This window comes from Electrona antarctica (assembly GCF_951216825.1).
Source record: "Electrona antarctica genome assembly, chromosome: 24".
Lineage (NCBI taxonomy): Eukaryota > Metazoa > Chordata > Actinopteri > Myctophiformes > Myctophidae > Electrona > Electrona antarctica.
This window is the reverse complement of record NC_136803.1, coordinates 13,260-85,348: the sequence shown is the minus strand read 5'-3', so window position 1 is coordinate 85,348 and position 72,089 is coordinate 13,260. Positions and strand designations below refer to the sequence as shown.

The 72,089-nt window shown below is 43.4% G+C and overlaps 2 protein-coding genes across 2 annotated transcripts in view; one reads left to right on the top strand and one right to left on the bottom strand.

Moving 5' to 3' along the window:
* Positions 1-4,587, bottom strand: part of ccdc14 (coiled-coil domain containing 14) — an 18,753-nt gene extending 14,166 nt beyond the window's left edge. The window contains exon 1 of the mRNA XM_079495139.1: positions 4,418-4,587. Within this exon, the coding sequence (XP_079351265.1) occupies positions 4,418-4,444 (27 nt within the window). The 5' untranslated portion in view covers positions 4,445-4,587. The remainder of the gene's footprint in view (positions 1-4,417) is intronic.
* A 16,602-nt stretch (positions 4,588-21,189) lies between these two features.
* Positions 21,190-65,452, top strand: LOC306917152 (bile salt export pump-like; the record flags this gene model as incomplete). Its single annotated transcript, XM_079495285.1, has 18 exons — positions 21,190-21,298; positions 23,553-23,641; positions 25,316-25,334; positions 27,318-27,347; positions 27,728-27,779; positions 32,387-32,596; positions 33,386-33,492; positions 33,891-33,978; positions 43,390-43,523; positions 48,098-48,269; positions 49,339-49,463; positions 52,557-52,731; positions 54,601-54,714; positions 56,381-56,491; positions 59,271-59,396; positions 63,163-63,366; positions 64,199-64,369; positions 65,251-65,452. Coding segments are annotated over exons 2-18 (2,119 nt in total), but the record flags the coding sequence as incomplete, so codon positions are not given.
* Positions 65,453-72,089: the final 6,637 nt, after the last annotated feature.

The window sequence follows — 72,089 nt, the reverse complement described above, 5'->3', positions numbered from 1 at the left end:
AAAATGAGGATTTATTGAACAAGGCATTTACAATGGCAGAAATGAACCGTGCACTAAGGAAAACAAAGATGACAGCACCAGGAAAGGATCAGATCTGCTATGATAAGTAACCTAAGTGATACATCGAAAGAAGTGTTATTGGAGTTATACAACAAAGTTTGGAAGGAGGGCAAACTACCAGAAAGTTGGAAGGAAGCGGTTATTGTTCCAATACCCAAACCGGGGAAGGATAGTTCAAACCCAGATAAGTATAGGCCCATTGCACTTACATCTACACAAGAGACGGTCACGGCCACACAGCCAACTCAAGGTACGGCCACGGAGCCGACTTGGGGACCCAACGCAGCTCCTCCAAGGAAAACAAACAAATTAACGGAGCTGAACGTGAATCCCCCCCACCGCCCACCCCTTTATTTCCCCTCACTGTATATGTTTCTTTTCCCTTTTTACCTCCTTTATGATGAATTCCTGTTCTGTCCTCTGTCTATATAGAAGTGTCTATTTGTACGTCTCTAAATGTTTTTGATGATTTGAACATGGTGGACCCTATTGGAAACAAGTGTAATGCTTAATTGGGTCGTCCACTCACAGTTAACAGCCTTTGTATTGAGTTTGTGCTTGAAATGTACTGTAATTCTGCAAACTGTTAATACATTTTTCAATCAATCAATCGAATATATGTAAGGTAATGGAGAAGATGATAAATGAAAGACTAACGTATTACATGGAAAGCAGAGGGTATATAGCAAAGCATCAGAGTGGGTTTAGGAAGGGAAGGAACACTATGGACCCAACTATATGTCTGGAGCATGAAGTCAGGAAGGCCCAGATAAACAAGGAAAGCGTGGTAGCTGTGTTCTTCGATATTGAGAAAGCGTATGGCATGATGTGGGTAGAAGGACTATTGATCAGACTAAGGAAATTAGGAGTTAAAGGGAGAATTAATGGGGAGATCAATACAGGTAAGAGTAGGAAAGAGCTTGTCAGGGAAATTTAGGATAGAGAATGGAACTCCGCAAGTCCGCAGGGGAGCATAGTTAGTCCACTGTTGTTTTCTATCATGATAAATTATGTCTTTAAAGGAGTAGAGAGTGGTATGGGGTTTTCTTTGTTTGCGGATGATGGGGCAATTTGGAGGAGGGGGGAAAACATACAGTTAATTGTAAAGAAGCTACAGGAGGCAGTACATAGAGTCTTATAAATGGGGTTTCAAGTTTTCGGTAGGAAAAAACAGTGTTCTTTACCAGGAAAAGAGTGGGAGAGGAGAGTAAGATACGCATATACAAACAGGATATAGAAAGAGTGAAACATTTTAAGTTATTAGGACTGTGGTTTGATGAGAGACTAACATTCAGTATACATATTCAGAAAGTTGTGGACAAGTGCAAAAAGGTTATAAATACAATGAGATGTCTAGTGGGAAGAGAGTGGGGGGCGGATAGAATGGCATTAAAAGCGATATATAATGGACTAATCAGAGCAATAATAGATTATGGGAGTGTGGTGTATGGGGCCGCAGCAGAGACTCATTTGAAAAAGCTAGATGTTATACAGTATCGTGCATTGCGTGTATGCACAGGAGGTTTCAAAACAACGCCCACAGCAGCTCTGCAGGTGGAAATGGGGGCTATGCCCATTGATTTGAGAAGGATGCAAATGCAACTGTCAATGAATTACTGGGTACACTTGCAAGGGCATAGTGAGGAGCATCCAGCTCAAGACACTTTAAAGCATAGCTGGGAAAAAGAGGAAAAGGAGGTCGGAAATGTTGGATGGACAGCAGTACAGAGGGCAAAATAAATTGGAATTGAACACCTACAGTTTAGTCCAACAGTACCATGGCCAACAGTCCCTCCCTGGGTTCTGTTTAGTCCAACAGTACCATGGCCAACAGTCCCTCCCTGGGTTCTGTTTAGTCCAACAGTACCATGGCCAACAGTCCCTCCCTGGGTTCTGTTTAGTCCAACAGTACCATGGCCAACAGTCCCTCCCTGGGTTCTGTTTAGTCCAACAGTACCATGGCCAACAGTCCCTCCCTGGGTTCTGGTTTAGTCCAACAGTACCATGGCCAACAGTCCCTCCCTGGGTTCTGCCGGATGCTAAAGTAGATTTGACCATTTTGGATAGGAAGAACAACTAGAAAAAGTGCCCTTCTGGGCACATGCAGGTCTCCACCAGGAGGATAGGACTGTGTGAGATGTTTGGCAAAATGTTTAAGAGTAATATAAACATGTTTTGCCTTTGATAGCAATTGGATGACTTGAGACATTTTGTTCCAAAAATGTGTTTTGCAAAAATCAACCTGTTGGTGGCGCTATAACAGGCCAATGTGAAAAGGGTGGGATATAATTATATTCCTCAGCCTAGTAAGAAAAAGATTTCACGTAAATTGCATGCTGCGTTCATGATTTGAGGCTTTTGTTCAAAACGGGGCAATCTTGCAAACGGTGAAAGCCAATTATAGCCAATTAGGATGGAATATGAAATATCGGACAGATCCGACTTGAGCACATGACCATAGAGATACTGTGTAACGATTTGTGAGATTTTTGGACAGAATCTGGAGGAGTAATATAAAAAAATGTGTTTTACAAAAGTCGGCCTCCTGGTGGCGCTATAAAAGGCAGATGCGGAAAATGCAGGTCAAAGGTTTGTCCTTGGCCTCTAGGGAGTGTGCATGCAACGTTTCACGCAGATCGGTGCAGTTTTAGGTAAAAAATGTGAAAAGCTGCCTCATGGTGGCGCTATAACAGGCCGTTCTGGAAAATGCAGGGCAGAGGTTCATCGTTGGCATCCAGGGAGTGTGTGTGCAAAGCTTGGCATCGACCGGGTTAACGGTGCCGGAGATTAGCTGGTAACAGACGGACGGAAGGACGGACGGACACACACACACACGGACGGAGTGCAAAACATACTCTCTCCCCATGCCTTCGGCCTGGTGGAGACAACAAAACATACTCTCTCCCCATGCCTTCGGCCTGGTGGAGACAATGACAGAGAGTTTGTGTGTAATTCCTGGGTCGTGCAAGAGTATATTAACGAATTCTACGGATATGTAAAGATGTACACCGATGGGTCAAAAAGGGCAGACAGTAAGGTAGGAGTGGCATTTTGTGTCCCAGAGTTTCAGTGCAGCAACTCAGAAAGTAGGCCGGACATTCTAATAGAAATAAAACAAATCTTATATAGGATAGGGATGATGGGCTTAACAGTGGTGTTTATGTGGGTACCGGCACACATTGGAGTGAGAGGAAATGAGGAGGTGGACAAGGTGGCAAAGGAGGCGACAAACTGTGGCAACATCGAGATGGCAGTGAAAGTTAGTAAGATGGAGGGAAAGAGCATTATTAAAAGAAATATGAAGGAGAGATGGCAAAAGAGGTGGGAGGAGGAGAGGAAGGGAAGATGGTTTTATGGAATTCAGAGGAAAGTAGGAGAGGAGAGGGGAGCAGGAAAGAGCAGAAGGGAAGAGACAGTAATAACACGTTTAAGATTTGGACATACAGGCCTAAATGCGGCATTATTTATGATAGGAAAACACAACACAGGGAGGTGCGATCATTGTGGGGAGGAGGAAACAGTTGAGCATGTGATGATGAACTGTAGAGCTTATGAAGGAGAAAGAAGACAGTTAAGGGAGAATTTAGCAGAAATGAAAGAAAGGTACGACTTAGTAAATATACTAAGAAAAGTGTCAGGAGACAGGTGCTATAGGCACCTTTTTGAATATTTGAGAGTAACCAATCTGATTGATAGAATATAGGTTTGTTGTGGTAAGGTAACTCAGGAATCCAATAAGTAGGATGAATAAAGACACCAGTAGGTGGCGGTAATGCACAGATTTGTTTGCCAACCGCCAATAAACCCCACAAGAAGAAGAAGAAGAAGAAGAAGAAGACTGAATGGGGCTGATCTATCTTTTATAATATAGAATAGAACGAACGAACGTTGCTTTCCTCCTGAGCAGGGCCTGGCTGGAAACAAGTTCTTGAGCTTAGCCCAGATACCCTGGGTAAATATAGTAACTTTGCTTTTGCTTTGCTTTGCTTCCTCCCTCCTCCGCAGTTATCAGACTGACTGCTGCGCTAATTCGTTTTATTGTCCGTATAGCCATGCAAAGTGCTTATAGTGGCGTTCTCTAATCTCTCCCGAAGTTTGTCTGTTAGTTTGTTGTTGTTGTGTTGTCCACGACTCCACCACGACACTGACAGCCAGCCAGAGCAGGAAGGTAACAGAAAAAAACAAAACAAAAACAAATAACCGGCTAATAAAAGAATAAGGAGGATTTTTATTTGCTAAATTCAACGCCCCCCCCGGTAATTAATAGGGGGGGGGTTATTGAAGGAAGGAATGTATTTGAGGATTTACGGTAAAAGTAAAACTCTTAAAACTGATAATAATAATAAAACATTCTCACCTTCTTGTGTTTGACATTTCCTCTCATTCTTCACCACAGTTCATGTAAACTTGTAAAGCTACCGTTAAGAGCTTTTTAATAACGTTTAAAACTAATAATAATACTACAAAAAAAAGACTACAACTGTACTTGTTTTGTTTTCACAACCCGAAAGCGCTGAGCCCGCGAGCCGACCAATCAGATCACACGCCGGTTGCGTCGTTCAAGCGTTCCCTGCATTTCATTGGCGGAGAGAGAGAGATTCACAAGATCGCATATCCCAGTGGTTCCCAAAGTGGGGTCCGGGGACCCCCAGGGGTCCTTGAGGGAGTTCCAGGGGGTCCCCAGCTAAATGATAGTTAGGAACCAAATGGACCCTTATGGGTCTGTATAACTCTAAGAGTGTACAAATGGAACCAACAGGTCCATTTGGTTCCATTTGTACACTCAGAGTTACATTAACATTGATTGGGCGTCCCAGAGATAGAAATGCCATTAAATGGGGGTCCGTATGTATGTAGACTAATGCATGTCAAACTGAGGGGGTCCTTGAAATTAAAATGGTTGAGAATCACTGCTAGAGCCGTAAAAATCTTCTCCTATGGGGGGTCCCTGGCATATATTTTCAAATGGGGGTCCGCGGGGCTAATTAGTGTCAATTTGGGGGTCCTTGACGTGAAAAACTTTGCCACTGCCCCAGAGTAATAGGCTATAGTAAGAGAGTGGCGACACTAGCGTTGACTCCCATTGTAACAATGGGATGCGGAAGTGCTCATTCTATCTCAATGGGATAGTTCCTTCCAGCCATAGGAGCAATGTTTGGAACTATAGCCCACGCTTTGCGGCGAGATCAAAGCGCGGCCTCCGTAAAATCTGAATCCCCCCCCCCTTTTCCCCCTCACTGTATATGTTTATTTTCCCTTTTTACCTCCTTTATGATGAATTGTTCTGTTCTTTGACCATCAGTCCATGAGCCAGACCCCCCTAATTTGCGCGTTAATTACGAAATGGGTGGGCAAATTCTAGTTTGAATTTTTTACTAGCTGTACATCTCTACTTCACATTTTTGTATGATAACAATCGCAGACTAGCAGCTTGTTGGTAGTTATCATGCATTGAATACATGCACCCCTATATTGTCACATGCAAAATATATGATCAAGTTTTGAACCTTACTTTGTGCAGAGACCAATGAAACTTTTCTGCATAATTCAAATATGGGGAATTGATTGGAATGGTTATTTTACTTCCATAAAACTTCCATATATGCTTAAATGGGCTTTTAATGTAGTAAATTGTGTAAAACTCAGGGATAATGAAAGTTAAAACAACTCCATGACACATTCATTTAAACCAAAGATGAGGCACTTTATTTACAGAAGCTAAGAACATAACAGTGGAATATATCTATATAATGAAACTATATGTATAAACTATGCATATATACCATGAAGTGCTATGACTACATAATGTGTGGGGTCAAACTGGGGGTTTTTCATGACTCCGAATCCATTAAAAGCATTACTTTTGCACAAAAAGCACTCAGGGTGACACTACAGCGCTTGTCGTGATTTCTGGATCAAAAATGCAATCATGAGAGAGATGGCTTATTGACATTCCATTCCTCCTGGATAGATGGTTGTGTATGGCCTATTGACACCCCATTCCTCCTGGATAGATGGTTGTGTTATGGCCTATTGACATCCCACAATCAAAATAGGAATGTCAATTGGCCTGCTTGATTGCCATTGTGTTTGTTTGATAGCCAAGTGTTTTAAAGTTTTTGATTGATTCATTGAAAATTGTATTAACAGTTTGCAGAATTACAGTACATTTCAAGCACAAACTCAATACAAAGACTGTTAACTGTGAGTGGACGACCCAATTAAGCATTACACTTGTTTACAACAGGGTCCACCATGTTCAATTCATCAAAACATTTAGAGACGTACAAATAGACAAAGAACAGAACAGGAATTCATCATAATGGAGGTAAAAAGGGAAAATAAACATATACAGTTAGGGGAAAAGGGAGGGGGCGGTGGATTCAGATTTTACGGGGGCCAGTTTCGAATTGCAGCCATCCGTAGGTGCCCTTTGAGAGCGGTTTTGAAGGAGTCAAGGGATTCGCATGGGAAACATTAGTATTCTCTAACAACTAAAATTGCTATTCAAATATTGTGACTAGTAAGTAACATTACATTGTTGAGCCAAGGCAATAGGCCTATGTTGAAAAGTTACAGAGAACATGCCATTACAATGGATGTACTTCCATTAACTTGTAAATGTAAATGTTCCAGATGAGTACAAATAAAAACACTATATAAATGAATGATTTGTGTTGTTAAATGCTTGCTATTTTCGCTTTTTTGGTCTTGAAGTTGTTTTCACAACTGGTTGCTTATTTCTCTCCAGAAACTTATTTTATTTTTTTTGCTCTACACTTTCTTTGTAAATTAGGCTCTTATGGACACCAGTAGCAGCAGTGTTGAAGTACTAGACCCCAACGATCCACCATATATCACTGAAGATGACTCGAGCACCACTGCCACCCCAGTGGCACCCCAGATGAAGGTGGAGGTGAATGGTTGGCAGGAGCCGAAGGTGATCGTGTATGAGTCCAGGATCAAAGAGCTTTTTAGGATGTGTCAGGAGTGTGGAAAGCCACAGGACACTCTGGTACTTGGACTTCATCTCCTGAAATCAGAGGCATGCCTGAGGTGAACTTGCTCAGTGCTGCCTCTGTGCTGTTCACAGGCAGCACCATCACAGAGTTGGTGGATTGGGCCGCACTAATGAACGTACATATGATCCAACCCACTACCTTCTATGACGTGCAGAAGTCGTACCTCGGTCCTGCCATTGAGGCACAATATACAGCACAGAGGGACGAGATTCTGCCCAGACTCTGTGTTGAAGAGGAGGAGAGGAAAGATGGAACCGGACCATCCATACCAGTCCACCTGTCCGGAGATGGAAGGTGTGTATGAAGAATATAAAGGAAACATCAGAAATAGTAGTACTTGTGTGTATATACAATGAAAACAGTATTAGTTTTAGATTCATTGCATTGATTGAACGTTTTTTTGTTTGTTTTGCTTGTTATCACCTCAGATGTGACTCACCAGGGTTTTCGGCCAAGTACTGCCATTACACCATGATGCTGGACAGGGTGGGCGAACGGTTTGCGGAGCGATCTTGTTATCGGAAGGTCGCCAGTTCGTATCCCCGGACCGGCACGTTAAAATTACCACCGCTGAAGTGCCCTTGAGCAAGGCATTGAACCCCTACCATGAAATGTTCTATGAGCAGGGTCTGGCTGTAAACAAGTTCGTCGAGCTTAGTCCATTCACCCTGGGTAAACAAAGAACTTTGCTTACACAAGAGATTTTGCAGACTGACCTAGTGCAGGTAATTTAGGTCGTTATTGTATAACGTAATCGACTGTTACTATATATTTTTCCCCGCCCTTCATCCCTCTAACTTCTTGTGCTTCTTGCCGGTTACAGAAGCCTCCAGTTCAGTAGCCATGGAAGCACTTGGCTTCGAACGGGCACTCAACACGCTCCTAGATGTGGGACTGCAGGTGGAGGTGGTCGCAACTGACCGGTCACCATCAGTGAGGAAGATGATGAGGGAGCAATATCCAGACATCGATCACCAGTTTGATCTCTGGCACACTGTCGAAGGCAAGTGCAAGATAATGTGTAAATGGATTGTGATTCATAATCTCTGATTTGATATTTTCTATGTTGTATTCTATGTTTTGTGTTTTTAGTCTGGAGGTGATGATTCAGAAAATAAACCCAACATTGTTATATCATATTTAAATTACTATTGCAGGTTTCAATAAGAAGCTGATGGCCAAATCCAGGAAGAAGGGTCGGGGAGAACTGGCTGACTGGTCAAGGTAAGGACAGGTGGCAGCGGTGGCCGAACGGATAGCGGCGCGGTCTTGATACCGGAAGGTTCCTAGTTCGAATCAGCCGTCCGACACGTTAAAATTACCACCGTTGAAGTGCCCTTGAACAAGGCATTGAACCACTACGATGAAATGTGTTCTATGAGCAGGGCCTGGCTGGAAACAAGTTCTTGAGCTTAGCCCAGATACCCTGGGTAAATATAGATTTCATTTCATTTCATTTCAGATGTTCATAAGACACCCATAGCTACACAAACACTCACGTTGAGTAGAGGCAGACATCTGTAGCATGTAGCGTACAGCGGCAAGTGTTGTCTGAACTTCCAAAAATAGTCAAATTTGCAGATCTACAAGCTCACAGTGCGTCTGTCTTTTTTCCTCTGTAGTATAATAATAAGAAAATAATTTATAGTTGCACCGCTTGTGTGTGTGTGTGTGGGGGGGGGTGTGTCATAGGGCATTATATCTACGTTTTCAAGCGATCAAATGTACTAAGGTATATTGCCTAATGGCCGATTCATACTCTTATTTTACCGCTGTAGTGCCGAAATGATTTCGGCTCGTCAGAAGTTTTCAGTAGCACCGAAGAGCCGACTTTAGGACGCGATTCATACTCTTATTTTAGAGCCGAATAAAAGTGGGTTCGGCTCTGTAGAGCCTACAATGTGACGTCATTTGAGGTTCGGGGGGGCGGGTACCGTCCTAAAGTCGGCTCTTCGGTGCTACTGAAAATTTCCGACGAGCCGAAATCATTTCGGCACTACAGCGCCGAAACAGCGGTAAAATAGGAGTATGAATCGGACCTAGGACGGTCCCCGCCCCCCCCCCCCCCCCCCCGAACCTCAAATGACGTCACATTGTAGGCTCTACAGAGCCGAACCGACTTTTATTCGGCTCTAAAATAGGAGTATGAATCGGCCCTAACACTCATGTGTCACACACTGCAAAGGAGTGTAACTTGTGTATTGTTTCACCAATTAGGTCTCTGAACAACCACCTGTGGTTCTGCTCTGCTCCATGCGGTGGCAACACACAGGTATGTGATCATCATATCGTTGCTGGGAGGAAACCACCTAACTCAATTGTTTAGGTTTTGATTCATTTTTTTTGTTGCATAAGTAACACCCTTTACGTCTGTGTTGAAAATATTGAACCAATAGAAAGTAGTACATTCTTTGGATAATTATTTTATAATGTTTTTCATTTCCTGTAAAATTAACATATTGGTCACAGAGGTCCATAATTGCATAATGTTTTTGATGCAGCGATGGCTGTCCATACTGCACCACGTCCAAGATGTGCACAGCTGGACTGAGGGAGAACAGAGCTACAGGTGTCTCCATCGCCCTCTGAAGAAGAAAAAATGGCTTTCAATGGACTCCCCGGTATATTATTTAGATACAATTTACTTTTTGTATGTTACTGTGTTAGGGCTATAAAGAAAACTACACACAGTCTGGATTCACATCAATGTGATCTCAATCTCATTTTAAAATATTAGTACTACTCTCTGCAATTATAATGTTGCAACAGAGACATGCGATGACACAAGTGAGCCTGTCGAAATGGAAATAGAAGAATAGAAAATTCATCATTTACACGTCAAGAATCGTGCAGCCCTTCTGCAGAATAAAGGTGTCTGAATTGTAATTGCAGGTATACCAGGATCTGGAGAAGTTGGTCTGTGACAAGCGCCTCCTGAAAGACCTTGATCAGTTGGGCTTATTCAAACATACAGGTAAAATAAAAGCTTCATGACATCGTCATACTGGTGAAAAGTAAATGTAGTGAGTAATGTGAACAACAATATTATATTGTATCCATGCGTACATTATGTGTACATTTTATTATGTTCTTACAGGTGCCTTGGAGGTCTTCCACAGTGCACTGTTAAAATACATGCCCAAGAGACTCCACTTCTCCTACACTGGGATGACAGAACGAGGCATGCTGGCAGTCCACGAACACAACGAGAACATTGTCAAGAGAAGACAAGCCACCCTTGCCACAGGTTATTGTAATACATTTTCCGGAATGTTGTATGGGACATTTCATACATTTGACTGAATTCTACTCAAGCGAGTTTGTCTAACCCTTTCCACCCTTGATTAGTCAAAATAATACCATCTGTGTGATACTGGAAAGCTACATTTACACAATTGGTATCGCTGCATTCAGTAGAACCACACCTTCTTACATGTGTTATGATATTGACTTTTTTTTAATTTTTAAAGCACTGTCTATTTGCACAGCACATGTGACCTGTAAGCCTTCTTTTCTCTCCATATCATTGTCAGTAGTGTGAAGCTACCTTCCTTCTGTAAAGATCCATGTCTACCTGTCCTTGTAATATACATTACAATTTATTTCTAAATGTGACTTAGCTAGGACTTTACAAATAATCTATGTCTTGCTCAATTTCAGGTGGACCCCGCACCAAACAGGCGTTCTGCAAGAGAAACAAAGGGGTGGGTTGTGAAGACAGTCTACGAGCCTCACACACACACCTCTTCCGTCAGAGTCTGGTCAATCGTGCCATTTCCCTGAGGCATGATCCAAAGGTGAAGTACCAGGTGCTGACGTCATCGCTGGAGCGGAAGGCTGTAGCACCAAACATTGCTGCAACACCAAAGCCTCCGAAGGAGCAGGCAATTCTTGCCCACAAGTCAAGTTTTGACCCGAGAACCTGATTCTACAAAAGTCTTCTAAATCTTGACAGTTTTCTGAAAAACCTCATGTTTGGTTCTCAAACATTTTCATGTCAAGGACCCCAAATATTATATGCAATTCAAGTTTTGCCTACATAACAGTCCACAAGGGCACTTCAGCAGGTAAACCACAAATTTGTAATGCAGGTAATAATACTATTGACATCAATCTTTTTACCTGAATGTGGATGTAGAATATGATTCCCTCTAATCATTGCATTGCAATGAACACAATTATTACATGGAAAATTACCCGTAGGTAATTCTGACATAAAGTGGGACGGAGGAACATAACAGTCTGCTCTCACTACAGTCTCTCTTACATTCTTGGCACGTTTATGTGCAAACACTTTGTACATGTTCCCCACATGAGGATCACTCGATAATACTTAGTACTTCTTTATCGCATTTTTTAATATCCTGACAGAGGAGAATAAGTTGTAGATAAAACCATTTGAGAACTCACCTGTCTGAGCAGGTTTTGGAGTCAAAAAGCTAGCTCTCTCTTTTTCTGTAGCTCTCTCCAAGTTAGTATTCAGCACTTTGTCACTACAACCTTTGGTTTTGAATCGCTCACACAAGTCTTTCGCTTGTCTCTCAAAAGCACTGTTGGAACTACAGATTATTTTTGTCTACTGTACGGTAGACTCCTCTTTAATCCCGAAGGATGATAACTTGAAAAATGTAAGTAATTGTTTCTGTCAGTTTGTTTTCTGTAAACACAAGTAGTTAGGTTCTCTCCCTCTCTTTGTATTTACACATCCAAAAATGACACTCTCTACTGTACTCCAAAGTAAAGGCTATTGAAGCCATTCTAGTATTGACATAGTTATAAAAAACACATCATCAATGAACCTAAACCAACATTTTAACCAAGGTTTAAAGGGGTTGTTCTAAATGAAATCTGTCTCAAATGTCCCCATAAATAAATTTGCATAGTTAGGGGAGCAGGGACTCCCCATACTCACACCTTGACATTGTAAATAATACGATTTTTCACATTTGAAGAAGTTCTTATTCAACACAAGTTGTCATTTCAACGAGAAAAGCAGAGGGGGGGGGGGGGGGGGGTCTGAACCTTGCTGATTCAGAAAATAAGTCAAGGCCTCAAGGCCCTCTTTATGAGGCACGTTGGTATATAAACTAGTGACATCCATAGTATTATTCAAGTATTTTTATTGAAGTTTGAGACGGGACAAACAACAGATACATAACAATTACAAATCAGATACAGGACAAAACAACAACACCAGTACTCAACATTCATGTATAAAATAAAAAAGTCTGAAATACAATGTAAAAGAACCACAAATTGTACATTAATGAAATCAACTAACTGAAATAAAATACAAAAAAATACAAAAAGATAAATAAAAATGAGGTGGGGGGCGGGTGGCCAATGACTACATAGAAAATACAACCGCAAAGTAGGTTATAAATGGTTGCCAAACTCTGATATATTTCTGAGTGGAGCCCCTGATTGTATATTTAAGTTATTCGAGTTTGAGATGTGACATAACATCCTCCACCCAGCGTTTGTGAGATGGCGGCGCTGCCTTTTTCCAACTAAATAGTATCAGGCGTCTGGCAAGTAAAGAGGAAAAAGCTATAGCTTCAGCCTGATGAGTTGGTATTTGTATTCCCTCTGGAGGGGCACCAAACAGCGCCGTTATTGGATTGAGATCTATAGTTGAGTTACAAATATACGAGAAGGTATTAAATATCTCTGTCCAAAATGCAGTCAATCTGGGACACGACCAAAACATGTGGCTAAGCGTAGCCGACTCCTGACCACACCTGGCACAGGCTGGATCTGAGTCTGGATAAAATGTGGCTAATCTGCCAGGGGATAAATGTAGTCTATGTAAAACCTTAAATTGTAACAAACCATGTCTAATGCATATTGAGGATGAGTGTACCAGCGAGACTGCCATCTGCCAGGTAAAATCTGGTAAGTCCATACCTAACTCCTCCTCCCATGCCCCTTTCACACGTTCAAGTGATGGGGAAGCCACCCTCTGAATGCAGTCATATAGCCTAGAAATTATGCCCCTGTCAACCGGATCCCAACTCAAACACTCGTCTACCCAAGTACTTGGTGGATTTGTCAAAGAGAAATATTTTCTAACAAAGCTACGTACTTGTAAATACCTAAAGAAGTTTGACTGTGAAATATGAAAAAGTGACATCCATAGTAGACAGTAAATCAGAGTTAGTCGTATTCTGTACCAAATCTAGTCTATTTAAAAAGTCTGTGTCTTTAATGAAAGACGGGAGGTTGGATACCAATTGTTTGATTTGTAGATCAATATATTTAGACAACGGCTCAGTCAACGACTGAGTCCCTGCAACTATAGGATGCCCAGGAATGGGCTCCACCAACGTTTTATGTATTTTTGGGAGTGTATAGAAAATCGGCCGAACAGGATGTGTTTGAACCATAAAGTCATGTTCATTTTTCGTAATCAATTGATTGTCCAACGCACCCTTGAGAAACACTTGAATCTCCTGTGCACTTGAATCTGAGTGTACAATAAAAACACAAACCTTGAAATCAAATGTATTTTAATTGTACTATGCATAGCAGGCAGGTGGTCTTGCAGGCCACGGAGCTGGAACAGGAGTCATGCTGTGGCAAAGAAGAGGTGGTGAAGGTCAATTCACTGTGTGTACAAGTGTGAAACAGTATAATCTTAAATCTTCTCATGTCCCTTGATGTATATGACTATTTACAGCACAGTTAACTACAGATTTGATCTGACTGTAGAGCACTTTGGTTGACCACTGGTCTTTGTAAAGAGTTTGAGTTGATTTACTCACCATCACAGTCCATGAAAGAGGTCCTCAGCGTCAACGAATCCTCTGTATGTACCATCTGGGCTCGGGTATTTCTGTCTCACCTGGTGAATGGACACGGGAAGAATGGGGTACCTTGATGTTAAATTGGCATGTTTTCTAAAATGTAAAAGGAAAAAATACATAAGTGTGAAGTAATGTAATACATCAAACCTGGTTAATTACACACGCTGGCAAAGGAATACGGTAATGTCTGCCGAGCTTTTCCCCTTGTAATATCCATTCCAGTGTTATTCTATACCCAGCCAAACGATACTGCAGCCTACAGTGAGAAGAGAAGAAAAGTTGGAAAGCTGAATGTGTAAAAATGTGTACTCTCACACTGTAACAGTCAGCATGCAGTGCCAGTTGGTGCCACAGGGTGGTGCACTGCATGCTATCTGTAAGTGTGTGTGTGTACATCATTTTTGTTTTGATTGTATTGCTGTATTGTGCTTTGGCAATGTAAACGTATGTTTTCTCATGGCAATAAAGCCGTGTGTGTGACATGTGTATGTGTGTGTGTGTGCACATGTTATGCCCAACACACACTTGTCAAAATTCTATTTTTGCAATGGCCATACATTATATTGTTCCTGGAAGGTGGTCCAAAATGGATCATAACAGGTTTGATGATTGAAGAATTTATTAACAGTTTGCAGAATTACAGTACATTTCAAGCACAAACTCAATACAAAGGCTGTTAACTGTGAGTGGACGACCCAATTAAGCATTACACTTGTTTCCAATAGGGTCCACCATGTTCAAATCATCAAAACATTTAGAGACGTACAAATAGACACTTCTATAGACAGAACAGGAATTCATCATTATGTATTAGGTATGTAACTGACTGTACAAATGGACCCGTAGACGTAGGGGGTCCTTGCAAATAAATTGAGAACCACTATGTGCCATAGTGTGTGATAGTAAATCGGTGTCATACAGACATAAGTTATGATTCCAGTAACGCCAATCTGGGAATTGATTGATTGATTGAAGAATTTATTAACAGTTTGCAGAATTACAGTACATTTCAAGCACAAACTCAATACAAAGGCTGTTAACTGTGAGTGGACGACCCAATTAAGCATTACACTTGTTTCCAACAGGGTCCACCATGTTCAAATCATCAAAACATTTAGAGACGTACAAATAGACACTTCTATAGACAGAACAGGAATTCATCAAAAAGGAGGTAAAAAGGGAAAATAAATATATACAGTGAGGGGAAAAAGGGGGGGGGGGCGGGGGGGGGGATTCAGATTTTACGGGGGCCAGTTTCGAATTGCAGCCATCCGTAGGTGCCCTTTGAGAGCGGTTTTGAAGGAGTCAAGGGATTCGCATGTCTTAATGACAGTTGGTAGGGCGTTCCACATTTTGGTGGCATAGGAGCGAAAAGAATTTAGTCCCTTGTTTGTGCCGAATCTGGGTTGTACATGGTTCGTTGCACTCCCTCTGGTGTTGTGGGTGTGGACTTCGTTAACATTAAGGAAGTATCTAGACAGGTACATGGGTATCTTGGTGGTGTATCGAATCTTGTGGACCAGACCCATTGCAAGATGCTGTACTCTGTCGTCGACCCTAAGCCATTCCAGCCTGTCGAAGTGGGCAGGGGTGAGGTGGGTTCGGGGGGCTAGATCAAGTAGGAGCCTGACCAGTTTGTTTTGGGAAGTCTGGAGCCTGGTTTTAAGGGCCTTTGAGGTGCTGTGGTACCAGGAGGTGCATGCATAGTCAAAGAAACCCTGTACAAGGGCTCCTGTTAAGGTCTTCAAGGTGTTTTTGTTGACCAGTGAGGAGATCCTGTAGAGGAATCTTGTTCTATGGTTGACTTTTTTGATTACGTTGGTGGCCATTTTATCACCGGAAAGATTAGCCTCCAGGATGGAACCTAGGTAGGTAATTTCATCTTTACGTGTGATAACATTGTCACCCACTCTAACCAAGAAGTCATTTGCCTTGCTGAGATTACTAATAGAGCCAAAGAGAATGGATTCAGTTTTTCCCAGGTGTAAAGATAGTTTGTTATCAGCGAGCCAGGTGCAGATTCTACCGAGTTCAGAGCTGAGGGCATTTTCAACCTGCAGTTTGTCCCTGTCCGAGACCAGCAGTGCTGAGTCATCTGCGAACAGGAACAAGTTGCAGTCACAGGCTGAAGTCATGTCGTTTACATATATTAGGAACAGTAGAGGCCCTAGTATGCTTCCTTGTGGAACGCCACAGCTCACTGGGAGGGGGGGGGGACAGTGTTCCGTTCACTTCCACCATCTGTTCTCTCCCCTCCAGGTAGGATTGCATCCAGCTCACTGATGTGCTATCGAAACCAATTGCTTTTAGCTTGTTAACCAGTATGGAGTGGTTCACGGTGTCAAAAGCCTTTTGGAGGTCCAGCATGACCATGCCACAGTATTTGCCAGCGTCCACCTCTTGTTTGATGTGGTCGCTCAAATAGAGGAGGCATGTGTCAGTGGAGTGGGATGTTCTGAAGCCAGATTGGAACTCGTACAATAATTTATTAGTGGCAAGATACTTTTCAACCTGTTCATAGACTATTTTTTCCATCACTTTCGAGATGGAACTAAGAATAGAAATAGGGCGGTAGTTGCCGGGGTCTAATTTACTCCCTTTCTTGTGCAAGGGGGTTACTTTGGCCAGTTTGAAATCTTGGGGGACCTGTCCCTGTTTGATGGAGAGGTTTACTATGTGGGTGATGACTCTTGCACTGGGTGACGTCACACACACACACACACACACACACACACAACTTACTTGTCAGTCAGTCTCCCTCCTGGTCCAGCAGGCTTCGGCTGTCTCTTCCAGTTGATTTTTGGGATCCTAAAATATGTCCCGAGTACACCTCGATCTGGGTGGGCATGAAAGCTGGTGTGTGTACACCAGAGCTTTCCTCTTCTCTGCCAGCATCCAAATCGTCAAAAATAAATTGGGCACGGGTCCACTCTCTGCAGCACAGCTACTCGGGTTCTGTTGGCATCGCGCTGGGAAACGTCCACACAGACAGTGAGCATTGCTGTCAGCCCTCCTGGGTCTGTCCTCAGAGGCAGCAGTCGCTGCAGCTGAGGCCGCCTCAGCTTCCCTCTGTTCTATGTCCCGCTGCTCCATTTCTTCCTCGGTATATTCAGGTTCATATAAATAAGGCTCTACAGTGGATTCTGCCAACATGTTGAAAAACTCCTCGTCGTCCAAATAGTCCTCTGGACTCTCTGGAGCAGCCATAGCCAACAACAACGTGTTCTAATACTACTACTCCATCTCCTACTACTACTCCGTCTACTACTACTATTTCACCACCGCAGATATCTTCCAGTTCGACCGCAATCTAATGGAAGAATTCACGCCGATCATCATCGAAGCAGAACGGAGGTATGTCGTAATAAACTAAAGCTACGACCACATGCATTTCCTTTCAAAATACATGGTTGTTGTTACACGTGGTTGTTGTGATGTCAATTTGACATATTACCGAGTGTCTCTGATGCTTACAGCTAAAGACCTTTTTGCTGTTTGTAACTGGAACACCCTCCACATAAACACCACCATTTTTCCTAGCTCCCTAGCTCTAGGTCCATATCCTTACATTTTTCCATATCGAGCTTGCAAACTACAAACCAAACAAAAGCATTTAAAACCGGGAAAGCATCTGTATTAGCATTGGCTATTCAAAAATAGCAGATATACAAGCTCAGTGCGTCACTTGGTGCCGTGCTGCGAGCTTGTACATTTGCTATTTTTCAACATTTTTGCAAAAATGAAAAACCTTATTGTTTACCATATTGTCTCATGATTGCATAATACTTTATTTGATGCAGGAGCTGAGGTCTCTCTTCGACTCAAGAGATGAAGAAGTGGCTTTCAAGGAACTCCCATGAAGTATACAGTATATTATATAGATACAATTTACTTTGTATGTTGCTGACTGCTGTTGTACACAATCTGGATTGATAAATCAATGTGATCTCATTTTCAAATATTAGACATGTACTACTCCTAAGCCTTTACCAATATTGTCGTGCTTTTACTGAAGTAGATTTTAAATTCTGGACTTTTACTTGTAACAGAGTATTTCTATATAGCAATATTGATACTTTTTCTTCTGGGATTCTTGCACACTGTCTGATTTTTGTAATCTTGAGTAGAGGACAAACTTTGCCTGTGTGGCCTTGTTTTTTAAACCTTATGTTACAGTACAATAAAACACATTCACTGAAATAAAGTCAGACTTATTTCCATTGTGGTCTTGTTTGTACATGTGAATGATTTGTATCTCGGTGGCCTTTGATGCAATATCATGACAGTTTGAGCCTCAACGAGTATTAGGAATTGGTCAAAATGTATAAATAACATACGCCTACATGAGACAACAGATAAAACAAACGACATCAAATCAACTATCTTTTAATAGTACTGATTTACATAAATCTACAGATATATATATATAAAAACAGGGGTCTATGGTTGAACTGGAAACTAACAAACTAGATGTTCTATAGTCAGAGGTCACTGAAGCAGGTGGTTTTTCAGGCTTTCTGCATGATGACACGTCGCTGGAGCTGCTTCTGGCCGAGACAGGACAGGACAGGAGCAGACGCACATGCTGTGGTGAGAGAAGACGTAGAGTCAGTAATGGTGAAAGCACTCAAGGATTACTGGAATGGACGATTGAGTGTGTAGGCTATGTACAGTATGTTTCATGTAATACAATACTGTTAAGTTTACTGACCAAATGAGTAGGTACAACTGAGTATCACATATCAATCATAATAATAAGCAGAATTGGCAACCTGACTGTAGAAAGTAAAGTACAGTAAAGAACTTGGGGGTCATTATTCTGAATTGAATTTTAATTCACACAATCATGTTACCAAGATTGCCTTTTTTCACCTTTAGAAATATTGTATGAATCAGAGCCTGTCAGTCATTAGATGATGCAAAAACACTGATCCACGCTGTTGTTTTTTCTGGGCTTGATTACTGCAAAGCACTTTATTCTGGACTGCCAAAGAAAACAACTGACAGATTACAACTTGCGGCAGCCAGAGTTTTAACTAAAACTAAGAGTGTCACGGCATTAGCTAAGATTGCCTTCCAAAGTTTTCAGGAGTAGCCCGTTTTGTACAAAATGCTGTACATGTCCTGCTCATCCAGAATTCTATCCTCAGAGATGCTATGAGTGATCTGGCTCTGCATTTCCTCAACAAAATGAAGAAAATTGTTGCAAGAAACAAAACAAAAAAACATGTTTATATACTCCTAAACATTTTGCCAAACATCACACACACTCCTATCTTCCTGGTGGAGACCTGTGCCCAGAAGGGCACTTTTTCTAGTTTTAGGATTGATTTTACAATTATTTGACTTGTTTATAAAGCTCTCAATGGTCTCGCATCTGTGACCTTCCGACCTACATGACTGCCTGCCTAGATATGTCCCAAACCGCCCCCCTCAGGTCCTCACAGCTGGCTTGCTCGATGTGCCTAACAAATGGCAACAAAAAAACACAGTGAAGCAGTTTTCAGCGTGTGTGTGTGTATGTGTCTGTGTCTGTGTGTTTGTCTGTGTGTCTGTCAGAGCCGGACTTACCGTTGGGCTAGGGTGGGCTGAAGCCCGGGGGCCCCCGACTAGGGGGGCCCCAATTGCGGGACACGCGCTCGGCCAAATTGCGGGACACGCGCCCCAAGGGGGGCCCTCAAATTTGCTCCAGCCCGGGGGCCCTCAGCAAGGTAAATCCGGCTCTGGTGTCTGTGTGTGTGTGTGTGTGTGTGCGTGCGCGTGTGTGTGTCTGTGTGTGTGTGTGTGTGTGTGTGTGTGTGTGTGTGTGCGCGTGTGCGCGTGTGCGTGTATGTGTGCGTGTGTGTGTGCACGCGTACGTGTGTGCGTGCGCGTGCATGTGTGCTGGTGCATGGTGTTGAAAACGTACTGTAGCTGACATCAGTGAACAAAAAGAGAAACAAAACAAAAGTGTTCTTTCATGTGAAGTTGTACAGTAGATGTACAGTATACAGAACAACGCCCAGGAAATCCTGAGGAAGGCCAGATTGCTCGGCCGTAACGTTGCACCTCAATGTACCAAATGTCTTTTAACCCATTCTAACGAACGGGTGTTTGGTGTTTCTATAGCATTCTGTCATAATGTTAGCTATTGAAAAATAGCAGATCTACAAGCTCGTAGCGCGGCACAGATCTGCTATTTCTTTTTTTGAAAAATCGTGAAAATGTGGTGCAAATCTTTGAATGTATATATTTTTTGAGAGCGAACGTTTTTTTAACTCAAATCTTTTCTCCTGGGGGGAGGGGGGGGGGGGAATTACATATTTTCAGATGGGGGTCGGCGGCCAATTACATATAATTTTTGGGGTCCTTGAAATTAAATACTGAGAACCATACACTGATATAGAAACATGACGTTTTTTTAGAAAATTGTCATGATTTTAGAGGACAATCTTTTCAATTTCGACGTCAGGCCTAAATGTGTTAACCCATTCTGACCTGAGATCAGATTATATAAATGTCTTCTACATCCTGACAGTTTTCTGAAAAAGCTATGTTTCTATGTCAGTCGTTCTTCGATCTTTCAAAAATAACAGACATACAAGCTCGTAGCGCGCCACTCGGTGGCGCGCTATGAGCATGTAGATCTGCTATTTTTCAATAGCTAAAGCATAACATAATGCTAACACCAAAATGGGTTAACTGGTGCTTCGTCCTGTCCTGCATCAGTGACAACTGGATAACAAAGCTGCAGAAAGTGCCACGAAGATGTTGTGAGTATCTGACAAATATCGAGATAATATGCTATGGGGCTTTTACAATAGATATTCATTATCATTATTGATGGATAATTTTGAGTTATTAGATCTGTAGATCTGTTATTTTGTGGGATTTGGTTATATGTTCCCAATAATCTTCATGCCCTGTGTGCCACTGAGTTACATCTCATTTCTGCCCAACGTTTAGATAAGTATTAATTCTTCCCCCCAGCTGGCGGGAAGATAAAGTATTGTTTTCTCCTGTTTGCCAAAACACCCAGCGTATCTGTTGGAAAACATGTTATTTGACCTTGTAGCTAGGTAGACTTCATGTCTCCCTCGCTCTCCTATTTGCGTCTTAAAGACATTATATTAGTCGGCACGGCCGTCATTTTTAGGGTGCCAAATACACCTCCCAGCTATAGGTGCCGCTATTATTCACTTTTGATTACCCTCTGAACTCCAAATGCATTACTTCCCCATGTGAAAAGGATGTTATGACTTATGTAGTATAAAATGTTGTCACTGATGATGTGTCAGGGAGAGATCGTTTTAACGCTGTACGGACCTGCCATTTCTCTCCCGATGTGATTTGTAATATATATCAAATGGAAAATCATTAGCTCTGGTGTGACTTCTCTTCTTCCGTGTCTGGTGTCAAACTCATTCTGAGGTATTCTGGTATACTCTGATACTTTTACTCTCTGCCTAATTCTCTCCTTTTAGTATTATAGTTTTCCTCTAAAGTATTTATCCTTAAAAGGTATTACTATAGAGTTACAGTTGAACATTATAACAGTAAAGATAAAGTTAATATTCACTGGTTTAAAAGGTTTACAGTCCTTAATGCTGACTGGAGTATTTGTACTCTATTACATTCTTACAAATTCTCCTCCCCGGTACTCCTCCAGAGTCCAGATGATTGATTGGTCTTCGATCCTTCCCTTATCCTAAATTTATATGCATCAATTATAGTCGCCTGTAATTTTCCCATGCAAGTACAAAAAAATGAAATCATGTGAATATCCTGACGATGAGCTGAAGTATATATTTGCACAACCTAGCAGGTCACTGGCCTCTCTTTGGCAACACAGACCGCCAGGGCACTTACCTCCGCACGCACGCACGCACGCACGCACAGACGCACGCGCGTGCACACACACACACACACACACACACACACACACACACACACACACACACAGCCATCTGACCCCGAGTTCCAACACAGCCTTAACCCACAATAACAGCACGTGTCGGTGGTACAGGGCAACAAACCTTAGATCTGCTGTCCCTCCATACTGCTGTGGTCTGTGGTGTATAGGTGACACGCTGTCCCTCCATACTTCTGTGGTGTCCCTCCATACCGCTGTGGTCTGTGTCACCCTCCATTCTGCTGTGGTCTGTGTCACCCTCCATTCTGCTGTGGTCTGTGTCACCCTCCATTCTGCTGTGGTCTGTGGTGTCCCTCCATTCCGCTGTGGTCTGTGGTGTAGCTGACAGGCTGACAGGCTGACCCTCCATTCTACTGTACTGTGGTGTAACTGACAGGCTGACAGGCTGGCTCCCTGGTCATAAGGACCGCTGTTTGGATTGGGGTTGCAGACCTTGATGCAGTGTTGACCATTTCGAAAAGGACTCGGTTCAGGAAAAAGGGAACGTGTGCCGGTAAGTTCATATATATATATATATATATATATATATATATATATATATATATAAATTAGCAGACAACCAGAGACCAGAGACAGCTATAGAGAGAAGAAGGTTGGAGTAAGTTAAGTAACAGTTTCAAAAAGGCAAAGAAATCTGAAGAATATTTGTGACTAAATTTGACTGAGGGACTGCCATTGGATTTTTTTTGAATTTTCATTGTTTTCGTGTCATGAAAGCAGGGAATCATAGCTTCAAATTGACATATTGGTTGTTCAGTTTGACCCACCAGTTTTGGAGATATGGCTTATAGAGTAATGTCTTGCAGAGAAACAGCGAGTTGACAAAACAGGCTGTGGTCTCTAACATTACACCTAGCTAGTAGCTACATGTTTAAGCGTTTATTTCATATTTACATGTCTTCTGTGGTCTCTAACATTACACCTAGCTACATGTTTAAGCGTTTATTTCATATTTACATGTCTTCTGTGGTCTCTAACATTACACCTAGCTACATGTTTAAGCATTTATTTCATATTTACATGTCGATTTCAGCTCTGACACTTATTTCAGACATGCTCTAGTATGTGAAGAGTCTGCCTGTGATATTAACTCATTTTGGAAAAAAAAGAAAAAGAAAAAAAACGTTTTTCTCTGGTGAAAAGCTGGAATTTGCGCGATGGCATGGCTCTCAGTCAAATCTGGTCATCACATATATTAATTTACTTATATTGATCCTACATTCATTGATGCCAGTTTGTTTATTGTTTATTAAGATCCTGGGGTCCGACACGGACAAACAAAGGCTTTTATTACAAAATGATCAATATGTGGAGCTTGGAACAACATACTTTCAGATGGGGGCCAAATACAGATAATTCTAGGGGTCCTTGACATTAAATAGTTTGAGAACTGTTATATTTTGTGGACAGTTATGGATGTGGCTGTTAACTGTTATGTGTCTGTATAGATGTGGCTGATGTGGCAAACTGTTATATTTAACCCATTTTGGACTGAGGTCGATTCAAAAAAAGGCTTCAAAATGATCTCTATTGGGCCACTGACCCCAATCTCAAAATATGTAGTTCCAGGGACCCTCCTCCCAGAAGCAAATATTTTAGTAAAAAAAGATTTGCGCCACATTTTCACGACTTTTCAAAAATAGCAGACCTACAAGCTCGTAGCGCGCCACCGTATGAGCTTGTAGATCTGCTGTTTTTCAATAGCTAAAGTATAACATAATGCTTAAAACACCACAATGGGTTAAATTATAGATGTGTCAGGATGCCGGCCGGGTCAGTGAAGCTACGAAGCATCAAGAAGTTGGGACAGGACAACGATGGCTACCAGCTGTCCGATGAAGGTACATTTATATATTATTATATAATATAATATTAATGAGATTAATATATCATATACAGTGTTGATTTTGACAGCAACATTTTTGATTTTAGTCATTTATAGTCTCTTGAATAGTTTTCATTTAGTTTTGGTCATCACATTTTAGTCACCTGGAATGTTTTAGTGTTTATAGTCTAGTTTTAGTCTAAAATGTATTTTGGCGGGCATTGCTGCCTCCATGATGACTGATTTTACACTTACAATAGCCAATCTACAAGCTCACAACACGTCACGCTGCGACGCGTTGTGAGCTTGTAGATCGGCTATTTTCAGCATGCAACTAATTGTAAAATCACTTATACTGGATCTCTTGTCCACTAGTCCCTTCCTAACATTTTACTCTAGTTTTTAGCTGTTGACGAAATTGTCAGTATATTAGTCTTAGTCTTAGTCGTCACAGCTTAGTTTTCATTTAGTTTCCATTTAGTTTCCGTCAGTGAAAAAAGGTAGTCGACGGACATTTTTCGTCTTAGTTTTAGTCGACAAGTTCACACACCAATGGTGGCGAGCTCACACCGACCGACTCACTGGAGGCAATGTAGGGTTCAGTGTCTTGCCCAAGGACATGTGGACAGGAGGAGCCGGGATTCGAGCCGCCGACCCAGGGATTTCAATGCTTGAAATGGAATCAGAATCATGAAAACTCTCTAGTTTGATTTGACACGTCACATGACACGTCACATGCGACATAAATCATAATGAAAATTAGAAAATCTTGCCTAAGCCTTATATATAGGATGTTAATGGTATATGGTATATGCCAACTAGAGATGTCCCGATACTTTATTATCGGTATCGGAAAAGTATCAGATCGGCCCTATTTTGGTCATATCAGTTCATATCGGTATCAGCCAATATGCCAATCTAACCAGCGATCCCACACAGGGGTAAGGAAGGGGTTGACACTATATGGCAGGTAAATAAAATGTTGGGACATGTGGAGTTTGCTTTGGAGATGCCCCAAACTGCAAGTGCACAATTGAGTGAGGAGTCTGCTATAAACACAACACCATATATATATAGCTAGATAGCTATAAACACAACACCAGATATATATAGCTAGATAGCTATAAACACAACACAAGATATATAGCTAGATAACTATAAACACAACACCAGATATATAGCTAGATAGCTATAAACACAACACCAGATATATAGCTAGATAACTATAAACACAACACCAGATATATAGCTAGATAGCTATAAACACAACACCAGATATATAGCTAGATAGCTAAAAACACAACACGAGATATATAGCTAGATATCTATAAACACAACACCAGATATATAGCTAGATATCTATAAACACAACACGAGATATATAGCTAGATAGCTAAAAACACAACACGAGATATATAGCTAGATAGCTAAAAACACAACACGAGATATATAGCTAGATAGCTATAAACTCTATTCCCGGTCGGTGGACTTCAAAATAAAACATCTTTTCTTTTGTATTATTATTAGGCTATATATATTATTCTCTGGTATCGGTATTCGGTATCGGTTGACACAGAAATGGAGGTATCGGGATCGGATCGGGAACGAAAAGAGTGTATCGGGACGTCCCTAATGCCAACATATAAATGTAAAACATCTAAAGTTGTGTTTCTTTCTTCTCGTGGTGCAGAACCAAATGGCTCCTATATGTAAGTATTACTATACTGTGTGTGTATTAAAGTATACTTTGTGTCTCTCAGAGTATATGTTGTTGTATGAGGGATTTATCCCATTCTGGACGGGAACCCCTTTTGGTGTTTTAACTAAGCATTATGTTATACTTTAGCTATTGAAAAATAGCAGATCTACAAGCTCGTGGCGCGCCACCGAGTGGCGCGCCACGAGCTTGTAGATCTGCTATTTTTGAAAAGTCGTAAAAATGCGGCACAAATCTTTCAATATATATTATTTTTTTTATTTTGACGTCAGGCCTACATGGATTTAAACCAAGTGTCGTTCACTGTGTTGTGTCTTTGTGTTTGGCTGTGATGTCACTGTGATGTCACTGTGATGTCACTGTGATGTCACTGTGTTGTGTCTTTGTGTTTGGCTGTGATGTCACTGTGATGTCACTGTGATGTCACTGTGTTGTGTCTTTGTGTTTGGCTGTGATGCAGGACCATGTGTTCACTGTGTTGTGTCTTTGTGTTTGGCTGTGATGTCACTGTGATGTCACTGTGTTGTGTCTTTGTGTTTGGCTGTGATGTCACTGTGATGTCACTGTGATGTCACTGTGTTGTGTCTTTGTGTTTGGCTGTGATGCAGAACCATGTGTTCACTGTGTTGTGTCTTTGTGTTTGGCTGTGATGTCACTGTGATGTCACTGTGTTGTGTCTTTGTGTTTGGCTGTGATGTCACTGTGATGTCACTGTGATGTGTCTTTGTGTTTGGCTGTGATGTCACTGTGATGTCACTGTGTTGTGTCTTTGTGTTTGGCTGTGATGTCACTGTGATGTCACTGTGTTGTGTCTTTGTGTTTGGCTGTGATGTCACTGTGATGTCACTGTGTTGTGTCTTTGTGTTTGGCTGTGATGCAGGACCATGTGTTCACTGTGTTGTGTCTTTGTGTTTGGCTGTGATGTCACTGTGATGTCACTGTGTTGTGTCTTTGTGTTTGGCTGTGATGTCACTGTGATGTCACTGTGTTGTGTCTTTGTGTTTGGCTGTGATGTCACTGTGATGTCACTGTGTTGTGTCTTTGTGTTTGGCTGTGATGTCACTGTGATGTCACTGTGTTGTGTCTTTGTGTTTGGCTGTGATGTCACTGTGATGTTCACTGTGTTGTGTCTTTGTGTTTGGCTGTGATGTCACTGTGATGTTCACTGTGATGTCACTGTGTTGTGTCTTTGTGTTTGGCTGTGATGTCACTGTGATGTCACTGTGATGTCACTGTGTTGTGTCTTTGTGTTTGGCTGTGATGCAGGACCATGTGTTCACTGTGTTGTGTCTTTGTGTTTGGCTGTGATGTTCACTGTGTTGTGTCTTTGTGTTTGGCTGTGATGCAGGACCATGTGTTCACTGTGTTGTGTCTTTGTGTTTGGCTGTGATGCAGGACCATGTGTTCACTGTGTTGTGTCTTTGTGTTTGGCTGTGATGCAGGACCATGTGTTCACTGTGTTGTGTCTTTGTGTTTGGCTGTGATGCAGGACCATGTGTTCACTGTGTTGTGTCTTTGTGTTTGGCTGTGATGTTCACTGTGTTGTGTCTTTGTGTTTGGCTGTGATGTGTTACTGTGTTGTGTCTTTGTGTTTGGCTGTGATGTGTTACTGTGTTGTGTCTTTGTGTTTGGCTGTGATGTGTTACTGTGTTGTGTCTTTGTGTTTGGCTGTGATGTTCACTGTGTTGTGTCTTTGTGTTTGGCTGTGATGTGTTACTGTGTTGTGTCTTTGTGTTTGGCTGTGATGTTCACTGTGTTGTGTCTTTGTGTTTGGCTGTGATGTGTTACTGTGTTGTGTCTTTGTGTTTGGCTGTGATGCAGGACCATGTGTTCACTGTGTTGTGTCTTTGTGTTTGGCTGTGATGTGTTACTGTGTTGTGTCTTTGTGTTTGGCTGTGATGTGTTACTGTGTTGTGTCTTTGTGTTTGGCTGTGATGTTCACTGTGTTGTGTCTTTGTGTTTGGCTGTGATGCAGGACCATGTCGACCCCCAAGGAAAGTGACAAGTAGGTGGAAGTTATGCAGCGTTGTTTTTTATTTTAGTTTTAGTTTTAGTCATTATAGTCTCTTGAATAGTTTTCATTTAGTTTTAGTCATTATAGTCTCATTAGCCTGGCTAATCAAGGTCTAAATGTAGACCTTCTATATATAGACGTTGAAACAACGTTGTTTCAACGTCTAATCTAAGCCTAGACTGCTAAAAAAACCTTTCATTTTTAGACTATTTTCACCCAATTTTTTTAGACGGTCATTTAGAGTCAAGGTTGTGTCTTCCAACCATTCAGAAAACTGTCAGGATGTGGAAGACATTTTTAGAATCTGATCTCAGGTCAAAATGGGATGATGAACTTCAAATCCATGTCACTTTTCTCTCTTTTTCTCGCAGGGCCCAGGAGAAGAAAGAGGTTCCGGCGATCAGGGTCGGTTTCTTCCAGCTGGTAAGGCTGGACTGCAGACCTACTTGAATGCAGTGTTGTTTTCGTCGACTAAAACTAAGACGAAAAATGTCCGTCGACTACCTTATTTCACTGACGAAAACTAAATGGAAACTAAATTAAAACTAAGCTACGATGACTAAAACTAAGACTAACATATTGACAATTTTGTCAACAGATAAAAACTAGACTAAAATGCTATAGGAAGGGACTAGTGGACAAGAGATCCAGTATAAGTCATTTTACACTTGGTTGCATGCTGAAAATAGCAGATCTACAAGCTCACAACGCGTCACAGCGCGACGTGTTGTGAGCTTGTAGATCTGCTATTTTCAACTGTTCAACATGTGTGAAATCAGTCATCATGGCGGCATCAATGCCCGCCAAAATACATTTTAGTCGACTAAATTATATTGAGTCGACTAAAACTAGACTATAAATAGCTTGTAGCTATCAGCTATTTTCAGCAAGTGTAAAATCAGCCATTATGACGGCATCAAGGCCCGCCAAAATACATTTTAGTCGACTAAATCAACTGTAGATTTAGTCGACTAAAATCTTATGAAATGGCCTGGTGGAGACAATTACTATATTTACCCAGGTTATCTGGGCTAAGCTCAAGAACTTGTTTCCAGCCAGGCCCTGCTCATAGAGCATTTCATCGTAGTGGTTCAATGCCTTGTTCAAGGGCACTTCAGTGGTGGTAATTTCAACGTGTCGGACCGCTGATTCGAACTGGCGACCTTCCGGTATCAAGACCGCTCTGCAATCCGTTCGGCCACCGCTGCCACTATGACATTTATGACATTTAGTCGACTAAAACTAGACCAACACTAAAATATTCCAGGTGACTAAAATGTGACTAAAACTAAATGAAAACTATTCAAGAGACTATACGACTAAAACTAAAATCAAAATGTGCTGCCCTGGTTGAATGTATACCAATGGTTTGACCTCCATTTCCAGTGTCAGACGTAATGGGCTCCATTTCCAGTGTGAAACGTAATGGGCTCCATTTCCAGTGTGAGACGTAATGGGCTCCATTTCCAGTGTGAAACGTAATGGGCTCCATTTCCAGTGTCAGACGTAATGGGCTCCATTTCCAGTGTGAGACGTAATGGGCTCCATTTCCAGTGTGAGATGTAATGGGCTCCATTTTCAGTGTGAGACGTAATGGGCTCCATTTCCAGTGTGAGACGTAATGGGCTCCATTTCCAGTGTCAGACGTAATGGGCTCCATTTCCAGTGTGAGACGTAATGGGCTCCATTTCCAGTGTGAGACGTAATGGGCTCCATTTCCAGTGTGAGACATAATGGGATCCATTTCCAGTGTCAGACGTAATGGGCTCCATTTCCAGTGTGAGACGTAATGGGCTCCATTTCCAGTGTCAGACGTAATGGGCTCCATTTCCAGTAGCAGACGTAATGGGCTCCATTTCCAGTGTGAGACGTAATGGGCTCCATTTCCAGTGTGAGACGTAATGGGCTCCATTTCCAGTGTGAGACGTAATGGGCTCCATTTCCAGTGTGAGACGTAATGGGCTCCATTTCTAGTGTGAGACGTAATGGGCTCCATTTCCAGTGTGAGACGTAATGGGCTCCATTTCCAGTGTCAGACGTAATGGGCTCCATTTCCAGTATCAGACGTAATGGGCTCCATTTCCAGTGTCAGACGTAATGGGCTCCATTTCCAGTGTCAGACGTAATGGGCTCCATTTCCAGTGTGAGACGTAATGGGCTCCATTTCCAGTGTGAGACGTAATGGGCTCCATTTCCAGTGTGAGATGTAATGGGCTCCATTTCCAGTGTGAGACGTAATGGGCTCCATTTCCAGTGTCAGACGTAATGGGCTCCATTTCCAGTGTGAGACGTAATGGGCTCCATTTCCAGTGTGAGATGTAATGGGCTCCATTTCCAGTGTGAGACGTAATGGGCTCCATTTCCAGTGTTAGACATAATGGGCTCCATTTCCAGTGTGAGACGTAATGGGCTCCATTTCCAGTGTCAGACATAATGGGCTCCATTTCCAGTGTCAGACGTAATGGGCTCCATTTCCAGTGTGAGACGTAATGGGCTCCATTTCCAGTTTGAGACGTAATGGGCTCCATTGCCAGTGTGAGACGTAATGGGCTCCATTTCCAGTGTGCGACGTAATGGGCTCCATTTCCAGTGTCAGACGTAATGGGCTACATTTCCAGTGTCAGACGTAATGGGCTCCATTTCCAGTGTCAGACGTAATGGGCTCCATTTCCAGTGTCAGACGTAATGGGCTCCATTTCCAGTGTGAGACGTAATGGGCTCAATTTTCAGTGTCAGACGTAATGGGCTCCATTTCCAGTGTCATACGTAATGGGCTCCATTTCCAGTGTGAGACGTAATGGGCTCCATTTCCAGTGTGAGACGTAATGGGCTCAATTTCCAGTGTCAGACGTAATGGGCTCAATTGCCAGTGTCAGACGTAATGGGCTCCATTTTCAGTGTGAGACGTAATGGGCTCCATTTCCAGTGTCAGACGTAATGGGCTCCATTTCCAGTGTCAGACGTAATGGGCTCCATTTCCAGTGTCAGACGTAATGGGCTCCATTTCCAGTGTCAGACGTAATGGGCTCCATTTCCAGTGTCAGACATAATGGGCTCCATTTCCAGTGTCAGACGTAATGGGCTCCATTTCCAGTGTGAGACGTAATGGGCTCCATTTTCGTCACCGCTATAAACCCCTTAATTCCTAAACTTCTTTGCCTTTTTTTTTTTTTTTTTTACTATTTTTAAAAACATTTTTGAATAGTTCAACTAGCCCAATCTACATTGACACGTTGTGATCATAAGGGGTGACGAAAATGGAACCCATGGAGCCCTTATTACATGTGTCTTGTCAACATGCACTGAAATGTCTAAAGCATAGCCTAGTGGTTCTCAAAGTGGAGTCCGGGGACCCCAGGGGTCCTTGAGGGAGTTCCAGTGGATCCCCCAGCTAAATGATAGTTTGGAACCAAATGGACCCTTATGGGTCTGTGTAACTCTGAGAGTGTACAAATGGAACCAAATGGACCCTTATGGGTCTGTAACTCTGAGAGTGTACAAATGGAACCAAATGGACCCTTATGGGTCTGTAACTCTGAGAGTGTACAAATGGAACCAAATGGACCCTTATGGGTCTGCAACTCTGAGAGTGTACAAATGGAACCAAATGGACCCTTATGGGTCTGTAACTCTGAGAGTGTACAAATGGAACCAAATGGACCCTTATGGGTCTGTAACTCTGAGAGTGTACAAATGGAACCAAATGGACCCTTATGGGTCTGTAACTCAGAGAGTGTACAAATGGAACCAAATGGACCCTTATGGGTCTGTAACTCAGAGAGTGTATAAATGGAACCAAATGGACCCTTATGGGTCTGTCACTCTGAGAGTGTACAAATGGAACCAAATGGACCCTTATGGGTCTGTGTAACTCTGAGAGTGTACAAATGGAACCAAATGGACCCTTATGGGTCTGTGTAACTCAGAGAGTGTACAAATGGAACCAAATGGACCCTTATGGGTCTGTAACTCTGAGAGTGTACAAATGGAACCAAATGGACCCTTATGGGTCTGTAACTCAGAGAGTGTACAAATGGAATCAAATGGACCCTTATGGGTCTGTAACTCTGAGAGTGTACAAATGGAACCAAATGGACCCTTATGGGTCTGTAACTCAGAGAGTGTACAAATGGACCAAATGGACCCTTATGGGTCTGTAACTCTGAGAGTGTACAAATGGAACCAAATGGACCCTTATGGGTCTGTAACTCAGAGAGTGTACAAATGGAACCAAATGGACCCTTATGGGTCTGTAACTGAGAGTGTACACATGGAACCAAATGGACCCTTATGGGTCTGTAACTCTGAGAGTGTACAAATGGAACCAAATGGACCCTTATGGGTCTGTAACTCTGAGAGTGTACAAATGGAACCAAATGGACCCTTATGGGTCTGTATAACTCAGAGAGTGTACAAATGGAACCAAATGGACCCTTATGGGTCTGTATAACTCAGAGAGTGTACAAATGGAACCAAATGGACCCTTATGGGTCTGTAACTCAGAGAGTGTACAAATGGAACCAAATGGACCCTGGTTCCATCTGTATGTATACACTCTCAGAGTTAAATTAATATGGATTTTACAATAAGAATTGGGGTCTCAAAGATAGAAATGCCATTAAATGGGGTTCTGTAGCCTATATTGCAGGTCAATGGGGGTCCTTGAGAGTCACTGCTAAAGCCATAAAGATCTTCTCTTATGGGGGTCCCTGCATGGCATATATTTTCAAATGGGGGTCCGCGGGGCTAATTAGTGTCAATTTGGGGGTCCTTGACATGGAAAGGTTTTGCACCAAACCACTGGCATATAGCCAACTTCTTCTTTGATTCCTTCTCCAGCTCTGCTTCCTGTCCAACTATTATCTCAAAATGTACCTTATAGTCCTAATATATTGATTGTGTGTGTGTGTGTGTGTGTGTGTGTGTGTGTGTGTGTGTGTGTGTGTGTGTGTGTGTGTGTGTGTGTGTGTGTGTGTGTGTGTGTGTGTGCGCGTTGCGTGCGTGCGTGCGTGCGTGCGTGCGTGGGGCAGTTCCGCTTCGCCAGCTCCCGGGAGGTTCTGAGGATGGTTCTGGGCAGCGTGTGCGCTGTGCTCCACGGCTCGGCCCAGCCTCTCATGCTGCTGGTGTTCGGGATGCTCACCGACACCTTCATCGACTACGACATCGAACTCAACGAGCTCAGCGACGACAGGAAGGAGTGCTTCAACAACACCATACAGTGGAAGCAGAACTACACCCAGGTAGAACTACAAACCCCAGAACTACACCCAGGTAGAACTACAAACCCCAGAACTACACCCAGGTAGGGATGGAGCTCCAAACCCCCAGAACTACAAACCCCAGAACTACACCCAGGTAGGGATGGAGCTCCAAACCCCAGAACTACAAACCCCAGAACTACAAACCCCAGAACTACACCCAGGTAGAACTACACCCAGGTAGGGATGGATCTCCAAACCCCCAGAACTACAAACCCCAGAACTACAAACCCCAGAACCACACCCAGGTAGGGATGGAGCTCCAAACCCCAGAACTAAAAACCCCAGAACTACACCCAGGTAGAACTACACCCAGGTAGGGATGGATCACCAAACCCCCAGAACTACAAACCCCAGAACTACAAACCCCAGAACTACACCCAGGTAGGGATGGAGCTCCAAACCCCAGAACTACAAACCCCAAGACCCCAGAACTGAACTACAAACCCCAGAACCCCAGAACTACACCCAGGTAGGGATGGAGCTCCAAACCCCAGAACTACAAACCCCAGAACCCCAGAACTGAACTAACAACCCAAGAACCCCAGAACTACACCGAGGTAGGGATGGAGCTCTAAACCCCAGAACCGGAAAAAAACAAACCTGAACAATCTCCATCCCTCCACCCTATAGGCCTACGGCCAGTCGATATGGTGGTCGTTATCAATACATTGTAACGATCTCCATCCCTCCACCCTATAGGCCTACGGCCAGTCGATACGGTGGTCGTTATCAATACATTGTAACGATCTCCATCCCTCCACCCTATAGGCCTACGGCCAGACCTACGCCTTCCTCAACCAGTCGGGATGGGAGTCGTTGAACGGCTCGGCGTGGAACCACTCGCTGCCGGAACCTCTGGAGGGGCGCTCCTGTGGGTACGTTGGGGAGTCGTCGAAATTTTTAGAAAATGGTCTCCTAAATCATTAAATACCTTATGTTTCTAATATATCAGTGGTGCTCAATATTTCATGGCAAGGACCGCAAAAACTATATATGTAATTGGCCGCCGACCCCCATCTGAAAATATGTTGTTCCAGGTACCTGGATGTTCACTCTGAAAGAATATAATATTCAAAGATTTGAGGCACATTTTCACGATTTTTCAAAAATAGCAGACCTACAAGTTCATAGCGCGGCACTCGGTGCCGCGCTACGAGCTTGTAGATCTGCTATTTTTCAATAGCTAAAGTATAACATGATGCTTTAAAACACCAAAAGGGGTTCCCGCCCAGAATGGATTAAGTGATTTAAACACCGATTTGTGATTTTACAGAATCCTGGACATTGAATATGAGATGACCAATTTCGCCTTCTATTATGTCGGCATCGGACTGGCTGTGTTCGTGCTGGGCTACTTTCAGGTCTGTATCAACGTTATTATTGCTAAATGGTGACGTACTAATATTGGAACACGACATCTTTATTGATATTTCCTCCATCTCTCTATCCGTCATGTACTGGTGCGCGGTATAGGAGGTGTGTACAGCAGTGTTGTTTTCGTCGACTAAAACTATGACGAGGGCACGGTGGCACAGTCGGTATAGTGCTGTCGCCTCACAGCTAGAAGGTCCTGGGTTTGATTCCGGCTCCGGGCGCTCAGAGATGGGAAAAATACATTGAAAATGTATTTTGTTACAAAATACAAATACTGGGTCACAGAATGTATTTAAATACAAAAAAACAAATACTGGTCTGAGAAATGTATTTGAGATACAAATACGTATTTTGTATTTTGAAAATACATTTTCATTAAAATGTATATAATAAGTAAATTCATAATTAATTGCCAAATATTAAATTAATGACCTGTCAGAATGTCTAATACAGGGGTAACCAACCAGGGGTTCGCGAGCTACCAGTAGCTCGCACAAGCCATTCAAGTAGAGGCCGGTGTGAGCGGGTGTCAGACTGACAGGCAGTCCATCACTACCAATACACAGAACGTGCATTTAGAATAGCTCGCAGTGATGGCCCCAGACATGTGGAGTTTGTTTGTTTGACTATTATGCACAACTTCCACAATCTCCACTTAGAAGCTTGTTCACCTATGATCAAAGTTACAGTAGCCCTTGCATGGAACTAGTTGTGACAGTGCATTCCTTTAAATCCTGGCATGCTCTTTTTATCGTTATCTAATCACTCATCATGTACGTACATGTACATGATGGTTTTGACTCTTATCTTTCTGTTTCCATTGTTCCATTGTCATGCATGACATCACAGCTATGCAAGGTCTAAGACTGTCTCTAGGATGTCTCATCAAGATGTCACCAACTATCGAAGCTACCGTACCAAACCAAATAGTTTCGGTTTGATAAGGTAGAACTGGTAGAACTTGATCTCCTCCTGACCTCAAGCAACCCTGTCCTCTGAAAAGCAAGCAGTCTCTACAATAACCATATAACACGCACCCACTCACCTCTGCACCTAAATGGCCCTTTTCTCATGTTATGTAACATGCGATGGAAGCACTAACTGTACTGATGAGACCCAATTATTGAAACCTCAAATATGGAATAAACTTTCATCATGCCACAGTTAATGACCGTCTTATAGTCACCTGGTGGTCGTAAGGTTTTCTTTACCCTGGCATCTCCATTTTGTTGGGGCATGTCATTATAGGCCAAGTGCCGTAAATTGACTTTTCTGTATTATTCTAGTATAATTTAAAAAATGTGCAGCACATTTAGTTTATTATGTATTCATGGTCAAATTATTGATCACACAAACAGGAAGGTAGGAGCGCACACCAGTAGTGGGGAGGTGCTGACCGCAGGAGATAACTATGACTGAGAAAGGAGAGAGGCCGCACAGCTCGTCGTCACGATGCCATCAAAATCTGTATTGATCACAAATGTTGTATGTCTGTGGCATGAGGAAGGAGGAGAGACCCGCACTCCGCCACTTGCTGGTTCAAGAACTTTATTTTAAAGAGTCATAGCAACCTTTCGGCCTTTCGGCCTTCTTCAGGCATAGTTTGAGAATAGGCTGACATTCATTAAATACACAACAGTAGGTTTAGACAACCAATCAAATTGTATATAGTAATCATTCATCAGATAGCAGCTGTGAAGAACCCAGTCATGTGACTTAAAGGTGCAGTACTTCTGTAGAACATTCCTAGTATATTATTGAAAGTCACCAATTACAACAATACAGGGAATAATATATAAGTCATGCCATAATACATAAGGAAATCAACATACAATTAAATAAGTAAATAAATGTCAAAAAGGTCCATACTCAAACAAGAGTGGACATAAAGGATAAAAAAGAAGACACATGGTGCTTTTAGTACCCCACTGGACATGAAGTTCAAATCAATAATATAATTAATACATTTTATGGATTACAGCATAACATTTAATAATAGCTCATCATTCAACCCTTTCGGGTAGAGGGTTTGCAATGTGTGTATCCAGTAAGCCTCGCGTTGTTTGAGCAGGACATCATGGTTACCACCTCTGGCTGGTAGTTTGACTTGACTACCAGACTACAAGTGGAGATGTCATGTTTAAGATCATTGAAATGAATGGCAACAGGATATTCACGGTCATTTCTTCGAATAGAGCTCTTATGTTCACTCATTCTCTGTTTTAACTGTCTAGTAGTTTTCCCAATATATGCTAAACCACAGGGACATTTGATCATGTATACCGGTTGAGACACAAGTTATAATGCTGTTAATCTTGAACTTCTTTCCAGTATGGGGGTGATTAAAAGAGGACGTCTTGTGTGTATTACCACACTGGGCACAATGGCCACATGGATAATTGCCCTGTGGCAGAGGACTCAATAAGGTCTGTCTAAGTGAAACCTTAGGGGACTGAAAGTCAGAATGTACAAGTTGGTCTTTTACATTTTTTACTCGTTTAAAAGAAAACAAGGGAGGGTACTTAAATAATGACAATAATTCAGGGTCAGAGACTCAGAGGTTAAAATGTGCCAGTGCTTTTTGAACATAGCCTTTATCTTACGAGAGTGAGGAGAATATGTGGTGACTTTTTTTCTTTTTTCTTTGTTTTTGTCAACAGTTCTGTATATATACTTGTGTCTCAACCCATGTGGTATACATGATCAAATGTCCCTGTGGTTTAGCATATATTGGGAAAACTACTAGACAGTTAAAACAGAGAATGAGTGAACATAAGAGCTCTATTCGAAGAAATGACCGTGATTATCCTGTTGCCATTCATTTCAATGATCTTAAACATGACATCTCCACTTTTCGCTTTATTGGTATATATACTGTATATGTACTGTGTGCATTTGTATGCATTTGTCATTTGAACATCTGTAAATGTGAATATTCATCGAACTGAGAAACTAAATATTGTGCTATATAAGCAATTAATTGCATGTCCTTTGCGTTTTGTTTTATTAAAAAAAGCCTAAACAAATAAGATAATAATAATAATATGTATATTTCTAATACATTTGTCTTAATATTTAGGCATTAATTATATAACTATCAGTTATTTATTCTTAAACTATAGTCTCTGGATGTGTGCACACATCGCAAAAAACAAGTGTTTTTTTTAACAAATTTTAGTGGTAGAATAGATCATGGCTTACAATTGGGAATAAAATGGGCTCTTGGGCATGAAAAGGTTGGTTACCACTGGTCTAATACATTGAAGGTTATTAAGAATGATACACTTTATATTTTAAGCAAATCAATGTGCTATAACTGTATCAAACAGGACCCACAAAGGAATGAATTGGCCATCTGATTCATCACTGTCACTCCTCTTTGACTTCTACCTCGAGAAAAATGTAGAAAGAGATTGATTGATTGATTGATTAGGCCTACCACCAATTTACATTTAAACCAACAATAAAAAAACAAGATAAGTAAACAAGATACTAATGACTAAGATGAATAGATTATCAATTAAAGGAGCATTCAGTGATTTGGAAACCCCCCCGGTCTTCCCCGGTAACAAGATGTGCACATGCACGCACTACAGTGGGGAGAAACGCAACAGGCTGTAACAGCACACACACCAAGCCCCGTTCAATCATGATTGGTGGAAGGCCCCTCTCTATCCTGATTGGATGAAGGCTAGGCCACCTAGCCAAAAACGAAACCTACGGTCTTTTGACCCCCCCCCCCCCCCCCAGGGAGGAACAGGGAGGACCTCCTTATATGATCAGCACACTCTATAGTAGGGAGGATTATCACAACAAAACAAAAGGAGTGATATTTGAATTAAGTGAAATCACTGAATATACCTTTAATTACCATTAATAATTTAACCTGAACAGCGTGATGCCACAACAAAAGGGCACTTCATTATAATAAAGGCTAAAAGGAACAGTGAGGCTACTAAGGATAAATGAAAGCTGATTTACTATAAACTCAAAAAAGTGGTGACTCATCTAAAATGTAAATGGTCTAGTTTAAAGTATGAATCACCATTTAAGAGTTCAAAGAGGGCATGGACAGGTTTTATATTGAACTGCTGTTTAAAACAAACAGCAGTTGTGCCACTAGGTGGCAACTGTTAATTTTTATGTTCTGCTTGTCCACAGAGTCAGACATGCCCAGCTCTAAAGCCTCCCTCCACCTTCCACTACTTTACTAATATTTAAATATGTCCTGTTGTAAGCTTGCCTTAGCTTGCAATATCCAATAATCAGTTTAGATTAATACACCTTTTATCTCTGGGGAACAAGTAATCATTTAGTTGCAACTTGGAGATGTGAGGTAAAGTCTCAACTCAAGGCCCGTCCTACTCTGCCTCTCATTTGTGGTTCAATGAGTGTAAGTCAATCAGAAGTGACATCACACATTGTGTTGTGTTGTGTGTGGGCCTAAGCACACTTTAGATTCCATGCGCGGACAGAAGAAGCTGTATTTTACGTCATTTCCGAGTTTTTAGACAGCTGGTGGATGGAAAAGAAGCTCCACCCCCTCGGCTGACTGCCGCGGAGGAGAGCGTTTCCGGGAATCTGTCAGTCGAGGCAGTCAGCCGCGGGGGTGGAGCTTCTTTTCCATCCATCAGCTGTCTAAAACTCCGGAAAGACGTCGTCAGTCAGCTTCCTTTGGCCGCGCCTGTCGGCTCAAATGTGCCCACGGTGTGTGTGGGTGCATGTGTTTTGCCCCTACAGTTTAAACCTGAGGCTGTGTAAAATGACATTAAAAAGTATTTTATGTATTTGAAATACAGAAAATACTAGATCTGAAAGTATTTAGATACAAAATACATCTCATTTCTTCCATCCCAGCAAAATATAAATTACAAAATACAAAAAAGTATTTCAAATACGTATTTCAAATACATGTATTTCAAATACTGCCCATCTCTGCGGGCGCTGTTGGGGTGCTGGCGGCGTGTTTCCTCCTCCGCGTCATCAGTGCCCATACCCGAGGCGGGGTTGGCGAAAGGGCCTTTCTGTGTGGAGTTTGCATGTTCTCCCCGTGTCCCCTAGGATAGGTACCCTCACATGTTCTCCCCGTGTCCCCTAGGGTAGGTACCCTCACATGTTCTCCCCGTGTCCCCTATAGGGTAGGTACCCTCACATGTTCTCCCCGTGTCCCCTAGGGTAGGTACCCTCACATGTTCACCCCGTGTCCCCTAGGGTAGGTACCCTCACATGTTCTCCCCGTGTCCCCTAGGGTAGGTACCCTCACATGTTCTCCCCGTGTCCCCTAGGGTAGGTACCCTCACATGTTCTCTCCGTGTCCCCTAGGGTAGGTACCCTCACAAAAAACATGCAGTAATCCTGGTCTCTAAACTGCCTCCCCCTGGCCAGCCGGGGCGCCTGATGGAGGGGAACTGGTTGGAATAACGTGTTCCTTCCACGCACTACGTCCAACCAGGGAAACCAGGGAGCAACTTGGACACTCAGGCACACTCAGGCATGAAGGAAGCATGAGTTCAAGTCCGTTGCTCTCCCCATGTCCCCCATATATGGGGACTAGGTTGGCGGAGGGTGTGTAGAGCCCAGGATCACATTAGATAATTGACACAGGGGTGAAGAATGGGTTACAAAAATCGTGGAATAAGAAATATATTAAGAAAACTATGACGAAATGTTTTCGTCGACTACCTTTTTTCACTGACAAAAACTACATAACAACGAAGCCATGTTGACTAAAACTATGACTAAATATACTGACAATTTCATCAACCAAATACAAACTAGACTAAAATGTTAGGAAGGCACTAGTGGACAATGGGCAAGACGGGCTCAGCCCTCCCTATATCTTTTTGAAGAAAGTTGATAATGTCAAATTCCAAAACAAAATAATTTCTATTCTAAACTAGAATAGATAATTTTATATTCTGCATGGTGCAACAGCATTAAAAAGTTACCCAAAAAAACCAAACACAAAATAAAATATGTCAAAATGGGCACATTTATCTTTCTTCTTTATTCTTTAAACAGCCCAAAATCAGTATTCATTAAGTTGGGTGATTGACAGCTGGCATGACACGCCTGCTTGATTCAGAGCCTATCGAAGGCTCTGCTCGGCCCTCAGGCCCCGCCTCATGGCTGTGAGGTCACTGACTGTTGACCAATTACAGCACCTGGGCTGCTTGACTGCTTGTGTGAAACTAAAATTAGGTTGGGTGGGAGTATTGATTCTAATGATGAATGAAGTTTTATTTACTTTTGTATTAAATCAGTTAAATTATTTCATGTCCGCGGAGGAAAACATAGCCGTTTAGAGAGTGGAGGCACGTCGTCCAAACTAATTAAGGATATTAAAATGACAACAAAAGGAATCAAAGACCACAGAATGGTGCTACGTTGTGTAGTTTTGGAAATAAATGCTTGCTTTCTGGAGGAGACACTTCCTTGGACCCATCAGAGGTACAGTATCGTATTATCATTTTATTTCTCTGACAAAGTTAAGAAACATGTCCGCTGCTTCAGAGGCTCAATAACATTAACAACATGTCACTGTTGGGGGGGAATTAGAAGCTATTATAATTTCTAACGTCGCCGCAGAGCCGTTGAATTACCACTGAGTTGACAGAGTGACAAGCTGGAGTTGGAAATACATTGTTTTCCAAACATGACAAACTGTTTTAAAGTGTTGTACAGTGACAACTAAAGTCTCTGTATTGTTTTATGTTGGACGATTAACATGACAACATGTTTTAAAAGTATTGTACAGAACTAGTTCTGTCTGTGCTCTGTGGTAATTCAATGGTGTGTGTGTGTGTGTGCGTGCGTGCGTGCGTGTGACACTTTAAAAGCAGTGACTGTGAAGAGGTCTATAGATAGTTAGATACTGTAGGAGGAGGAGATGAGTTTCACTAAACCAGTGGTTGTCTAGCCGCAATTTGCAACTCTAGATTTTTTTATAATGGGATGCATCTTTGCAATACCCTCCTCTGACTCCTCTGACACTTATCCAATTGCGTTTGCGATCTGCTTGTCTTAAACGACGTTAAACTCACCACGATTTTTTCGCTCCTATGCCACCAAAATGTGGAACGCCCTACCAACAGTCATTAAGACATGCAAATCCCTTGACTCCTTCAAAACCGCTCTCAAAGGGCACCTACGGATGGCTGCAATTCGAAACTGGCCCCCGTAAAATCTGAATCCCCCCCCCACCCCCCCCCCCCCCTTTTCCCCTCACTGTATATGTTTCTTTTCCCTTTTTACCTCCATTATGATGAATTCCTGTACTGTTCTTTGTCTATATAGAAGTGTCTATTTGTACGTCTCTAAATGTTTTGATGAATTGAACATGGTGGACCCTGTTGTAAACAAGTGTAATGCTTAATTGGGTCGTCCACTCACAGTTAACAGCCTTTGTATTGAGTTTGTGCTTGAAATGTACTGTAATTCTGCAAACTGTTAATACAATTTTCAATCAATCAAACCAACATTGCAGCTGTAGTCCAAGCTTGAATTGTCCTCTTTCAATCTGCCGAGCTTGTTTTTCATAAAAATCCCCCGTAGACATGTTGTTATGAGCTACTTTCTGTCAAGAAGAAGACATTACGACGAGCGCTTCCAAACTCCAGCACTCCACACAAAAATAATCACTTGCACAGAATTTCTTAGACAGAAAGTAGCTCATAACAACATGACTACGGGGGATTTTTATGAAAAACAAGCTCGGCAGATTGAAAGAGGATAATTCAAGTTTGGACTACAGCTGCAATGATGGTGAGTTTAATGTCGTTTAAGACAAGCAGATCGCAAACGCAAATGGATGAGTGGGGAGTCAATGGAGGGTATTGCAACTCTAGATTCATCCCATTATAAAAAAAATCTAGAGTTGCAAATTGCGGCTAGTGGTTTTCAACCCTTTTCACATCAAGGTCCATTATTTATTTATTCTGCCATTTGAGCCACGGAACCACCGTCTGATGACATTTAGCCTCTCAGACCCATTTGAGCCACGGACCACCGTTTGATGACATTTAGCCTCTCAGACCCATTTGAGCCACGGAACACCATTTGATGACATTTAGCGGCCTCTCAGACCCATTTGAGCCACGGAACACCATTTGATGACATTTAGCGGCCTCTCAGACCCATTTGAGCCACGGACCACCATGTGATGACATTTAGCTTCTCAGACCCATTTGAGCCACGGACCACCATTTGATGTCATTTAGCGGAGACTTTTGTTGTTAGCATATAGCATTGGTTCTCAGAGGTCCTTGAGGGAGTTCCAGGGGGTCCCCAGATAAATGATAGTTTGGAACCAAATGCACCCTTATGGGTCTGTAACTCTGAGAGTGTCCAAATGGAACCACATGTACAACCAAGTGTACACATGATACAAATGGGAAAATAACACGTTCCATTTGTACACTCTCAAACTCTCAAACAGGGGGTCCTTGAAATGAAAACGGTTGAGAATCACTGCTAGAGCCGTAAAAAGATCTTCTCTTATGGGGGTCCCTGGGCATATCTTTTCAAATGGGGGTCCGCGGGGCTAATTAGTGTCAATTTGGGGGTCCTTGACATGAAAAGGTTTGAGAACCACTGGCATTATTTAGGTCTATAGTCCGCAGTTGTTGGAGGCGAGAGGCCGAGAGGCACTTCCACCTTCAAATCAAATCAAATAAAATCAAATCAAATCAAATCAAATCAAATCAATTTATATAGCACATTTAAAAACAACTCTCATTGTACCAAAGTGCTTCACAAGGCAGAATATAGTAGAGTACAATACAATACAATACAATACAATACAATACAATACAATACAATACAATACAATACAATACAATACAATACAATAAAATTCAAAGTGAAATCTAAACTCAAGTGAAGACAGTGCGCGGGAGTCGACTAAATCTAAACTCAAGTGAAGACGGTGTGCGGGAGTCGACTAAATCTACAGTAAATTTGGTCGACTAAATCTACAGTTGATTTGGTCGACCAAATCTACAGTTGATTTAGTCGACTAAAATGTATTTGGGCGGGCCCTGATGCCGTCGTAACGGCTGATTTTACACTTGCTGAAAATAGACGATCTACAACGTGTCGCGCTGCGACGCGCTGTGAGCTTGTAGATCTGCTATTGTCAGCATGCAACCAAGTGTAAAATGACTTATACTGGATCTCTTGTCCACTAGTCCCTTCCTGACATTTTAGTCTAGTTTTTTATTTTGTTGATTGTGTGTCTGCCTTTTCTCTACCTGCGTCTTTCAGTCACACTTTATTTTTCTTTCCACCAACAAACATAATCATAATCATTATCCATCTATCCATCCATCCATCCATCCATCCATCCATCCATCCATCCATCCATCCATCCAATCTGTTGTCGTGTCTCAAACGTTCAGATTTCCATGTGGGTGACGTCGGCCGCCAGACAGATCCAGATCATCAGGAAGCTGTACTTCAGCAAGGTGATGAGGATGGAGATCGGCTGGTTCGACTGTAACTCCGTCGGGGAGCTGAACACCCGCATGTCTGAGTGAGTCTCATCCCAGCAACCATTTTGGTCAACTTTGACGAGGGCCCATTTATAGAGAGTATGCACACGCATGATTTTCCCATCAGGACACGGCCCCTCATCTAGACTGAGTGGCACAACATTGAGCAGCATGGAGTGTTGGAGTTTGGGAGCGCTCGTTGGAAATCACTCAACCGTCCTGCGTACCACCTGGTTCTAAATGTCACATAATGCAGGAGGCAGCAAAATGTTATGTTATTGAAAACAAGCACCTCCAAACTCTGACAAAAAAAATATAAGTATAGCTCATAAAATTTCTATGGTGGATTTTTATGAAACAAAAACTTTGCAGATGGAAAGAGGATAATTCAAGCTTTTCGTACAGCTGCAATGTTGGTGAGTTGTTTAATGAATTGTTTAATGCAACCAGACAGGACTTTTCTGTTTGGATGAATGGGCTGTCGAGGCCAGAAAGTAGTGTTTTGCCACTCGGTGGGCGTTCCCGCATAACTTCCAGGTACGATGATGTCACGCGCATACCCTCTATTTCCACACTCACTCCAGAGGGCCACATTGCTGTCGTAGCAAAAATAGCAGATCTACAAGCTCAAAACGCGTCGCACTGCGGCGCGTTTTGAGCTTGTAGATCTGCTTTTTTTTGCTATATTCGAATTGAAATCTTGAATTATTTGTTTTGCTATTTTCAAATTGGAATCCTGAAAATTAACATGTTTATGTAATTTCAAATGCCTTTAATTATACTTGTGTTGAGCAATGAGCTACTAATTTAGACTGAAGTAATTAAAGTGGGTCATGTTTGCATGTTGTGGAGTTGTAAACAGCTGAAACCAATATTATGTCAGTATTGTGATATTAACCTGAGGGCAACATTAAGTGAAGGTGCCGCCTGTGTATGATTTAGGTTATGGCTTTATTTATTTGCACATTGATAAAGTGACCTATGGTCATGAAGTGTGGGTCATGACCGAAAGAATCAGGTCGCGAATACAAGCGACCGGAATGAGTTTTCTTCGACGGGTGGCTGGCATCTCCCTTAGAGATAGGGTGAGAAGTTCATCTCCCTTAGAGATAGGGTGAGAAGTTCAGAGAAGTTCACCTCCCTTAGAGATAGGGTGAGAAGTTCACCTCCTTTAGAGATAGGGTGAGAAGTTCATCTCTCTTAGAGATAGGGTGAGAAGTTCATCTCCCTTAGAGATAGGGTGAGAAGTTCATCTCTCTTAGAGATAGGGTGAGAAGTTCACCTCCCTTAGAGATAGGGTGAGAAGTTCACCTCCCTTAGAGATAGGGTAAGAAGTTCACCTCCCTTAGAGATAGGGTGAGAAGTTCACCTCCTTTAGAGATAGGGTGAGAAGTTCATCTCTCTTAGAGATAGGGTGAGAAGTTCATCTCTCTTAGAGATAGGGTGAGAAGTTCACCTCCCTTAGAGATAGGGTGAGAAGTTCATCTCCCTTAGAGATAGGGTGAGAAGTCCATCTCCCTTAGAGATAGGGTGAGAAGTTCATCTCCCTTAGAGATAGGGTGAGAAGTCCATCTCCCTTAGAGATAGGGTGAGAAGTTCATCTCCCTTAGAGATAGGGTGAGAAGTTCACCTCCCTTAGAGATAGGGTGAGAAGTTCACCTCCCTTAGAGATAGGGTGAGAAGTTCACCTCCCTTAGAGATAGGGTGAGAAGTTCATCTCCCTTAGAGATAGGGTGAGAAGTTCACCTCCCTTTAGAGATAGGGTGAGAAGTTCATCTCCCTTAGAGATAGGGTGAGAAGTTCATCTCCCTTTAGAGATAGGGTGAGAAGTTCATCTCCCTTTAGAGATAGGGTGAGAAGTTCAGTCACACAGTAGAGTCGCTGCTTCTTCGCCTGGAAAGCAGCCAGCGATCTAAACCCCCCCCTATGGGGATTACAATGCAAATAAAAAGTACATGAACCCTTGTGGATTTATAGCGCCCTCTACAGATTATTGATATTTACTATCACAGTGTTTGTTGATTGTTAGATTTGGTTGTGAATTCAGTGTTGTTTTTGGCAGCAGATTTTGGTTTTAGTTTTAGTCATTACTAGTCTCTTGAATAGTTTTCATTTAGTTTCAGTCACGTTTAAGTCACCCGGAATGTTTTTAGTGTTAGTCTGGTTTTAGTCGACTAAATATCATAAGATTTTAGTCGACTAAATGTACAGTTGATTTAGTCGACTAACATGTATTTTGTCGGGCCTTGATGCCGTCGTAATGACTGTTTTTACACTTGTGAGCTTGTAGATCTGCTATTTTCAGCATGCAACTAATGACTTATACTGGATCTCTTGTCCACTAGTCCCTTACAATTTACAATTTACAATTTAGGCATTTAGCAGACGCTCTTAATCCAGAGCGACTTACATTTAGCAAGAACAAAAGCATGGGAATACATCACATATATAAAAAGCATTTATCAAGAAACATGCGTAAGCTAAGAACGTAGCTAGAACATATCTATATAATGACACTGTACATATAAACTATACATATATACTATACTATGCTGTACATATATACTATGAAGTGCTATGACTACATACAATGCAATTATTGTGCTGTCTACATAACATGCTATAAGTCTGTATCAAATGCTATCTAAGTCTAAGAAGTGCTGTCTAAGGGGGTAGGGTAAGTGCTATGGGCCATGGTGGAGTCTGAAAAGGTGGGTTTTCAGACTACGGCGGAAGATTGGGAGTGATGCTGCAGTTCTGACTGCAACGGGGAGTGCATTCCACAGTTTTGGAGCCAGAAGGGAGAAGAGTTTGGGACGTGTGGAGCGTTGTCCCGGCGTTTTTAGTGAGGGTACTTCCAGCTTCCCTGCATTGGCTGATCTGAGTGCGCGGGAGGGTTTGTAGGGTTCAATCATACTTGCAAGATATGGGGGAGCCATACCTAGCTAGTCTAGTTTAGTCTAGTTTTTATTCGTTGGCGAAATCGTCAGTATATTTAGTCTTAGTTTTAGTCGTCGTAGCTTAGTTTTCATTTAGTTTCCGTTTAGTTTTCGTCAGTGGAAAGAAGGGTAGTCGACGGACATTTTTCGTCTTAGTTTTTAGTCGACGAAAACAACACTGTTTGTGATTGTGTTCCTCTCTCTTTTCACGCTGTGACCACTGCGTGAAAAGAGGAGTTACTGTATTTTGCCCGTAAACCTCAAGTTTAGCAGCATATACAGTTAATATACGGTAATATACAGGGTGTGATGGTACAATTCGGGAGTTTATGGGAGTTTGTTGGAAAGTTTAACGGGAGTCTTCTGTAATATACACATCCGTATTCCATGCTTTTTGCGCAGCGTACATCACAGTTTGTTAGATATGGTTGTGATTGTGTTCCTCTCTCTGAGTTTTAGGGATGTTTTAGGGATGTCCCGATACACTTTTTTCGCTTCCGATCCCGATACCTCAATTTCTGTGTTAGTCGATACCGAATACCGATACCAGTGTCATGATCTCATGTTGTGTTTATAGCTATCTAGCTCTCGTGTTGTGTTCATAGCAGACTCCTCACTCAAATGTGCACTTGGAGTTTGGGGCAACTCCAAAGCAAACTCCACATGTCCCAACATTTTATTTACCTGCCATAGTGTCAACCTTCCTTACCCCTGTGTGGGATCGGTGGTTAGACTGCCATAGTGTCGACCCCTTACCCCTGTGTGGGATCGCTGGTTAGACTGGCATAGTGTCAACCCCTTCCTTACCCCTCTGTGGGATCGGTGGTTAGACTGGCTTAGTGTCAACCCCTTACCCCTGTGTCGGATCGGTGGTTAGACTGGCATAGTGTCGACCCCTTACCCCTGTGTCGGATCGGTGGTTAGACTGGCTTAGTGTCAACCCCTTACCCCTGTGTCGGATCGGTGGTTAGACTGGCATAGTGTCAACCCCTTACCCCTGTGTCGGATCGCTGGTTAGACTGGCATAGTGTCAACCCCTTACCCCTGTGTGGGATCGGTGGTTAGACTGGCATAGTGTCAACCCCTTACCCCTGTGTGGGATCGGTGGTTAGACTGGCATAGTGTCAACCCCTTACCCCTATGTCGGATCGCTGGTTAGACTGGCATAGTGTCAACCCCTTACCCCTGTGTCGGATCGGTGGTTAGACTGGCATAGTGTCAACCCCTTACCCCTGTGTGGGATCGGTGGTTAGACTGGCATAGTGTCAACCCCTTACCCCTGTGTCGGATCGGTGGTTAGACTGGCATAGTGTCAACCCCTTACCCCTGTGTCGGATCGGTGGTTAGACTGGCATAGTGTCAACCCCTTACCCCTGTGTCGGATCGCTGGTTAGACGGGCATAGTGTCAACCCCTTACCCCTGTGTGGGATTGGTGGTTAGGCTGGCATAGTGTCGACCCCTTACCCCTGTGTCGGATCGCTGGTTAGACTGGCATAGTGTCAACCCCTTACCCCTGTGTCGGATATGTGGTTATAGACTGGCATATTCGCCGATACCGATATGACCCGATATGACCAAATAAGGGCAGATCCGATACTTTTCCGGATACCGATACAGTATCGGGACATCTCTAAATTGTGATTGTGTTCCCTCTCTCTCTCTCTCTGTGACGCAGTGACATCAACAAGATCAACGACGCCATAGCGGACCAGGTGAGCATCTTCATCCAGAGGTTCACCACCTTCGTGTGTGGGTTCTGCATGGGCTTCGTCAGGGGATGGAAGCTCACGCTGGTCATCATCGCCGTCAGCCCGCTGATCGGCGTGGGAGCCGGGCTAATGGCCCTGGTGAGTGACGACCCCATCTCCTCTCCTCTCCTCTCCTCTCCTCTCTTCTCCTCTAGTCTCGAGACCGTCTTCGTCTGGCACGGAAAACACTCCTTGGGCTAAAAACGGCCATAGCCGTCATCACAAATGTGATGAGATCTGCACATTTGGGCACCTTTGGGCAAGTGGCTATGGGAACCGGTTCAGTTCTTTTCCACCGGTTGGTTCCCAATGGGAACCGGTTCAGTTCTTTTCCACCGGTTGGTTCCCAATGGGAACCGGTTCAGTTCTTTTCCACCGGTTGGTTCCCAGTGGGAACCGGTTCAGTTCTTTTCCACCGGTTGGTTCCCAGTGGGAACGGGTTCAGTTCTTTTCCACCGGTTGGTTCCCAGTGGGAACCGGTTCAGTTATTTTCCACCGGTTGGTTCCCAGTGGGAACCGGTTCAGTTCTTTTTGGTTTTTAGTCCATGAGCCAGAGGTCCAAATTTGGAACATTAAATATGAATTGAGTGGAGCAAAACCATACCTATATTAGATTGTTATCACCATGACACTTCCCCAATTGAGTACTTACACGAAGACAATGATTTATTGTATTACAAATTTTACATTTTTACAAATCGAAAATATGAAAAAGCTATTACTGTGGAAGGGTTATCATGTATTAATTTACTTGTATTGATCCTATAAACAATTTAATATAGGTCTAGTTTGCCCACCAATTTTGGAGCTCTGGCTCATGGACTAAAAACCAAAAAGAACTGACCCGGTTCTCATTGGGAACCAACCGGTGGAAAAGAACTGAACCGGTTCCCATTGGGAACCAACCGGTGGAAAATAATTGAACCGGTTCCCATTGGGAACCAACTGGTGGAAAAGGGGGTCTCTGTGTATCAACTCAGTCAGTATAAACACACATACTGTACACACACTAAAAAAAAAACTTAACTTAAAAATAAAATAATACTTAGAACTTAAAAAAAACCTTAAAAAATGACGTAATTTATTCTAATTGTTGTTATTGCAATTTACGAGCTGCGTTCGCTTCCCGCGTTCGCGCGTCTTACTTGTCTCTCTCCTCCGCCTCCAGTTCGTGGCTAAGCTGACCGGCATGGAGCTCCAGGCCTACGCCAAGGCCGGGGCCGTGGCTGACGAGGTGCTGTCCTCCATCAGGACGGTGGCGGCTTTCGGTGGGGAGAGGAAGGAGGTGGAGAGGTGAGAGGTGACACGTAGTTCAAACTGGAAGTTTTGACCTGAGATCAGATTCTAAAAATGTCTTCTACATCCTGACAGTTTTCTGAAAAAGCTATGTTTCTATGTCAGTCGTTCTTCGATTTTTCAAAAATAGCAGACCTACAAGCTCATAGCGCACCACTCGGTGCCAGTTCGATCCCTGTGGGGCTCCCCCAGAGTTAGTGTGGAAGTGTCCTTGAGCAAGACTCTGAGCCCCTAATTGCTCCTGATGTGCAGGTTGCTGCCTTGCATGGTTTCTTCCTCCATGGGTGTGTGTGTGACTGGGTGAATGTAATACACCCCCTCTGAAACGAGATGATACATCTCAAGGGGCTATCCTCTAAAACGAGATGATACATCTCAAGGGGCTATCCTCTAAAACGAGATGATACATCTCAAGGGGCTATCCTCTAAAACGAGATGATACATCTCAAGGGGCTATCCTCTAAAACGAGATGATACATCTCAAGGGGCTATCCTCTAAAACGAGATGATACATCTCAAGGGGCTATCCTCTAAAACCAGATGATACATCTCAAGGGGCTATCCTCTAAAACGAGATGATACATCTCAAGGGGCTATCCTCTAAAACCAGATGATACATCTCAAGGGGCTATCCTCTAAAACGAGATGATACATCTCAAGGGGCTATCCTCTAAAGGAAATACAATTTCAATATACAATCTATGTAAAGCGCCTTGGATAAAGGCACTATATAAATGCACCATTTACCATTTATTTAACATTAGCCTGGCCCAGCCAGCGTGCTTTCTGGTCTAGAGGGGCGGGTGGTAGCCTGGTCCAGCCAGCGTGCTTTCTGGTCTAGAGGGGCGGGTGGTAGCCTGGTCCAGCCAGCGTGCTTTCTGGTCTAGAGGGGCGGGTAGTAGCCTGGCCCAGCCAGCGTGCTTTCTGGTCTAGAGGGGCGGGTGGTAGCCTGGCCCAGCCAGCGTGCTTTCTGGTCTAGAGGGGCGGGTGGTAGCCTGGTCCAGCCAGCGTGCTTTCTGGTCTAGAGGGGCGGGTGGTAGCCTGGTCCAGCCAGCGTGCTTTCTGGTCTAGAGGGGCGGGTGGTAGCCTGGCCCAGCCAGCGTGCTTTCTGGTCTAGAGGGGCGGGTAGCCTGGTCCAGCCAGCATGTGTTCTGGTCCAGAGGGGCGGGTGGTAGCCTGGTCCAGCCAGCGTGTCTTCTGGTCCAGAGGGGCGGGTAGCCTGGCCCAGCCAGCGTGCTTTCTGGTCTAGAGGGGCGGGTGGTAGCCTGGCCCAGCCAGCGTGCTTTCTGGTCTAGAGGGGCGGGTGGTAGCCTGGTCCAGCCAGCGTGCTTTCTGGTCTAGAGGGGCGGGTAGTAGCCTGGCCCAGCCAGCGTGCTTTCTGGTCTAGAGGGGCGGGTGGTAGCCTGGTCCAGGCAGCGTGTCTTCTGGTCCAGAGGGGCGGGTGGTAGCCTGGCCCAGCCAGCGTGCTTTCTGGTCTAGAGGGGCGGGTGGTAGCCTGGTCCAGGCAGCGTGTCTTCTGGTCCAGAGGGGCGGGTGGTAGCCTGGTCCAGCCAGCATGTGTTCTGGTCCAGAGGGGCGGGTGGTAGCCTGGTCCAGCCAGCATGTGTTCTGGTCCAGAGGGGCGGGTGGTAGCCTGGTCCAGCCAGCGTGTCTTCTGGTCCAGAGGGGCGGGTGGTAGCCTGGTCCAGGCAGCGTGTCTTCTGGTCCAGAGGGGCGGGTGGTAGCCTGGTCCAGCTAGCGTGTCTTCTGGTCCAGAGGGGCGGGTGGTAGCCTGGTCCAGGCAGCGTGTCTTCTGGTCGAGAGGGGCGGGTGGTAGCCTGGTCCAGCCAGCGTGTCTTCTGGTCCAGAGGGGCGGGTGGTAGCCTGGTCCAACCAGCATGTGTTCTGGTCCAGAGGGGCGGGTGGTAGCCTGGTCCAGCCAGCATGTGTTCTGGTCCAGAGGGGCGGGTGGTAGCCTGGTCCAGCCAGCATGTGTTCTGGTCCAGAGGGGCGGGTGGTAGCCTGGTCCAGCCAGCGTGTCTTCTGGTCCAGAGGGGCGGGTAGTAGCCTGGCCCAGCCAGCATGCTTTCTGGTCTAGAGGGGCGGGTGGTAGCCTGGCCCAGCCAGCGTGCTTTCTGGTCTAGAGGGGCAGGTGGTAGCCTGGCCCAGCCAGCGTGCTTTCTGGTCTAGAGGGGCGGGTGGTAGCCTGGTCCAGCCAGCGTGCTTTCTGGTCTAGAGGGGCGGGTGGTAGCCTGGTCCAGCCAGCATGTGTTCTGGTCCAGAGGGGCGGGTGGTAGCCTGGTCCAGCCAGCATGTGTTCTGGTCCAGAGGGGCGGGTGGTAGCCTGGTCCAGCCAGCATGTGTTCTGGTCCAGAGGGGCGGGTGGTAGCCTGGTCCAGCCAGCATGTCTTCTGGTCCAGAGGGGCGGGTGGTACCCTGGTCCAGCCAGCATGTGTTCTGGTCCAGAGGGGCGGGCGCGCATGGTGCAAGCGCTGGAGAGATATGGGTTCACCGATCGGAGAACATAGTGTTCTCCTGGAGCTGAGCTGACTGGTTTGCTGGGTTAGCGATTCGTTTTTACGAATATCTTAGTTTGAATGAAATTGAGTCTTTTCTTTTAATTTTTTAAGGGTAACTGTTGTATAATCGCAGTATTACACTCAAGGGTTTGCTTTACTGGTATTAACACCTCATCCTCCACCCCCTCCTCCACCCCTCCTCTACCCCCTCCTCCACCCCCTCCTCCTCCACCTCCTCCTCCTCATCCTCCACCCCCTCCTCCTCCTCCACCCTCTCCTCCTCCTCCACCCCCTCCTCATCCTCCACCCCCTCCTCCACCCCTCCTCTACCCCCTCCTCCTCCTCCACCCCCTCCTCCTCCTCATCCTCCACCCCCTCCTCCTCCTCCACCCTCTCCTCCTCCTCCACCCCCTCCTCATCCTCCACCCCCTCCTCCACCCCTCCTCTACCCCCTCCTCCTCCTCCACCCCCTCCACCTCCTCCTCCACCCCCTCCTCCTCCTCCACCCTATCCTCCTCCTCCACCCCCTCCTCCTCCCCTCCTCCTCCTCCACTCCCTCCTCCTCCTCCTCCTCCACCTCCTCCTCTTCCAGATACGACAGGAACCTGGTGTGGGCTCAGCGCTGGGGCATCAGGAAGGGTCTGATCATGGGCTTCTTCACGGGCTACATGTGGTTCATCATCTTCCTCTGCTACGCGCTGGCCTTCTGGTACGGATCAGCGCTGGTGGTGGACACCAAGGAGTACTCACCTGGTACCCTGCTACAGGTAGGTGGTGACACCAAGGAGTACTCACCTGGTACCCTGCTACAGGTAGGTGGTGACACCAAGGAGTACTCACCTGGTACCCTGCTACAGGTAGGTGGTGACACCAAGGAGTACTCACCTGGTACCCTGCTACAGGTAGGTGGTGACACCAAGGCACTGCTACAGGTAGGTGGTGGACACCAAGGAGTACTCACCTGGTACACTGCTACAGGTAGGTGGTGACACCAAGGAGTACTCACCTGGTACCCTGCTACAGGTAGGTAGGTGGTGGACACCAAGGAGTACTCACCTGGTACCCTGCTACAGGTAGGTAGGTGGTGGACACCAAGGAGTACTCACCTGGTACCCTGCTACAGGTAGGTGGTGACACCAAGGAGTACTCACCTGGTACCCTGCTACAGGTAGGTGGTGGACAGACACCAAGGAGTACTCACCTGGTACCCTGCTACAGGTAGGTGGTTGATTTAGTCGACTAAGATGTATTTTGGCGGGCCTTGATGCCGTCGTAATGACTGATTTCACACTTGCTGAAAATAGCCGAGCTACAAGCCCACAACGCGTCACGCTGCGACACGTTGTGGGCTTGTAGATCGGCTATTTTCAGCATTCAAACCAAGTGTAAAATGACTTCTACTGGATCTCTTGTCCACTAGTCCCTCCCTCACATTTTAGTCTAGTTTTTATTTGTTGACAAAATTGTCAATACATTTAGTCTTAGTTTCATCGTAGTCATCGTAGCTTAGTTTTCATTTAGTTTCCATGTAGTTTTTCGTCAGTGCAAACAGGTATAGTTGACGGACATTTTTCGTCACAGTTTTAGTCGACAGAATCAACACTTCTTTTCCACTGCGTTGTTCAGACTAGTCATTGGTCCGACAAAATGACCACCCACCTCATCTCCTAACCTAACCATAACTAACCCACCTCATCTCCTAACCTAACCATAACTAACCCACCTCATCTCCTAACCTGCCCATAACTAACCCACCTCATCTCCTAACCTAACCATAACTAACCCACCTCATCTCCTAACCTAACCATAACTAACCCACCTCATCTCCTAACCTAACCATAACTAACCCACCTCATCTCCTAACCTAACCATAACTAACCCACCTCATCTCCTAACCTAACCATAACTAACCCACCTCATCTCCTAAGTCCTAACCTAACCATAACTAACCCACCTCATCTCCTAACCTAACCATAACTAACCCACCTCATCTCCTAACCTAACCATAACTAACCCACCTCATCTCCTAACCTAACCATAACTAACCCACCTCATCTCCTAACCTAACCATAACCAACCCACCTCATCTCCTAACCTAACCATAACTAACCCACCTCATCTCCTAACCTAACCATAACTAACCCACCTCATCTCCTAACCTAACCATAACTAACCCACCTCATCTCCTAACCTAACCATAACTAACCCACCTCATCTCCTAACCTAACCATAACTAACCCACCTCATCTCCTAACCTAACCATAACTAACCCACCTCATCTCCTAACCTAACCATAACCAACCCACCTCATCTCCTAACCTAACCATAACCAACCCACCTCATCTCCTAACCTAACCATAACTAACCCACCTCATCTCCTAACCTAACCATAACTAACCCACCTCATCTCCTAACCTAACCATAACCAACCCACCTCATCTCCTAACCTAACCATAACCAACCCACCTCATCTCCTAACCTAACCATAACTAACCCACCTCATCTCCTAACCTAACCATAACTAACCATAACCGCAAGCACGGGAGCAGACGCTAGTCCGACATGCGGACGCCGTTGGGACTAATGCCCCGTCTGAATTACGTGCGGTCCCCCTTTTCCACATGTTCTTCGTGCAGGTGTTCTTCGGCGTGTTGATAGCGGCCATGAACCTGGGCCAGGCCTCGCCGTGTCTGGAGGCGTTCGCCTCGGGGAGAGGAGCCGCCACCATCATCTTCGAGACCATCGAGAGGGTGAGCGAGAGGCAGCGTTTCACCGCCCGTCAGGTTTCACCGCGTGGACCATATTTATTTAACCCATTCAGGCCTGACGTCAAAAAAGAAAAAGAAAAGTTTGCTCTGAAAGAATATATATTCAAAGATTTGTGCCGCATTTTCACGATTTTTCTAAAATAGCAGACCTACAAGCTTGTAGCGCGCCACTCGGTGGCGCGTTACAAGCTTGTAGGTCTGCTATTTTTCAATAGCTAAAGTATAATATAATGCTTAAAACACCAAAAGGGGTTCCCGTCCAGAATGTCCAGAACACAATTCCCGCCGGGATTCATTGTGACCAGATTTGACTGAGAGCCTGCCATCGTGCAAATTCCAGCTTTTTCCCCCCAAAATGAGTTAATAGCACAGGTAGACTCTTCACATAGGCTACTAGAGCATGTCTGGAATAATTGTCAGAGCTGAAATTTGAAATAAATGCTTAAACATGTAGCTAGGTGTAATGTTAGAGTCCACAGAAGACATGTAAATATGAAATAAATGCTTAAACATGTAGCTAGGTGTAATGTTAGAGTCCACAGAAGACATGTAAATATGAAATAAATGCTTAAACATGTAGCTAGGTGCAATGTTAGAGACCACAGAAGACATGTAAATATGAAATAAATGATTAAACATGTAGCTGGGTGTAATGTTAGAGTCCACAGAAGACATGTAAATATGAAATAAATGCTTAAACATGTAGCTAGGTGTAATGTTAGAGTCCACAGAAGACATGTAAATATGAAATAAATGCTTAAACATGTAGCTAGGTGCAATGTTAGAGACCACAGAAGACATGTAAATGTGAAATAAATGCTTAAACATGTAGCTAGGTGTAATGTTAGAGTCCACAGAAGACATGCAAATGTGAAATAAATGCTTAAACATGTAGCTAGGTGTAATGTTAGAGACCACAGAAGACATGTACATATGAAATAAATGCTTAAACATGTAGCTTAGGTGTAATGTTAGAGTCCACAGAAGACATGTAAATATGAAATAAATGCTTAAACATGTAGCTAGGTGCAATGTTAGAGACCACAGAAGACATGTAAATGTGAAATAAATGCTTAAACATGTAGCTAGGTGCAATGTTAGAGACCACAGAAGACATGTAAATGTGAAATAAATGCTTAAACATGTAGCTAGATGTAATGTTAGAGTCCATAGAAGACATGTACATATGAAATAAATGCTTAAACATGTAGCTAGGTGTAATGTTAGAGTCCACAGAAGACATGCAAATGTGAAATAAATGCTTAAACATGTAGCTAGGTGTAATGTTAGAGACCACAGAAGACATGTACATATGAAATAAATGCTTAAACATGTAGCTATATGTAATGTTAGAGACCACAGAAGACATGTAAATATGAAATAAATGCTTAAACATGTAGCTAGGTGTAATGTTAGAGTCCACAGAATGAACCTTTCAAGCCTGTTTTCTCAACTCGCTGTTTCTCTGCAAGACATTACTCTATAAGCCATATCTCCAAAACTGGTGGGTCAAACTGAACAACCAATATGTCAATTTGAAGCTATGATTCCCTGCTTTCACATGACATGACAAAATGTCAATCTTCTCCCTGTCCCTGTCAGGAGCGTTTTGAGTGACACCTGTCAATCTTCTCCCTGTCCCTGTCAGGAGCCAGAGATCGACTGCTTCTCCGAGGCTGGGTACTGCCTGGATAAGGTCAAAGGTGACATCGAGTTCCACAACGTGACCTTCCACTATCCTGCCAGGCCAGAGGTCAAGGTACGTGACCTTTAACCCGGTGGTTCCCAAAGTGGGGTCCGGGGACCCCCAGGGGACCTTCAGGGAGTTTCCGAGGGTCCCCAGCTAAATGATAGTTATAGGAACCAAATGGACCCTTATGGGTCTATAACTCTGAGAGTGTACAAATGGAACCAAATGGACCCTTATGGGTCTGTAACTCTGAGAGTGTACAAATGGACCCTTATGGGTCTGTAACTCTGAGAGTGTACAAATGGAACCAAATGGACCCTTATGGGTCTATAACTCTGAGAGTGTACAAATGGAACCAAATGGACCCTTATGGGTCTGTAACTCTGAGAGTGTACAAATGGACCCTTATGGGTCTGTAACTCTGAGAGTGTACAAATGGAACCAAATGGACCCTTATGGGTCTATAACTCTGAGAGTGTACAAATGGACCCTTATGGGTCTATAACTCTGAGAGTGTACAAATGGACCCTAACGGGTGCATTTGGTTCCATTTGTACACTCAGAGTTAAATTAACATTGATTTTACAATATAAATTGGGGGTCCTAGAGATAGAAATGCCATTAAATGGGGGGTCCATAGACTAATGCATGTCAAACTGGGGGTCCTTGAAATTAAACGGGTTGAGAATCACAGCTAGAGCCGTAAAAATCTTCTCTTATGGCATATCTCTTCAAATGGGGGGTCCGAGCGGCTATTTAGTGTCAATTTGGGGGTCCTGGACATGAAAAGGTTTGGGAACCACTGCTTCAACTATTACTTTAAAAAAAAAAAATTATCCCACAATTTCTCAACCCATATTTTTTTTTTATATATATTTTTTTGTGGCTTTCGCCTTTTTTTAATATATTCTATGGAGGGACAGACAGTAGGCTGACAGGAAATGGGGAGAGAGATGGGGGGGGAAGACATGCAGTAAAGTCTCTAAGTACTGGACCCTCGTCTGGTTCTGACAGACAGGTAGTGTGTGCCGGCCGGGTGGTGTGTGATAATCCAGTTGAAGTATTCCTTCGGTACGGCGACTGCGGCGGCGGGTACCCGGGAGAACAATAACGCGACACGAGACAGTATCACGCTAAAGGTTCACAAAGTTTATTACACAAACGGGAACATATATAGTGCTGGATCATAATGACGTTGACAATAACCCTACAAACCCTCCCGCGCACTCAGATCAGCCAATGCAGGGAAGCTGGAAGTACCCTCACTAAAAACACCGGGACAACGCTCCACACGTCCCAAACTCTTCTCCCTTCTGGCTCCAAAACTGTGGAATGCACTCCCCGTTGCAGTCAGAACTGCAGCATCACTCCCAATCTTCCGCCGTAGTCTGAAAACCCACCTTTTCAGACTCCACCATGGCCCATAGCACTTGTCTTACCCTACCCCCTTAGACAGCACTTTTTAGACTTAGATAGCATTTGATACAGACTTATAGCATGTTATGTAGACAGCACAATAATTGCATTGTATGTAGTCATAGCACTTCATAGTATATATGTACAGCATAGTATAGTATATATGTATAGTTTATATGTACAGTGTCATTATATAGATATGTTCTAGCTACGTTCTTAGCTTACGCATGTTTCTTGATAAATGCTTTTTTATGTGATGTATTCCCATGCTTTTGTTCTTGCTAAATGTAAGTCGCTCTGGATTAAGAGCGTCTGCTAAATGCCTAAATTGTAAATTGTAATAAGATATGAGACAGAATAACGTGCCTACTGCAGCAAGGCTGACCTTGCTGCCGCCGAGATGTCTCTCGTAGCCTATCTGTAAAGTATGCTACAGTACAGGCAGTACACAATACATATCAAGTACACTGTATCTCAAGTTGGAGTACACAGACATGGGCGATCATGATTATAACAGCCGTCGAGATCGGGAGTGGAACCCGCGCAGGGCCGGATTAACACCTCTGAGGGCCCCTGGGCACTGAAGCTCGAAGGGCCCCCCCTTCACGCGCGCAACATTTTTTGCGGTTTTGGAGCCGTTTTGGGGCAGTTTTATGCCGTTATATTGGCCTACTTCCAGGTCGCCTACCCCCCCCCAGAGTGACAGCCAATCTAGCGCATTGTTGCTGCTTTACACACAATTGCACTTTTTAGCTGCCCTTCTCACCAACAATAAAACACTAATCTTTTTAGACACCATTTATTTCATTCGTATTAGCAGGGACATTTTCTGTGGACATTTTCAGGGGCCCCTGGTGGCCAAGGGCCCCTGGGCACGTGCCCAAAGTGCCCATATGGTAGATCCGGCCCTGAACCCGCGGCACACTGCCAGACTGGATTACCAGCCAAGGTGCCTGGACCACTGAGCCATGGCCCAGGCCCAGTGTCAATTATCTAATGTAATCCTGGGCGCTACACCTCCTCTGCCAACCTGGGGAGAGCAACGGACTTACCTCATGCTTCCTTCTATGCATGAGGAGTCCAAGCTGCTTCTTTTCACCTGACAGCAGGGGAGGAGTTTCCCCGGCCGGACGCAGCGCGTGGAAGGAACAGTTCCTGGTCCCAATAATATTTGGGGATGATTGACTATATGTCATCATTTCTTGTTTTTATGCAAATGCTTACTTTGAGATTTACACAACTGTATAAGTGCATTATAAAACAATTTTTTATTGTTATTATTATTATTGTACGTTGGCAGATCCTAGACCAGCTCATTATTATTATTATTATTGTACGTTGGCAGATCCTAGACCAGCTCATTATTATTATTATTGTACGTTGGCAGATCCTAGACCAGCTCATTATTATTATTATTATTGTACGTTGGCAGATCCTAGACCAGCTCAGTGTGGCGGTCAAGTCTGGCGAGACCACGGCCTTCGTGGGGCCTAGCGGAGCGGGCAAGAGCACCGCCATTCAGCTCATCCAACGCTTCTACGACCCGAAAGAGGGCATGGTAGGTTCCACACATCCAACGCTCATCCAACGCTCATCCAACGACCCCAAAGAGGGCATGGTAGGTTCCACACATCCAACGCTCATCCAACGACCCCAAAGAGGGCATGGTAGGTTCCACACATCCAACGCTCATCCAACGACCCCAAAGAGGGCATGGTAGGTTCCACACATCCAACGCTCATCCAACGCTCATCCAACGACCCCAAAGAGGGCATGGTAGGTTCCACACATCCAACGCTCATCCAACGCTCATCCAACGACCCTAAAGAGGGCATGGTAGGTTCCACACATCCAACGCTCATCCAACGCTCATCCAACGACCCTAAAGAGGGCATGGTAGGTTCCACACATCCAACGCTCATCCAACGCTCATCCAACGACCCCAAAGAGGGCATGGTAGGTTCCACACATCCAACGCTCATCCAACGACCCCAAAGAGGGCATGGTAGGTTCCACACATCCAACGCTCATCCAACGCTCATCCAACGACCCCAAAGAGGGCATGGTAGGTTCCACACATCCAACGCTCATCCAACGCTCATCCAACGACCCCAAAGAGGGCATGGTAGGTTCCACACATCCAACGCTCATCCAACGACCCCAAAGAGGGCATGGTAGGTTCCACACATCCAACGCTCATCCAACGCTCATCCAACGACCCCAAAGAGGGCATGGTAGGTTCCACACATCCAACGCTCATCCAACGCTCATCCAACGACCCTAAAGAGGGCATGGTAGGTTCCACACATCCAACGCTCATCCAACGACCCCAAAGAGGGCATGGTAGGTTCCACACATCCAACGCTCATCCAACGACCCCAAAGAGGGCATGGTAGGTTCCACACATCCAACGCTCATCCAACGACCCCAAAGAGGGCATGGTAGGTTCCACACATCCAACGCTCATCCAACGACCCCAAAGAGGCCATGGTAGGTTCCACACATCCAACGCTCATCCAACGCTCATCCAACGACCCCAAAGAGGGCATGGTAGGTTCCACACATCCAACGCTCATCCAACGCTCATCCAACGACCCTAAATAGGGCATGGTAGGTTCCACACATCCAACGCTCATCCAACGCTCATCCAACGACCCTAAAGAGGGCATGGTAGGTTCCACACATCCAACGCTCATCCAACGCTCATCCAACGACCCTAAATAGGGCATGGTAGGTTCCACACATCCAACGCTCATCCAACGCTCATCCAACGACCCTAAAGAGGGCATGGTAGGTTCCACACATCCAACGCTCATCCAACGACCCCAAAGAGGGCATGGTAGGTTCCACACATCCAACGCTCATCCAACGCTCATCCAACGACCCTAAATAGGGCATGGTAGGTTCCACACATCCAACGCTCATCCAACGCTCATCCAACGACCCTAAAGAGGGCATGGTAGGTTCCACACATCCAACGCTCATCCAACGCTCATCCAACGACCCTAAATAGGGCATGGTAGGTTCCACACATCCAACGCTCATCCAACGCTCATCCAACGACCCTAAAGAGGGCATGGTAGGTTCCACACATCCAACGCTCATCCAACGCTCATCCAACGACCCTAAAGAGGGCATGGTAGGTTCCACACATCCAACGCTCATCCAACGACCCCAAAGAGGGCATGGTAGGTTCCACACATCCAACGCTCATCCAACGCTCATCCAACGACCCTAAAGAGGCCATGGTAGGTTCCACACATCCAACGCTCATCCAACGACCCCAAAGAGGGCATGGTAGGTTCCACACATCCAACGCTCATCCAACGACCCCAAAGAGGGCATGGTAGGTTCCACACATCCAACGCTCATCCAACGCTCATCCAACGACCCCAAAGAAGGCATGGTAGGTTCCACACATCCAACGCTCATCCAACGCTCATCCAACGACCCCAAAGAGGGCATGGTAGGTTCCACACATCCAACGCTCATCCAACGCTCATCCAGCGACCCTAAAGAGGGCATGGTAGGTTCCACACATCCAACGCTCATCCAACGCTCATCCAACGACCCCAAAGAGGGCATGGTAGGTTCCACACATCCAACGCTCATCCAACGCTCATCCAACGACCCTAAATAGGGCATGGTAGGTTCCACACATCCAACGCTCATCCAACGCTCATCCAACGACCCCAAAGAGGGCATGGTAGGTTCCACACATCCAACGCTCATCCAACGACCCTAAAGAGGGCATGGTAGGTTCCACACATCCAACGCTCATCCAACGCTCATCCAGCGACCCCAAAGAGGGCATGGTAGGTTCCACACATCCAACGCTCATCCAACGCTCATCCAACGACCCCACAGAGGGCATGGTAGGTTCCACACATCCAACGCTCATCCAACGACCCTAAATGGGGCATGGTAGGTTCCACACATCCAACGCTCATCCAACGCTCATCCAACGACCCTAAAGAGGGCATGGTAGGTTCCACACATCCAACGCTCATCCAACGACCCCAAAGAGGGCATGGTAGGTTCCACACATCCAACGCTCATCCAACGACCCCAAAGAGGGCATGGTAGGTTCCACACATCCAACGCTCATCCAACGCTCATCCAACGACCCCAAAGAGGGCATGGTAGGTTCCACACATCCAACGCTCATCCAACACTCATCCAACGACCCCAAAGAGGGCATGGTAGGTTCCACACATCCAACGCTCATCCAACGCTCATCCAACGACCCCAAAGAGGGCATGGTAGGTTCCACACATCCAACGCTCATCCAACGCTCATCCAACGACCCCAAAGAGGGCATGGTAGGTTCCACACATCCAACGCTCATCCAACGCTCATCCAACGACCCCAAAGAGGGCATGGTAGGTTTTAGTGCTGGAATTTTGTTACTTAAAGGAGAATTCCATGCTAGAAGGCTTTTTTACCGTTCTTTGTAGTCGTTACGTCCCCACCAAAGAGGTCCAGGTGTTTTTTTGTGCAAAAACTCCTTATTGGCTATTTCCCCTACCATAAGCCCTCAATGAATTGCTTTGAATTGAATGGGAATTGAATGGGGCTATGGGGTGTTGTGCTAATTCGCTTATTTCCATCTAAATAAGTAGTAAAGTGTGGTAGGGGAAATAGCCAATAAGGAGCTTTTGCACAAAATAACACCTGGACCTCTTTGGTGGGGACGTAACAACTACAAAGAAAGGTAAGAAAGCCTTTTTAGTATGGAATTCTCCTTTAAATCGCTCTGTGTTTAGAGCTCTGGTTTGAGAGCTCTGGGTTGAGAGCTCTGTGGAGAGCTCTGTTAACAGTTTGACGCCACATCACGCGGAACCCGCCTTTTAATCAAATATCCTACGCTGCCTGGATTGTTTTATTACCTTTAGATCATACGCTGAAGTATTTGCGCGTTTGATCCGTGAAAATCCGGTCCAGATCCGTTCCTCAGTTTGTTTTTGAACGATCGCACCACCTGCCATCTTGCCAAGCAGAATGGAGGGGGCTGGGAGGCTGTTGTAGTGAGACAAAACCACCGTCCGCTTGCATTGGACTCAATTTCCCAGAAGCCCTAGCAGCCCAGCATAAGTATCGATTTCCGGTTTCGTCGTCATAACATGAAGCTCTCTCCCCCTGCTCCGCGGCAGAGGCGGAGGCGGACTTTTTTAATTATTATTAATGCGATGCGATTTAGACACATAAAACAAATAGCGGGGATGTCGTATTACGCAGCGGCGCAACACTGGATCAAACAATTCTCGGCAGTAGAACTGTTAAGGGCGTCCGATAAAATGCCCGAACTGTAAATTGTGTGTCAGGTGACCCTGGACGGCCATGACATCAGAGGTCTGAACATCCAATGGCTGCGCTCGCTCATGGGCATCGTGGAACAGGAGCCCGTGCTATTCGCCACCACCATCGCCGAGAACATCCGCTACGGCCGTCCCGACGTCTCATTGGACGATGTGGTCCGAGCCACCAAGGAGGCCAACGCCTACAACTTCATCATGGACCTGCCCCAGGTAGGAGACGAGTTAGGAGACGACCTAGGAGACGAGCTAGGAGGCCCAGGCAGGCAGGCAGGCAGGCAGGCAGGCAGACAGACAGACAGACAGACAGGCAGGCAGGCAGGCAGGCAGACAGTATTTCAAAAGAAACGTTCCCAAAAAAAGAAACATTTTTCATGAATTAAAAACAAAATCAATGCTATTTTTTTCTTATTCATGATGAAAAAAAAAAATCTAATAAATTCCATGAATTGGAAGTAGTGAAAATAGCAGATGTACAAGCTCACAACGTGACACAAAGCGAGACGTTGTGAGCTTGTAGATCTGCTGTTTTCACTAGTTTGGGTCCCGGGCAAACGTCTAATGTCTCTTTTGGGTCTCGGCCTGAACATTTTTTCATGTCAAGGACCCCCAAATTGTCACTAATTAGCCCCCATTTGAAAAGATATGCCAGGGACCCCCCCCATGCATAAGAGAAGCTTTTTACTGCTCTAGCAGGGGTTCTCAAACATTTTCAGTTTGACCTGCATTAGGCTACGGTCCCGCATTTCTATCTCTGGGACATTACATGTTTTGTAATGTCATCATCATGCTATTATGCCCATGGATATACAGAGTGAACTTAACAATGATAAATTAATATGATAATACCTTTTAAATAATCACCAACATGAATTATGTTTGTTATTTACAGCTAGGTAGAGTAGTGGGGCGAGATGGAAAAGGGGCGAGATGACCTGTTACCCTAAAGTATAACATAATGCTTTAAAACACCAAAAGGGGTGAGAATGGTTTTCCCTGGGCATCCATAACATCTCTGGCCTCTCCGCTGAACGATGTTCTGCAGAAGTTCGACACCCTGGTGGGGGAGGGGGGCGGTCAGATGAGCGGCGGCCAGAAGCAGCGCATCGCCATCGCCCGCGCCCTGGTCAGGAACCCTCGCCTGCTGCTGCTGGACATGGCCACGTCGGCCCTGGACAACGAGAGCGAGGCCGTGGTCCAGCAGGCCCTGGATAAGGTACCCTACCCCCTAAACCTAACCCCTACCCCCTAAACCTAACCCCTACCCCCTAACCCTAACCCTGGACAACGAGAGCGAGGCCGTGGTCCAGCAGGCCCTGGATAAGGTACCCTACCCCCTAAATCTAACCCCTACCCCCTAAACCTAACCCCTACCCCCTAACCCTGGACAACGAGAGCGAGGCCGTGGTCCAGCAGGCCCTGGATATGGTACCCTACCCCCTAAACCTAAAAACTAAAAGCATTAGTCTACGGGGGCCCCCATTTAATGGCATTTCTATCTCTGGGACCCCCGATTTATAATTGTAAAATCAATGTTATTTTGACTCTGAGAGTGTACAAATGGAACCATTTGTACCCGGTATCGATAAGGCGAGTACCCAGTATCGATAAGCTTTGGGCTGATCGAGTACCCGGTATCGATAAGCTTTGGGCTGATCAAGTACCCGGTATCAATCTTTCCTCACGATTTTTTTCAAAAAAGTGCCGCGCTATGAGCTTGTAGATCTGCTATTTTCCAATAGATAAATTATGACATAATGCTTAAAACACCAAAAGGGGTTCCCGCCCAGAATGGGATAAACGTTGTTTCTAACTCTCCTTCTTCAGTGTTAATAATAATATTTTTTATCTCATTATCCCATTTTGGGGCGGGAACCCCTTTTAGTGTTAGCATTATGTTATGCTTTAGCTGTTGAAAAATAGCAGATCTACAAGCTCACGAGTGGCGTGCTATGAGCTTGGAGCTTGTAGGTCTGCTATTTTTGAAAAAACACAAACATAGCTTTTTCAGAAAACTGTCAGGATGTAGAAGACATTTTTAGAATCTGATCTCAGGTCAAAATGGGTTAAATCATACATTTCTTCGCGTGCGCGCAGGTTCGCCTGGGTCGCACGACCATCTCCGTCGCCCACCGTCTCTCCACCATCAAGAACGCGGACGTGATCGTGGGCTTCGAGCGCGGCCGGGCGGTGGAGCGAGGCAAACACGAGGAGCTGCTGGAGAGGAAGGGAGTGTACTTCACCCTGGTCACCCTGCAGAGCCAGGGAGACAAGGCCCTCAACGAGAAGGCCCGAGAGAGTGAGTGGAACTGTATAAGGGGTCCATTTGGTTACATGTGTTAAACTGTACTTCACCCTGGTCACCCTGCAGAGCCAGGGAGACGAGAAGGCCCGAGAGAGTGAGTGGAACTGCGAATGTTGTCTCTCCGTATATTTAATGTCCGTCATCAGCCGGTATCAACACCATTAAATACAGTCAGGATGGACATTAATATACTGTTGTTATCAACACCATTCAATACAGTCAGGATGGACATTAATATACTGTTGTTATCAACACCATTCAATACAGTCAGGATGGACATTAATATACTGTTATCAACACCATTCAATACAGTCAGGATGGACATTAATATACTGTTATCAACACCATTCAATACAGTCAGGATGGACATTAATATACTGTTATCAACACCATTAAATACAGTCAGGATGGACATTAATATACTGTTGTTATCAACACCATTCAATACAGTCAGGATGGACATTAATATACTGTTATCAACACCATTCAATACAGTCAGGATGGACATTAATATACTGTTATCAACACCATTAAATACAGTCAGGATGGACATTAATATACTGTTATCAACACCATTCAATACAGTCAGGATGGACATTAATATACTGTTATCAACACCATTCAATACAGTCAGGATGGACATTAATATACTGTTGTTATCAACACCATTCAATGCAGTCAGGATGGACATTAATATACTGTTATCAACACCATTCAATGCAGTCAGGATGGACATTAATATACTGTTATCAACACCATTCAATACAGTCAGGATGGACATTAATATACTGTTATCAACACCATTCAATGCAGTCAGGATGGACATTAATATACTGTTATCAACACCATTCAATACAGTCAGGATGGACATTAATATACTGTTATCAACACCATTCAATGCAGTCAGGATGGACATTAATATACTGTTGTTATCAACACCATTCAATACAGTCAGGATGGACATTAATATACTGTTATCAACACCATTCAATGCAGTCAGGATGGACCTTAATATACTGTTGTTATCAACACCATTCAATACAGTCAGGATGGACATTAATATACTGTTATCAACACCATTCAATACAGTCAGGATGGACATTAACATACTGTTGTTATCAACACCATTCAATGCAGTCAGGATGGACCTTAACATACTGTTGTCAACACCATTCAATACAGTCAGGATGGACATTAATATACTGTTATCAACACCATTAAATACAGTCAGGATGGACATTAATATACTGTTATCAACACCATTCAATACAGTCAGGATGGACATTAATATACTGTTATCAACACCATTCAATACAGTCAGGATGGACATTAATATACTGTTATCAACACCATTCAATACAGTCAGGATAGACATTAATATACTGTTATCAACACCATTCAATACAGTCAGGATGGACATTAATATACTGTTATCAACACCATTCAATACAGTCAGGATGGACATTATTATACTGTTATCAACACCATTCAATACAGTCAGGATGGACATTAATATACTGTTGTTATCAACACCATTCAATGCAGTCAGGATGGACATTAATATACTGTTATCAACACCATTCAATACAGTCAGGATGGACATTAATATACTGTTGTTATCAACACCATTCAATGCAGTCAGGATGGACATTAATATACTGTTATCAACACCATTCAATACAGTCAGGATAGACATTAATATACTGTTATCAACACCATTCAATACAGTCAGGATGGACATTATTATACTGTTATCAACACCATTCAATACAGTCAGGATGGACATTAATATACTGTTGTTATCAACACCATTCAATACAGTCAGGATGGACATTAATATACTGTTATCAACACCATTCAATGCAGTCAGGATGGACATTAATATACTGTTATCAACACCATTCAATGCAGTCAGGATGGACATTAATATACTGTTATCAACACCATTCAATACAGTCAGGATGGACATTAATATACTGTTATCAACACCATTCAATACAGTCAGGATAGACATTAATATACTGTTATCAACACCATTCAATACAGTCAGGATGGACATTAATATACTGTTATCAACACCATTCAATACAGTCAGGATGGACATTATTATACTGTTATCAACACCATTCAATACAGTCAGGATGGACATTAATATACTGTTGTTATCAACACCATTCAATGCAGTCAGGATGGACATTAATATACTGTTATCAACACCATTCAATACAGTCAGGATGGACATTAATATACTGTTGTTATCAACACCATTCAATGCAGTCAGGATGGACATTAATATACTGTTATCAACACCATTCAATACAGTCAGGATAGACATTAATATACTGTTATCAACACCATTCAATACAGTCAGGATGGACATTATTATACTGTTATCAACACCATTCAATACAGTCAGGATGGACATTAATATACTGTTGTTATCAACACCATTCAATACAGTCAGGATGGACATTAATATACTGTTATCAACACCATTCAATGCAGTCAGGATGGACATTAATATACTGTTATCAACACCATTCAATACAGTCAGGATAGACATTAATATACTGTTATCAACACCATTCAATACAGTCAGGATGGACATTAATATACTGTTATCAACACCATTAAATACAGTCAGGATGGACATTAATATACTGTTATCAACACCATTCAATACAGTCAGGATGGACATTTATATACTGTTATCAACACCATTCAATGCAGTCAGGATGGACATTAATATACTGTTATCAACACCATTCAATACAGTCAGGATGGACATTAATATACTGTTATCAACACCATTCAATACAGTCAGGATGGACATTAATATACTGTTATCAACACCATTCAATACAGTCAGGATGGACCTTAATATACTGTTATCAACACCATTCAATACAGTCAGGATGGACATTAATATACTGTTATCAACACCATTCAATACAGTCAGGATGGACATTAATATACTGTTATCAACACCATTCAATACAGTCAGGATGGACATTAATATACTGTTATCAACACCATTCAATACAGTCAGGATGGACATTAATATACTGTTATCAACACCATTCAATACAGTCAGGATGGACATTAATATACTGTTATCAACACCATTCAATACAGTCAGGATGGACATTAATATACTGTTATCAACACCATTCAATACAGTCAGGATGGACATTAATATACTGTTATCAACACCATTCAATACAGTCAGGATGGACATTAATATACTGTTATCAACACCATTCAATACAGTCAGGATGGACATTAATATACTGTTATCAACACCATTCAATACAGTCAGGATAGACATTAATATACTGTTATCAACACCATTCAATACAGTCAGGATGGACATTAACATACTGTTATCAACACCATTCAATACAGTCAGGATGGACATTAATATACTGTTGTTATCAACACCATTCAATACAGTCAGGATGGACATTAACATACTGTTATCAACACCATTCAATACAGTCAGGATGGACATTAATATACTGTTGTTATCAACACCATTCAATACAGTCAGGATGGACATTAATATACTGTTATCAACACCATTCAATACAGTCAGGATGGACATTAATATACTGTTATCAACACCATTAAATACAGTCAGGATGGACATTAATATACTGTTATCAACACCATTCAATACAGTCAGGATGGACATTAATATACTGTTATCAACACCATTCAATACAGTCAGGATGGACATTAATATACTGTTATCAACACCATTCAATACAGTCAGGATGGACATTAATATACTGTTGTTATCAACACCATTCAATACAGTCAGGATGGACATTAATATACTGTTGTTATCAACACCATTCAATACAGTCAGGATGGACATTAATATACTGTTATCAACACCATTCAATACAGTCAGGATGGACATTAACATACTGTTATCAACACCATTCAATACAGTCAGGATGGACATTAATATACTGTTATCAACACCATTCAATACAGTCAGGATGGACATTAATATACTGTTATCAACACCATTCAATACAGTCAGGATGGACATTAATATACTGTTATCAACACCATTCAATACAGTCAGGATGGACATTAATATACTGTTATCAACACCATTCAATACAGTCAGGATGGACATTAATATACTGTTATCAACACCATTCAATACAGTCAGGATGGACATTAATATACTGTTATCAACACCATTCAATACAGTCAGGATGGACATTAATATACTGTTATCAACACCATTCAATGCAGTCAGGATGGACATTAATATACTGTTATCAACACCATTCAATACAGTCAGGATGGACATTAATATACTGTTATCAACACCATTCAATACAGTCAGGATGGACATTAACATACTGTTATCAACACCATTCAATACAGTCAGGATGGACATTAATATACTGTTATCAACACCATTCAATACAGTCAGGATGGACATTAATATACTGTTATCAACACCATTCAATGCAGTCAGGATGGACATTAATATACTGTTATCAACACCATTCAATACAGTCAGGATGGACATTAATATACTGTTATCAACACCATTCAATACAGTCAGGATGGACATTAACATACTGTTATCAACACCATTCAATACAGTCAGGATGGACATTAATATACTGTTATCAACACCATTCAATGCAGTCAGGATGGACATTAACATACTGTTATCAACACCATTCAATACAGTCAGGATGGACATTAATATACTGTTATCAACACCATTCAATGCAGTCAGGATGGACATTAATATACTGTTATCAACACCATTCAATACAGTCAGGATGGACATTAATATACTGTTATCAACACCATTCAATAGTCAGGATGGACATTAATATACTGTTGTTATCAACACCATTCAATACAGTCAGGATGGACATTAATATACTGTTATCAACACCATTCAATAGTCAGGATGGACATTAATATACTGTTATCAACACCATTCAATAGTCAGGATGGACATTAATATACTGTTATCAACACCATTCAATAGTCAGGATGGACATTAATATACTGTTATCAACACCATTCAATACAGTCAGGATGGACATTAACATACTGTTATCAACACCATTCAATACAGTCAGGATGGACATTAATATACTGTTATCAACACCATTCAATGCAGTCAGGATGGACATTAATATACTGTTATCAACACCATTCAATACAGTCAGGATGGACATTAATATACTGTTATCAACACCATTCAATAGTCAGGATGGACATTAATATACTGTTGTTATCAACACCATTCAATACAGTCAGGATGGACATTAATATACTGTTATCAACACCATTCAATAGTCAGGATGGACATTAATATACTGTTATCAACACCATTCAATAGTCAGGATGGACATTAATATACTGTTGTTATCAACACCATTCAATACAGTCAGGATGGACATTAATATACTGTTATCAACACCATTCAATAGTCAGGATGGACATTAATATACTGTTATCAACACCATTCAATAGTCAGGATGGACATTAATATACTGTTGTTATCAACACCATTCAATGCAGTCAGGATGGACATTAATATACTGTTATCAACACCATTCAATGCAGTCAGGATGGACATTAATATACTGTTATCAACACCATTCAATACAGTCAGGATGGACATTAATATACTGTTATCAACACCATTCAATAGTCAGGATGGACATTAATATACTGTTGTTATCAACACCATTCAATACAGTCAGGATGGACATTAATATACTGTTATCAACACCATTCAATAGTCAGGATGGACATTAATATACTGTTATCAACACCATTCAATAGTCAGGATGGACATTAATATACTGTTATCAACACCATTCAATAGTCAGGATGGACATTAATATACTGTTATCAACACCATTCAATACAGTCAGGATGGACATTAACATACTGTTATCAACACCATTCAATACAGTCAGGATGGACATTAATATACTGTTATCAACACCATTCAATGCAGTCAGGATGGACATTAATATACTGTTATCAACACCATTCAATACAGTCAGGATGGACATTAATATACTGTTATCAACACCATTCAATAGTCAGGATGGACATTAATATACTGTTGTTATCAACACCATTCAATACAGTCAGGATGGACATTAATATACTGTTATCAACACCATTCAATAGTCAGGATGGACATTAATATACTGTTATCAACACCATTCAATAGTCAGGATGGACATTAATATACTGTTGTTATCAACACCATTCAATACAGTCAGGATGGACATTAATATACTGTTATCAACACCATTCAATAGTCAGGATGGACATTAATATACTGTTATCAACACCATTCAATAGTCAGGATGGACATTAATATACTGTTGTTATCAACACCATTCAATGCAGTCAGGATGGACATTAATATACTGTTATCAACACCATTCAATAGTCAGGATGGACATTAATATACTGTTGTTATCAACACCATTCAATGCAGTCAGGATGGACATTAATATACTGTTATCAACACCATTCAATACAGTCAGGATGGACATTAATATACTGTTATCAACACCATTCAATGCAGTCAGGATGGACATTAATATACTGTTATCAA